Source organism: Pinus tabuliformis, chromosome 7 (genome assembly GCF_031772625.1).
Source record: "Pinus tabuliformis cultivar Carrire ecotype Pingquan chromosome 7, CPIR1, whole genome shotgun sequence".
In the NCBI taxonomy this organism is placed as follows: domain Eukaryota; kingdom Viridiplantae; phylum Streptophyta; class Pinopsida; order Pinales; family Pinaceae; genus Pinus; species Pinus tabuliformis.
The window spans coordinates 424,503,896-424,575,984 of NC_142293.1; positions in this window are offsets into that span (position 1 = coordinate 424,503,896).

Consider the following 72,089-nt stretch of genomic DNA (forward strand, 5'->3'; position numbering starts at 1 on the left):
TCCATTCATCCTTTCCTTACTGATGTGGAACCACAGTTTGTTGCTCACTTGAAATTGATGGTCGGCTTAGTGTTTGTCATGTCGAGCCTTGTACCGGGCTTGACTTTTCTCCAACTTCTCCTGTACTGCTTGGTGAATCAACTAGATCCACTGGATGAACCACTGTGCTTTGTCCATGTCATCACGTCGACTGGAGTCATCTTCCCTTCCAATGGCCATATCAAAAGGGTCTTTTGGTAGGTAGCAAAAACATGTCTCAAATGGTGAACGATGTGTAGATTAGTGCACTGCTCGGTTGTAGGAATGTTGCACATATGGAAGATGCTCATCCCACAACTTAGGATGTTTCCCACAATAGCCTCACAATAAGCGTACCACGTTGCGGTTGACGACCTCTATCTATTTGTCAGTCTGTGGATGGAATGTCGTGCTTCTTTTCAACTTGGTGTCCATCATCTTCTACAAGGTGGTCCAAAACTCTCCGAGAATGCGAGAGTCCCGATCTGACGCAATCGATGTGGGAAACCCAAAATGGACCCAAACTTTCTGAAAGAAAAGATAAGCAGTCTGTTGTGTAGTGATCTGCTTTTTACAAGGCATTAAAATACACATCTTACTAAAACGGTCAACGACGACATACAAATAGTCGTGACTTTTTCTAGACAAAGGAAAACATCCTACAAAATCCATCGACACACTTTCCCATGGACAACTCATAATAGGAAGTGGTGCATAGAGCCTGAGTTTTCTATTAGAGGGCTTTGAAACAGAACAGATCACACATCCCTTTACATAGCGAGTCACAATGTTCTTCATATGAGGCCAAAAACAAAATATTTGTACATGACACAAAGTTTTTTCAACACCAAAATGAATAGACACAAGGGAGGTGTGGGCCTCCCAGATTACATGTACCCTTTCTCTTGTGGATATCCAAAATTTGCCATGGTGATACAACAGTTTCCTCTACAAGTGATAGCTTTACACCTGTGAACCATGGGTTAGTTTTGCATAAATCTCCTTAAAGTCATCATCATTATCATATTTTTCAACATAACTTTCGAAAGATAACGAAGCATTATGCAAAATAATAGAAGCAGAATTAGGAGGGTGAGATAGCATATCAACCACTTTGTTGCTAGTTCCCTTCTTATACTTTATTACCAGAAAAAACTGTTGAAGAAAACCCATCCACTTGAAATGACGAGATTGCTGGAACTTGGTTTGTGACTGAAGATATTGCAAGGGTTGATGATCCATATGGATGATGGTATCCTTGCCGGTCAGGTAGTGTTTCCACTTTTTCACACTTTGGACCAAGGCATATAACTCCTTGTCATAAGTTGGATAGTTTATCACTGGCTGAGAGAACTTCTCTGAATTGTAACATATTGGCTTATTTTGATGCATCAGTACATCTCCCACGGCATATCCGCTAGCGCCTGTCTCGATCTCAAATGGCTATTGGAGATCTGGTAAGGCCAACACTGATGCAGTGTTGATCTTTATTTTCAATGTTTCGAAGGACATTGAAATATGGCAACAAGAATATTCCAATTTAATTTGTCCTTGAATTAAATTGTGAATTAAAATCAAATTTAGTCTTAATAGCTAATTGAAAATAATTAATTTATTTATTTTAAATTAATTAGATGGAGAAATTCAAGTTAGAAGTTTTTCTGAAGTCATGCAAGAGTTATCCCTTAAATTAAGGAGATAAGATTGAGTTATTTGATTTGTAGTTAGTTAACTCAGTTTACTGAGTTAAGTCCAGTTAAATTAGATCCAAACTATTTGAGGAACTAATAGTGAGTTAATAGTCAGTTGATGCATTAATGCACTCAACTAGTGCTACTCTAGTTAATTGAAGATTCCCTCATCAAAAACTCATGCATGTCTACTCTGAGAAATACCCAGTTGAGATTAATGTTCAACGACAGTGTACTATCAATTGCATGTGTTTTCTCATGGAGAAAACTCATGCATGTAGTCAAGGATTCATCCTTGAGGATTACATAGTTTTGAAGGTTGGTTTTTCCACTTGGTAATAGGCTAATCATCCACAAGGAACAGCACAGGGAAATAGGAGCTTGGAGGGCAGAGAAGAAGGCTAGAGAGAAGCCAAGATTTCCTATGAGCATCTGTGAGGATTGTATTGATAGTTGGCTAGCTGTGAGAGCTAAGGCTTTTTATAATTCCTATGTATTTCCAACATGTACGATAATACAATAGTGTGGGGTTTTATCTTAGACTTTCCCAAAAGTATTTTCATGTGTATTGTGCCATTGATTCTTCTTCTTCTAGTTATATTGTTCAGCTCGATCTTTAAGCTTCTGTAAATTCATAGTAGAAGTAGGTTATAGTATTATGCTTTGATTTATATTGCATTATTGGGTTAACCTATCACAGATTTTCTACATGGTATCAGAGTTGTGAACAATATACTAAGAAGAGAATTTGAAGTTTGAAGTTCAGGGTTCCAGGTGCAAATCGAATTCATATCATACTGCAAGGTTGGCCAATGGCGTTCTATGGCTTGAGACTCGAGTATGCCTTGGAAGGTAGCTCAAACTAAATAGCATGGAAAGATAGAATGGAGGTTGTATTAGAGGACAATGGCTTGAAGGAATTCACTGACCAAGAAATCCCAAAGACAGCTTCAACTAATGCACAAGAGTTGGCTGAGTGGAAGAAGTGTGTGGCAAAGGCGAGACGGATCATCCTTGAGGGAGTTCAAGACCATATTGTCTCGAGTCTCCATGGGAAGGATACTCCATTTTCAATGTGGAAGACATTGAAGGACCTCTACAAAAATAGTAGCGACCAGAGGAAATTGGCGCTCAAGGATAAGCTTCGAAGAATCAAGATGGAGAAGGGTGATACTATTTCCACATATCTGAACAAGCTCACCACCTACACAGATGAGCTTGGCAGTGTGGGAATAAATATTTCCAATGATGATATGGTGAGCCTCACTCTCCTTGGCCTTCCAATGCGTTGGAATAGATACCAGGACTCTGTGAATGGAAGGGAGAAACTGTCGGATTAGGAATGCCTGTGGTCGGATCTTATGTAGGAGGAGCTCAGGAGGAGCACATGAGATGGTTCTTCATCCAAGAATGATGATGAAGAAAATCTAGCCTTAGCGAGTAAGGCAAGGAAACGGAAGGGGAAGGCTTCTCATTTCAAATCAAATTCTTCTCATGGAGGGAGGAAGGGTGACAGGTCGAAGGTAAGATGCTTTAATTGTCACAAGATGGGACATTATGCGACTAATTTCCCATCGAAGAAGTCTAAGATGGGATCCTCGGAAGGATTGGAAGGTGAGACATTAGCCTCTCAATTCCAAATGGACTTTACCCCCATTGCATGCATGGTTTCATCGATGATGGGTTGTGTCTGGTATCTTGACAGTGGAGCCTCATTCCACATGATTGGTGATAAAAAATTATTCAGTGCCTTGGAGGAGAAATACCTCAAGATGCGCATAGAGATGGGTGATAACGAAAGGTTTAGTGTTTCAGGAGTGGGCACAGTTTCTTTTGAGAGGGAGCATGGAGCTCCTCTCACCTTGATAGATGTGATGTATGTGCCTAGACTAAAGAAGAACTTGGTATCAGTCACAATGTTGGAGGACAAAGGCTACGATGTTGTCTTCAGTAAAGGAAAGGTGTTCCTAAGACACATAGCCACGGGTCAGACCAGGAGGATAGGGATTTAGGTGAAGAATCTCTATAAAATAGAGGTAGATGATCATGTAGCATTGAGTACGAAAGAAGAATTGGTGCAAAGCCAAGACATTGGCGAGTTGTGGCATAGGCGGTTGACCCATTTGCATCATGGGGCTTTGAAGCTAATGCAGTAGATATCTACAGGACTTCCCAAAGGAAAACTTGAGCAAGTTGACAGATGCAAAGGTTGTACCTTGGGAAAGTACACCAAGTCTTCCTTTCATGATCGAGATAGTCAAGCAGAGGCTATCTTAGAGTGAGTTCATACTGAATTGTGTGGACCAATCACTATGACATCCACAATGAACCAAAGGTATTATGTGATTTTCATTGATGGCTATTCTCGTAAATGTTGGATTTATTTCATGCAGAAGAATGACCAAATTTTCACAAAGTTTTGTGAGTTCAAAGCTTTGGTCGAGAAAGAGTCAGGGAAGAAGATCAAGGCCTTGAGAAGCGACAAAGGTGGAGAATATGTCTCTCAAGAGTTTAAGGAGTTCTGTGTAGTGGAAGGAATTAAATGAGAGTTGACGACACCTCATAACCCACCACAGAATGGGGTGGCCAAGAGGAAGAACAGAACTATTGTAGGGGCAGCACGGGTAATGTTGCACGACAAAGGCCTACCACTTCACTTATGGGCTGAGGCATGCAACACAATGGTCTATTTGCATAATAGAAGCCCGCATCACATACTTGGGATGAAGACACCAGAGGAAGCTTTCTCTAGTAAGAGAACAGATGTGGGTCACTTCAGGATCTTTGGCTCATCGTTATATTGCCACGTGACAAAGGATACACTGAAGAAGCTTGAGGCAACAACAGAGTTGGGGATATTTGTAGGGTACACTGATACACCTCACAACTATCGGGTGTACTTACCTACCAGTAGGAGGACAGTGATTCGCATAGATCTCAAGTTTGATGAGAAGAAGGCCATGTGAGCTTCCCTTGAGAGAGAGCTCCAACTATAGGCTATGGAGGACTGTTGGTTCCTAAGGAGGAGGAGCCTCAAACTGATGCAGAGTAGTCACGTGTAGAGGTTCCAGGAGTGGAGACATCCACTCAAGTAGAGTCTTCTAGAGATGGACGGAAGTGCACAAGAGAAGATGACAGATTGTTGGAGGATGCAAGAGAGAATGTGGGAGCACCATCTTCTTAGCGCAGATAGAGGAGGTCACCTAAGAGGTACAATGGATACATGGCCCTTGCTAGGGAATGTGTTGAGACCGAGCCATCTTCCCTTGAGGATGCAGTGCAGCAGTTGATTTGGGTTGATGCTATGGTGGAGGAGTATGACTCCATAGTTCGTACCAGTGTTTTGGACGTGGTTCCAAGACTGCAGAACAAGTCAGTTGTGAGTTCCCATTGGCTTTATAAGGTAAAGCAAGCTGTTGATGGTAGTGTGGATAAGCATAAGGCAAGATTTGTTGCCTGTGGCTTTTCAAAGCTCAAGAGTATCATGTTGCTATAGTATATTTTGACAAAGGAGCAAGATGCTGACATTTTGACAAAGGCATTGTCAAAGTGTAGATTCGAGTTCCATAGAGACAGGATTGGGGTGGCAGATAATCCCTTTCTTGTTGAGAGGGAGTATTGAAATATGGGAACAAATTAAGGAGTTGTCACTTAAATTAAGGAGATAAGATTGAGTTATATTTGAGTTGTAATTAGTTAACTCAGTTTACTCAGTTAAGTCCTATTAAATTAGTTCCAAACTATTTGAGGAACTAATAGTGAGTAAGAGTCAGTTGATGCATTAATGCACTCAACTAGTGCTAATCCAGTTAACTGAAGATTCCCTCATCGAAAACTCATGCATGTCTATTATGAGAAATACCCAGTTGAGATTAATGTTCCAGGACAATGTACTATCAGTTGCATGTGTTTTCTCATGGAGAAAACTCATGCATGTAGTCAAGGATTCATCCTTGAGGATTGCATAGTTTCAAAGGCTGGTTTTTCCACTTGGTAATAGGCTAATCATCCACAAGTAACAATGCAAGGAAATAGGAGCTTGGAGGGCAGAGAGGAAGGCTGGAGAGAAGCCAAGATTGCTTGTGAGCATTTGTGAGGATTGTACTAAGAGCTGGCTAGTTGTGAGAGCTAAGGCTTTGTATAATTCCTACGTATTTCCACCATGTATGATAATACAATAGTGTGTGGTTTTATCTAAGACTTTCCCCAAAGTATTTTCATGTGTATTGTGCCATTGATTCTTCTTCTTTTGGTTATATTGTTCAAATCGATCCTTAAGCTTTTGCAAATTGACAGTAGAAGTAGGTTATAGTATTATGCTTTGATTTATATTGCATTATCAGGTTAACCTATCATAGATTTTCTACAAAGGACTTCTGTTTCTTTCCTCCCCATTGAAAGACTTGCTTTACACTTTTCAATGCGTGTAAAGGTGTTGCAATAATCGAGAAATTGGCAATAAATCTCCTCCAATACTATACTACACCCAAAAAGCTGCGAACCTCGATTACACTAGTAGGCTGAGGCCAATTTACAATTGCTTCAACATTAGAAGGATCAATTCTTAGCTGATCATGACCAACAATATGACCTAGGTAAACCAAAGAGGTTTTCCCAAACTCACACTTTGACAATTTTACATAGAGTTTTTCTTTTTTCAATACTTCAAGCACTTTCTTCACATGGCATACATGTTCATTCCAACTTTTACTAAAGATAAGAATATCATCTAGATATACAAGAAAAAAATCATCAATGAAAGGCCTAAAGAGATCATTCATTACCCTCATGAAAGTGGTTAGAGCATTGCAAAGTCTGAATGGCATCACCATCCATTCGAAGAACCCCTGTTTGGTCTTGAAGGCAGCTTTCCACACATCCTACTATGTAATTTGGACCTAGTGATAACCACCACACAAATCCAATTTGGTGAGATAGCATTCTTTAATTGATCAAATAAGTCATCAATGCAGGGAAGAGGGTAATGATTTCTCACCATGATTTTGTTTAGTGCTTGATAATCCACACACATCCTCCATGTGCCATCTTTCTTCGGCACCAAGACAATCGGTGAGCCACATGGAGAAGTGCTCAGTCTGATGACCCTTCGGTCCAATACTTCCTGCACCTGATTTTTTATCTCCTCCATCTTAATGGTCAACATCCTATACATGCCAATATTCAGTAAAGGAGCGTCATGCTACAAATGTATCTCACGTTGGATTTACCTCTTCGGAGGTAATCCCCTTGGTTCCTGAAACATCTCATCATACTTCGAAATTAATTCACATAATTCCTTTTTATGCACATGATCACAACCCTGGAAAGCATTAGATAATTTTGCATCTTTCCCCCTTACAACCATAAGCATGCAACCCTTACTGGTATTCACCAACCTCTTCATTTGTTCTGCAAATATAAGCCTGACATTGATTTTAGTTTGATGAGCGCTTACACTATATTCTACCCTATCTTTTGTGATTTGGTATTTGTTTTCATGATAGATGAAGATTGCCTTTCTATCATATAGATATGGACTCCCTAACATGATGCCACATATATCCAATGGTATCACATCGAGTTTTAACTCATCCGCTAACTTAGAAGTGATCACATATTTAACCTTGCACTGCTTAGTTACATTCAGTTTTTCTTTGTCATGTATCCATCCAAGTGGATAAGTTTTTGGATGTGGTTTGGTTTCTAAGCCTAACTTCTTCATCAAGGACTTTGAAATTAAGTTTGCTTGGGATCCGGTATCAAATAGAGTTCCCACTTTTGTATGATTTATGATAACTCTTATATGAAATAGCTCAATTCTCTTTCATTCATTAGGAAGAGACTCATCTATTGAACTAGTACCTTCATGTGATTCAGAATTAACATGAGGTGTAAGAGTGCCTTTTGTTCCTACTGCAATGGTCAATGCTTCATCTCCCGAATCGTATCCAAGGTCTTACTGCACAATTGCCACTGTCTTCTATTTGACTTTTCCTCCATACTTCTTTGGTCTCTTTTCCAGGTACAATTTCCAACAATGATCATCATTACGACCTTCCTTTTTGCAGTGAGTGCAATAAGGTCTTTATCCTTCATCTTTCTTGGTTCATGTCATCCTCTTCTCCTTTCCTTTTGCTTTCACTTTGGGTTTTCCATTTGGAGGTTTGAAAGGTGGTTTGTAACTTTGTTGAAATGATCATCCCTTTCATTTTTTCCCCTGTTCTCAAGATGAATGGCCTTTACCCTAGCCGAGCCAATAGTAGTTGGTTCAAAAAATAATAATGAATGTCTAAGGTAACTATGTAATGATCCAATATACTTAGTTACTACTTCAGGTGAGTAAAGTGCAATGCCCAAATTAAGTGCCTGTTTTCTAAATTCCTCTGTAAAGCTTTGAACATCCTAACCTCTGCCTTGCCTTAAGTACTGCCAATCCATTAATGATTTTTGTTTATAACCCAATGGATAAAATTGTTCCTTTAATGCAGAAATGAAACTAGGCCATGAGGAAAGAAGATTACCCACACTCTTAGTGCTTCGCAATTTGCTCTCCCACCAAACGAGAGTGGTGCTACTCAGTTGAAGAGAGGCCAACTGAATCTTTTCCTTGTCCTCTTCAATCTACTGAATCCTGCAGTAGATTTCAATCTGCCTAATCTAGTTATTAAGATTTTCTACATTACTTTCACCGTTAAACATGGGAATATCAAATTTGACATCTAATTTAAAGAAAGGTTTCTTAGATGCATCCCTTGAATTTCTATGATGATGGTGATGAGAGGAAGAAGAACTTTCACTCATGGAAGGAGAAGGAGGGGGTTCTTCTTCACCATTTCCATGCACTGAACCTTGTTCTTCTACCTTTTCCCTTATGCTTACTCCAATCTTGAAAGAAACTGACCTACAGTTTCTGCCATTGCATAGAAGCTTTTGTGGAAATTAAGCTCCTCTTCATGACGAGCCTCTTCATCTGCCATGTTTCTTCTTCGATGTGCATGCCTCGCTTCAGGATGAGAAGACATTAGTTTCCCTTCGCATCTTCGGAGCCTATTTCTTGTTAGCATAAAAACATGCAATTGACATCTAAAAATACCTGCTCTGATACCGCTTGATCCAAAATCTTTTTCTTATAGATGTGTTAAATAATTACATGCATAAATTATAGCTTAACATAGAAATTTAATGTGCACATGAGAGAAGAGGAGAAAAGCATAAAGCATGAATGAAGACAACAAGACTTGATAACTGAGTTTGTCCGACTTAGACTATGCCTCCAGGCCCCTACTCGATAAACTCGATAAATGGGGAGGCCTTCATTCATTAAGTGGCATGAGAAAGAAGAGTACAAGCATCAATTACAAAAAAGGAGTTTTATATCTCGATACTGAAAAATGGTTGAAATATGAATAACTCTGACAGAGAAAAGGACAATGCCATTGCGTTCGTGGAGTCGAGAAATACTGAAACCATATAAAATTTGTCAAAATATGACAAAGTGAAAATTCAACCCTCCTGCAAAAATATTCCTCGAATTGCATGCGCTCCCTCCTCTGCCTGGGCGCAGTGATGAACTGTGTTCAAATAAAAAATGTGGTGGCATATTTCTCAAGAAATCAGTTGTGTTGTGTTGGTTTAAAGATCCGGTCATTATGGAGGAGGTCGGGTTGTCAAACCCCACCTCCTCCTTTTTTTACACACATAATGTTATTTTAAAAGAATGGATCGGTCTGGGCCCACCCACTCCACTTACCTACAGGTCGTATTCTCATTAAGGCATGTTGTTTGAATTGTAGTTGGGGTTAGGTGTTGGGTCCGTGCCCCAAGGGCTGGCCCACGTTTAATGTAATGTTGTTTGTGTTTAAATGGGTTAGGTCTGTGCCCCAAGGGTCGGCCCACCCAACTCCGCGTTGGTTAATGGTGGTTTCGAGGGAGGGGTTGAGGGTAGTGGCCTACGCCTCCACTAATATATATGTGCAGATAGGATTAGGGTGGCGGGGTTGGTGGCTTGTCACCCTTTTTTCAATATCTTTTCTGTTTAAATAAAACAAACTGCACATTTTTTAAAATTCGGATTTTAACCGAAGGAGTCATTTTAACCAGGGGACAATTTCGCCCAGAATCTGGCCAAAGTTGGCTGGATTCCATCTTCCGGAAAAATTCCAAATTGTGCCTTCATTAATCTTTCCTAGTCATCAAAAATTCAACCCAACTTTGACTCCCTCTATCTCCTTCATCTGGACTCGGATTGGAGTGTCATTCACACCATTGGAATCAGTGCAATGAGCACTTCGATCTGATGTCAAGTTAATTTCCTTTCCGCCACTTTGAATTTTGAGCTCTTTCCATGCCACTGGTGTCTAGAGATCCACCTAGATCAAATATCTTCATACTTTTCATTACAGTAATATAAATACACAAATTATTAAATATGAATTTATGCAAACAAGACTTGACTTTTTACTTTTCTAGGAATAACTATTTCATACAAACTCAACAACTCTTGACTTGACTGGAACATTAAATCATTATGCATCACTAGCCTTGGATGTTTATACATAACATGTAATTACTAATTCTAACAGTGTGTGCTCGTACAGTTTTGCTGGGATAGACTGGATGAAACAAAAGCTTTGGTGTATAATAGGTTATGACACAATATCATTACCGTGAATGTGACTATTTTAAATATAACATCATGCTTTTTGAGGGGAGAAATAATGAGCAGGAGTCAGACTGTAGGCGATTAAACATGTCAAGAACTACGTTCATGGATGGCCTGATACTGGGAGCTAATCAATTGCAAAATGTGGCAATGTCAATTATCTTCAATATTTCATCCTTCATGTTGTTATTATAATCACTACTCCTTCTCAAATCATTATTAATTATTTCATCCATTCTCCCTTCCTTGGCCTTCTTCGTAGCCCATGAAGTTAGATGTACAAATTCCTGATCATCCTCTTCTATCACTGGAGGTTTTCTGCTTACCATTTATAATAACACCATGTTGAATCTATACACATCCTACTTCGTCGATGCCTTCACTCCATACCCACATTCTGCACATACAGAACATTAGGATGACATTATGATGATCTCCGCAACTACATTTCATAGAATATGATGATCTCTGCAACTACATTTCATATATAACAACAATAAATGTGTCACAATCAAAGAGAAATCGCATGGACATGATTTAGTACTAGGAGCAATGTAGCCATGAGTCCCTCCAAAGAGAGAACTTGATTCAGAATCTATTGATGAATTCTTCACTAGCCTGGCAAGTCCAAAGTCTGCAATGTGTGCTACATATTCATCATCCTCTAAGATTAAACACTTCCTTTAACCTCTCTTCTTCTAAGATTAAACAATTCATCTAACCTCTCTTCTTTTGAATTTACCTAATGAACAAAATTTCTTCTTTACTGGTTTTCCTTCTCCTCCATGGATGGCCTGCAAACTATCCCATGCCTCCTTTATAGATTCATAGTTCATAATTTTCTCTAATTATTCTGAATCAAGTATGCTACAAAAGATTTCATTTAAATCCTCACCATTCTTCTTCAATTCTTGACCTGATGGTGGAGTTTTAATATAAGCATTATAGACTAAAATCTAAACATTAAATCTGAGAGATATTATCTGACGATTCATATTTTCTTTCGAGTCCCAATAATTATCATCATTAAGTATGAGCATACCTTTATTATCCATAGTTTCTGACTTGCCTTATTCTACTACTGGTTTTCCTTTATCGATAGTTGTAGATACTTCTATAACATGTGATACATTGCTATCTCTGTCACACTTTTCTTGAACTAACTTCTTCCTTTGAGTTGCCTTCTTCTTGTGCTTCCTCCCTTGGGTCCCCAATCTACTTTCAAGCGATTAAGCTTTACTAGAGAGACTTGCTATGATATCAATTGTTAGAAATACTAAGAGGGGGCTGAATTAGTATTTCATTTCAGTTAATCCTCAATTGCACATTGAAATTTTTATATGTGAATTCTATTTAAGAAACTTGCGTGTTTACATGCTTTTAATGAGTAGAAATAGTGTATATAAGAATTTCCTATTATCATCAATTTAATCAATCATTATTTCACTACTTATACATTATGTAATAACCATGAGCAATATTCAACATAAGAATATATAAACCATAACACATAATCAACACATCAACAAATAGGGACATTAGGATTTTTAGGTGGAAACCCAATTTGGGAGAAAACTGTGAGTGTTTCCATATTTGTCCTTTCTCTTATTATAAAAAAATATTTTACATCTTGTACTGGTGTAGACTCTTACAAGTACATAGGTATTAGGATCCTACCTACATGAGGCTACAACCTCCACAAATTCTCCATCTCTGACTGGAAGGAAGCTACTACTCCCTGGTTAATATTATCGGCTCCTACTAGAAGGAAGCTCCCTCACTGAAGGCTCCAACCTTCAACACCTCTGTGGACCACATTTCAAAATATTTCACATTGGATCCACCTGTGATCCAAATAGAAAATTGCATCAACCCATGGTATTCATCCACCCATGGAATTTACCCATGGTATTGTAAGTGGCATCCATCCATGGTATTTTAAGTGGCATCCAGCTATGGTATTCATTCACCCATGGTATTGTGACATCCACCCATGGTATTCATTCACCCATGGAATTTACCTGTTGTATTGTAACTGAAAAATGTTATAAGTAACAAGTCGCATTTTGTAAAAGGACACATTGTCCACCACAATGTAGCTTTTACAATTATTCTTCATTTTAATAAAAATTTCCTTTGTGGTTTTATTTACTGTGTGTTCTATCATTTTCATTTTGGCATTAAAATTTTTTAGATCTTGGGGGCCTCCTCCCAAGATCTAGATCCGTGGTATCAGAGTAGGTTATGATTCCATGGGAATGAGGGTTTAATGAATATCTCAATTTCAAATTTTTGTAACAATATTCAACAAACTTCAGGAACGTACTGCGACCTCCACAAAGCACTTTCTTGGGCCAAGCAGGAAGAATTTTTCCTTTTTCATTTTTTTGCAGAACGTTTTTGGGTAGGGCGTTTGCAGATCATATCTAAAACATTTGGTGCAAAATTTGCCAAAAAATTAAATAAAATATCTAGATTCCTTGTGAAAAAATATCAAAATTAAAAAAAAAAAAAAATCAGTTGATTCGGAGTTTGGATGAAGGAGATATCAGTGATTTAAAATCAGTTATTTTTTCAGAACTTTTACGACGACGGAACAGTTGCAGCGTGAATCTGGGACTCCAAAGTGTCCATATAAGGATTTCCAACACATGGGAAGATGCAAAATGGTCATTATGTTTCCAAAAATAGGTTATAATAAATATTTTGAGTTATATTGACCGAGTTATGTCCGTTTGAAATTTGGAGTAGCATTCGGAGCGGGTTCCCCTCGGAGACGTGCCCCCCCACCCCAGGCTATGTAGGCACCTGCTACTTCATCAAAAATCAACATCATGGTTATGGTTCAACCAAACAAAATCCTTCTCATTGAGGTCCATTTGCTGGGCCACACACTATTAGTATCATAATTGGTCACAACCATTACAGGGTATCTCTATCCTCAGATCTTCATTCATCTAGTTATGGGTCATCCACAAATCCGCACTTCATCGATGTCCATTTGCTAGGCCGCACATTGTCAGTATCACAATTGGTCACAAGCATTACACGGTATCTCTATCCTCGGATCTTCGTTCATCATGGTTATGTGTTAACCACATAAAACCCTTCTCTTTAGTGGTTCTTCATATTCAACAAAGGCTTCGCAGGATGGAACTTCACGTAATGGGGACCATTGCTTCTTAAGGAGGGAGGAATGATCCGAACATAAAATGGCATCAACCCATGGTATTCATCCACCCATGTTATTCATTCACCCATGGAATTTACTCATGGTATTTATCCACCCATGGTATTGTAAGTGGCATATTGTTAGGCCCCTATACTACTAGTGTAACCCCTTATTGTTATTAGTATAACCCTCTTATTATATTGATGTACCCATGTAGTGCCCATATTGTTACTATTGTGCCCCATAGAAGCCCACTATTGTTATTATTGTGCCCTTACATTATTATTGTTATGTCGGCTCTGATTATGTTATAACCCCTTAGACTCCTATTTATAGAAAGGAGGCCTTTTCATTTGTATCATCCAAGAATTATTCATTTATGTAATGTAAAGGAGGTTGCCCCCTCGAAGAGGCTGAATTCTAAGGCGTTGATCTATCTTTTCTATCTTTTCTTGAGCTGGTTTCATAACATTTGGTATCAGAGCTTTGGATTCTAGGGTTTCGCTGCTCCAAACAGGTCATCGTGGCATTTTCGCTATAACTTTTTTTCTGTGACGTTTCAGAAGTCGCAAAAAACAACCCATTTGAAAAGAAGTCACGCTGAACCTTGGGTCCGAATTTCAGAGTTTTTCACATGATATTTTCGGAGATATGATCTGAGGAAGTTAGTCTTTTTGCAGACTCCTGAATTACACTCACAACAGGTGACCTGGGGAAAATCGTCATAACTTTCTTTCTAAGCATCGGATTGAAATTTTGTAAGAAGGTACAGAAATAGGATGGACTGTAGTTTCTTGTATGCATTTTTCAGATCCAAAGGTTGAAATAGTGACACGTGTCACTTCATACAATTTCGCTCTTCTGGAAAGGTCTATAATCAAGTCATCTTGGGAGATTGTGCATAACTCTTTCTTAGAGAATCCAATTTGGATCAGACTGGTGGCATTGGAAAGAGGACACAGAGGGCTACTATAGTTCACAATTTTAAAACTTAAAGATTTGAAAGTACAGAGTTACAGTCATTTCAAGGTCGAGCTCCTAAAATCAAGAAAAAGAAAGATGAGGAAGTTTGATGGCAAGGATCCAGTAAATTGGATACTTCAGATGGAGCAATATTTTGATATAAATGGTGTACAACTGTTACAAAAGGTATGTATTGCATCTTCATATTTAGAACCAGATCAATTTTTATGGTATGAACAATTTTTATGGTATGAAGGGCTTTGTTCTCGTAAAAAACTTGTTACGTGGTCAATTTTCACGGAGGAAATGATAGCACATTATGAGGATACAATGAGCAACACCTTCTTTAGAGAAACACCACAACAATTGGAAAGAGTAAAAGGGCTTTGTGACATAATGGAAAGCAAAATTATGGAAACCAGGAAGCATACCCCTCACAACTATAAAGATGGAAGTGTTGTTTCTCCCAGCCTTCCACAACCTACAAGGGTTACACCACAACAATTGGAAGAAAAAAGAGAAAAAGGGCTTTGTTACAATTGTGATAGCACCAAAGGTCATAGGTGTACTGAGAAGAAATTATTTTACATAGAATATGAAGAGGAAGAAAAGGATCAAGAAACATCAAAAGAAGAGGATATACGCCAGGACACCACCCCAGAGAAAGAAGAAATGAATCAGACCATATCTTGTAAAGCATTGGCAAGAATTACCACTCCTCAAACTCTCAAGATAGAAGGACATATCAAGAAGAAAAAGGTGCAAGAAGTGAAAGATCACATCGAGAAAGAAGAAATGAATCCAACCATATCTTGTAATTCAATGGACGAAATTACCACTCCTCAAACTATCAAGATAGAAGGACACATCAAGAAGAAAAATGTTCAAGAAGTGAAAGATCACATCGAGCATCAAGAAATGAATTTGACCATATCTTGTAAAGGACTGGAAGAAATTACCACTCCTCAAAAGATAGAAGGACATATCAAGAAGAAAAAGGTTAAAGCAGAGAAAGATCACATTGAGCATCAATAGCAAGTTCTCCAACTTTTAAAGGATAACGCCACTTCGGTGCAAAATCAAACGAAACAACAGGTAGATCAACATCGTAGTGAAAAATGTTTTGATGTAGGTGATTGGGTATTTTTACTGCTACACCTCAAGCAAGCTATTTATGAGAAGGAAATGTTGGCAATACTACATGCACTTAAAAAATGGCGACCTTACCGAATGGGAAGACTCTTCAAGGATGAGGATGTGGAAGCATTGTTTTGTGCTATTTATATTATCCAACCAGATTGGATAAACGAAGCAAGGGATAAATGGAAGAAGGATGAAGAAGTATGGCCACTTATTCAAAAGTTTCAAAAGATCCCAATTCAAGCAATCTTGCCAGAAATTGAAGAGGAAGGAAAAATCATATTGGAACCTGGAGCAGTCACAGAAACAAGAACCCGACAGCTACGAAATCGATCAATTTCAGAGTATCTCATCAAGTGGAAGAACTTACCCGCTGAATATTCCACATGGGAGGACAAGAATTTTATACAGAAGCATCAAGAACTACTCAAGCGTTGAGGACAACGCTTTTTGAAGGAGAGGGGCATGTTAGGCCCCTATACTACTAGTGTAACCCCTTATTGTTATTAGTATAACCCGCTTATTATATTGATGTACCCATGTAGTGCCCATATTGTTACTATTGTGCCCCATAGAATCCCACTATTGTTATTATTATGCCCTTACATTATTATTGTTATGTCGGCTCTGATTATGTTATAACCCCTTAGACTCTTATTTATAGAAAGGAGGTCTTTTCATTTGTATCATCCAAGAATTATTCATTTATGTAATGTAAAGGAGGTTGCCCCCTCGAAGAGGCTGAATTCTAAGGCGTTGATCTATCTTTTCTATCTTTTCTTGAGCTGGTTTCATAACACATGCACCCATGGTATTCATTCACCCATGGTATTGTGACATCCACCCATAGTATTCATTCACCCATGGAATTTACGCGTGGTATTGTAACTGAAAAAAGCTATAAGTAACAAGTCACATTTTGTAAAAGGATGGATTGTCCACCACAATGTAGCTTTTACAGTTATTCTCCATTTTAATAAAAAAATAATTGTGCTTTTATTTACTGTGTGTTCTCTCATTTTCTTTCTTCCATTGCAATTTTTCAGATCTTGGGGGCCTCCTCCCAAGATCCGGATCAACCTGACTCAAACACACATCAAAACCTACAAGCCATGTTTCAACCAATTTTTCAAATTGGACCCGTAACCAACAATGTGCTCAAACAATGAATATCAATAACCTTTCTGAAACCAAACATTGTCAAATAGATATGCTCACTGAATTCCAAGTTACCAGTCATCCCTATGCAACCAAATCACTGATATACTAAGCCAAATCTCATAAACACTAACCAACTCAGACTCTTTTCTCATCAACCAAGACAGACACTATCCAATATCAAGTCAAATTCTTTTCCAAAACAATCTATCATCATCAAGCCAGTCAACTCTAAAGATCTCGCCCACGGGGCTTTGGATTGACAGTGAATGGGTGCGTTGTTAAGGCACTCCTTGCGATAGGTCACTGGTTCAAATCCCCCTTGGGTACTTAGGTTAGTCTTAACTAGAAAAAAAAAAAACTCTAAAGATCTCATTAATTAACTCAATGCAACCATCATGATACTATGAGTTCATTGATCCATAACATCATAAGACCTTTCCATGCAATGCTTATGAACAAATACCCTCTTACTCATTCAATGCTACGCCAAATTCTAGCTAATCAATAGTCCCAAAATCCGACCTCAGACTCATTTAAAAATTCAACATTTTGACTATTTCACTTTACAACAATGTCTTTTTAAAACTTTCAAAAATAATTTCTACTTTAATTCACAAATTTAATAATATTTCCATACACATAAACCCCAATTAACATAAACACATAATTACAAATTAAAAATAATTAATACTATCAATTAAAAATAAAAATATTCTCACTAAACCATATATGATCATTTTAAATATAATTATGCTAATTAAAAAATAAACCATAAAATTTATTATAACTAACACATCAGGCCAGCTGCCACAAAATTACAAACTAATGCAGACTCAAACTAGTCAATTATTTTATTTATTCAATCACATACATCCTTTGAAGCGCTGGCAATATCTTCATACTTGGTACAACGTCACCGATAGAAGAAGGGATGGCACCGATCAAATTGTTTTGGTACAGCGTCACCTCTACGAGCATTTTCAGATTCCCAATTTCCCACGAAATCTTTCCTTGCAATCCTGCAGTGTTCATGTACAATATTCGCAGCTGACTACAATTGCCGGTTTCGGGCGGTAGAGAGCCACTGAAATAGTTGGAGTATACGGTGATTGTATCAACATTGGCAAGCTTTCCAATAGACCAAGGAATGATACCGGTGAGATTATTTGTATCCACCGACAGTGTAGTCAGGCTTATTAGATTACCCAGTGTAGGTGGAATAATACTTGATATATTGTTGGTACTAATATTCAGAACTGTAAGAAGGCTACAATTTGTGATATCCGGAAGGATGAAGCCCGTGAAGAAATTGTTGGCGAATTTGAGTTCGTGAAGCTCTATGCAGTTGGCTAACTAGCTAGGAACCATGCTAGATAACCTATTGCCCGAAAGGTCGAGCTTCTCTAAGGCGGCAATCTTGCCTACTACACTGGAAAAACGGCCAGACAGACCTTTTTAAAGCAAGGAAATTGATGTGACCCACCTTCCATAACTGTTGCAGCCTACACCTTCCCAGCTACACAAGTTGACATCAGAAGAGTTGTCGTTTCTCCAACTTGACAGAACATTAGGAGGAACTGCAAAATATGACTTGATTTGTAAAAGGGCCACTCCATCTGCCAATAGAGTGTTAGCACTGCAAATAAGTGCAGGTAATGGGCCAAAATATTTGACTTGAGTATGAATGACAATAAACATTAATATCAGTAGACACAGAAGATTGTATCCTTTCATTCTCATCTTGCCTGCTCTGCTGCTTGGATCAAGCAACATCATGAATAATTGGCTATGTGAGTGTCAGTGGCTCCTCCTACCATGAACTGTTTATAACTAATTATTTATTTATATGAGAATCGTGATTATTGTTGCAAGTTAATTATTGAAACAAAGAATATTGTTGCAAGTTAATTATTGAAACAAAGACTAGACTCCACCAAGTCTTACCTTGATTGTGTTTTTGGCATGGTTGAATGTCACATGTAAGTAAGTTTCAAAAGAGACAGGTTTGATTCGTGCACCAACGGGCAGTAGCAGGTCATGTCAAAGTTGATATGTTACAACTTTTCTCACACCATGCTTGAAAAGTCACTCAAACAAACAAAGGTAGGCTACACAAATCGCCCTCCTCATACCCTTTTGGGCGGGTCACCCAGAACAGACAATGATATCTTTTTGGACCCGTCATGAAAGTTTGCGTGTAGAATGAAAAGTCACACATAGACTAGAGAAATTGCCCATCTCAGATCCTTTTCTTCCACCCCTTAAGCAAGTTTGCATGCACATGAAAAGTTACTCAGAACAGAGAAACGTCACTTTTTCAACCTGTCAAGAAACAAATACTAGTCAAAACATCGCCTTTTCAACCCGTTAAGAAAGTTTGCGATGCAACATGAAAAGTCACTCAGGACGGACAAAGATACACAAGAAAAATCGCCTAGCTCAGCTCAGACCCTTTTCGTTGACACCTCAAGCAAATCACTAAGAACAAACGTGTCCTTTTCAAGGAAATTTTGCTTTGCACATCAAAAGTCGCTTACAACAGACAAAGGCGGTCTTTTCCACGCGTCAGGGAAGTTTGTGTGAAGCTTTTGAGCAACAAAAATTCAACCTCAAGACAAACCTGGCCTTTTCGATGCGTCAATAAAGTCATTCAGGATAGACAAAGGTACATTAGACAAATCACCCTACTCAGACCCTTTTTGTCAGCACCTGAACCAAGTCAGTGAGAAAAGAAAAACGGTGCTCAAGAATAGTTTGCTTGCACATAAAAAGTCACTTAGAACTGACAAAGATGGTATTTTATGTAGGTTTTATCTCCATATAGAAATTACCTGCATGTGAATTCTAAAACACAGAAAAATAAACAATGCGAGAGCATAACACATAAAACACATATACACAGAGATTTTCCCACTGGATCCCAAAACCAGGACTACCAACTTGATTTTTCATTATGTTCCTTTCAATGTTACAATACATATTTATACATGCCGAAGCATCTAATAGCATGGACCGAAAACCATCGCGTCCAATACCATGGACCGAAAACCATCACATCCAAAAAACATGTGAAAAAATCATGCACAAAACCATAGGTGGGTTCGCCCAACCTAACATAGGGTCCAAAACCAAAATTTTCTAGGGCACTGCCCTGGACCCCATAAAGTGGGGTTACAGGTGCCCTTCAAACCCCCTATTAACTACGTGGAAAGAATATAACACAACCCAACATTCTCCGACTTCTTGTTTTCTTTCCACAGGGGGCCACAAGAGAGCTTAGTCATTTTCCCAGCCTTGAAATTCCCATTGTCTCTCTACACCAAGAGAACTTCTCAGAGCTCACAAATTTTGTCAATGCATCTGCAGTATTCTTCAAAGTGTCCACCTTTACCAGCAACACCTTTTTGTCTTCTATCATATCCCTCACAAAGTGATATTGAACTTCAATGTGTTTTGTCTTTGAATGATATGTAGGGTTCTTTGCCAAGAAAATTGCACTTTGGTTGTCAGAGTCTATCCTTATAGCTTCCTGTACTAAACCCATACTTGAACACAATCTCTGCAACCAAACTGCTTCCTTGCTTGCATGAGTGGCTGCCATGTATTCTGCCTCTGTAGTTGATAGTGCCACTACAGATTGTTTCTTATTCATCCAACTGACTGCACCTCCAAATAGGTTAAACACATACCCACTTGTAGATCTTCTCTGATCCAGATCTCCAGCCCAGTCTGCATCAACAAAGCCATGAATATCCAACACTCTATCCAATCCTGGTCTTCCTTGGTAGCACAGACCATAATCACTAGTGCCACACAAATACCTGAAAACCTACTTCACTGCTGTCCAATGCTCCTTTCCTGGTTTTGACATAAACCTGCTCAATACTCCCACTGCATGTGCAATGTCTGGTCTAGTACAGACCATTGCATACATCAGGCTACCGACTGCACTTGCATATGGAACATGGGACATGTCCTCTTCCTCTTCTTGTGTCTTGGGACATTGTTCAGCAGATAACCTCACACCTATAGGAATAGGAACCTTCACTGGTTTACTATCCTGCATATTAAACCTCTGCAATATTGTCTCGACATACTTCCTCTGGTTTAACCAAAGCTTCCTCTTTGCCCGATCTCTTTTAATTTCCATGCCCAAAATATAGTTTGCAGCACCAAGATCTTTCATGTCGAATTTGGAGGATAATTGGGTCTTCAAATCCTAGATAATTTCTTTGTCATTTCCAACCAGCAACATATCATCCACATACAAGACTAGATAAATAACACGGTCACCAACTAATTTAAAATACACACAGTGATCTGCTTTGCTTCTGGTGAAGCCAAGTCCCCATATAAATGTATCAAATTTCTGATACCACATCCTTGGTGATTGTTTTAACCCATACAGAGACTTCTTTAACTTGCATACAAGTTCTTTCTTACCCTTCACTGCAAAGCCTTCAGGTTGCTTCATGTAGATTTCCTCTTCCAGATCCCCATGCAGAAATGTTGTCTTCACATCCATCTGTTCTACCTCAAAATCAAAAGCAACGGCAACAGATAAAAGTAATTTAATAGAAGTTACCTTCACAACAGGAGAAAAAATATCACCAAAATCAATTCCTGACACTTGGGAATACCTTTTTCTACCAACCAAGCTTTTTATTTCTCCACTTTTCCTTCTGCATTTGTCTTCTTTTTGAACACCCATTTGCAGCCAATGGGTTTCCTTCCAGCCGGCAACTACACCAGATCCCAAGCCTCATTTTTGTGCAAAGATGCCATTTCATCAACCATGGCCTCTTTCTAAAGTTTTCTATCCTTTGAATCTACTGCTTCCTTCACAGTTCTGGGATCATCGTCAGTAATAGATAAAGCAAAATTTGAATAGAAAGTAGATCGACTATACCTTTCAGGCTGCCTTCTTTCTCGAACTGATCTTCTCATAGCTGGAGTTTGTGGCTCTTCATCTTCTGATTCCTCCTATGTTGTAGAGTCTGATTCTTCCTCCTTTAGCTCAAACTCTATCTTCTCAGGTTCCTTTCGTTGGACTTCATGTTTAATAACATCTTTTACCTCTCTGAACACCACATCTCAGCTGTACAAAACCTTCCATGTGACTGGGTTCCAAAGCTTATAACCCTTTAAACCATCCTTATACCCAATAAAGATGCACTTTTTAGATTTACTATCCAACTTGGTTCATTTCTCCTTTGGAACATGTACATATGCATCACATCCAAATACCCTCAGATGTGAAAGAGAGGGTTTCTTACCAGTCCATACCTCTTGTGGAGTCTTATCCTCCAACGCTGATGAAGGTGACCTGTTGACCAGGTAACATGCAATATCCACTGCCTCTGCCCAGAATTCCTGTCCTAACCCGGCACCACTGAGCATGCTTCTTTCCCATTCCATCGACGTATTATTCATTCTTTCTGCAACTCCATTTTGTTGAGGTGTATATGAAATATTCTTCTGCTGTGCTATACCACACTTCTTACAGAATTCTTCAAATTCCTTATTGCAAAACTCTCCACTATTATCTGTCCTCAGCACCTCTATCTTCTTCTCTGTCTGGTTTTCCACCAAAGCCTTAAATTCTTTAAACCTGTCAAAGACTTCAGATTTCTTCTTAAGCAAATATATCCATGTATTCCTTAAAAGGTCATCTATAAATGATACATAGTACAAAGACTTACCTAGTGATGGAACCTTCACAGGTCCAAACACATCACTCTGCACAAGTTCTAATATCTGTTTCGCCCTCTTACTTCCAGAGGGGAAACTCACCTAATTCTGCTTCCCATATACACAATTTTCACAGAAATCAAAATCCAGAGAGCTATTACTCATACCTTCTACCATACCTTTACCATGAAGTATCTGAAGGCCCTTTTCTCCAATATGTCCAAGCCTTTGATGCCACAGCATGGTCTTCTCTCCAGAGACCACTAAATTTTCTGCTCCACTTTCAGGAACCACAAAACTATTGCACCCATCAATAACAGTGCTACCTTGCAGCTTGTACAAAGTTCCAATCCGAACTCCCCGCATCAATACTAGTGCTCCCCGAACCATCTTGCAAGTATCCTTCTCGAACACTGTTTTTACACCTGCATCATCCAGCTTGCTAACAGAAATTAGATTTCTAGCTAATGCAGGAATATGTAGAACACCTAGAAGCGTTCTAACCCTTCCAACTTGCAACTTCAACTTTACTTTTCCGTGACCAACAATTCTAGCCTTCCTGTCATCCCCCAAGAAGACATCACCACCATCATATTTCTCATACTCGCAAAACAACTCTCTATGGGGAGTGAAGTGAAAGGATGCACCTGAGTCAATCAACCATGCCTCATGATCTACATGTGTACTTGAAGAAGCCAAGTACACATCCCCACCTTCATCTGAGGTGGTTTTCGCCTTTATAGAAGGAGCCTCATCAGATCCCTTTCCTTTGTCAGGATCTTTAGATTTACAGTCCCTTTTGTAGTGCCCTTCCTTTCCCCATTTCTAGCACACCACCTTTACAGGTTTTCCTGGAGATTTAGATCTCCCTTTAGATTTAGATCTCCCACTCGATGACTTATTTTTGTTTTTGTTCTGGTCCGCCCTCGTACAGACAAGGCATCACCATTTTGGCTCTCCATATTTTTCTGTCTCATCTCCTCTGTCAGCAAGGATGAGACTATTTCATCAAAATGCAAGGTAGTTGCATTGCTACGTATTGCAATAACCAGACTATCCCACGAATCTGGTAGAGAACACAACAAACTAATGCACTTATCTTCATCTAAAATTTTAATCTCAACAGATGCTAACTGACTTACAACAGTATTAAATGCATTTAGATGCTCTGTCACCGAGTCTCCATCTTTCATCCTCAGGTTATATAGCTTTTTCCGCAGGAATAGTTTATTCACCAGAGACTTAGATTGGTACAAAGTCCCTAACTTGTCCCACAAAGCCTTCATCATAGCCTCCCCTGATACATTCAGAAATACTGAATCTGAGACACACAATCGTGCTTTTTTCCTTCTGATCCAACTTCTTCCATTCTTCATCGGACACTCCTGTTGCTTTAGTAACCAGATCTACCATGATCCACTGATCTTTATCCACCAACAGATCCTCCATCTTGAGTTTCCACAACTCAAAACTCTGACCATTAAATTTCTCGATCTCTATCTTTCCACTGCTCGTCATCTTCTTTCACCACCAAAATCGATCTCATAGATCTCCCACTAAACAGGGTCTACCACAGGCCCGAGCGAAACCCCTTAGCAACAAAGGCATCCCCTTGAAGCCAAAACAGCTCTGATACCAAATGTAGGTTTTAACCCCGTACAGAAATTACCTGCATACGAATTCTAAAACACAGAAAAAATAAACAATGCGAGAGCATAACACATAAAACACATATACACAGAGATTTTCCCACTGGATCCCAAAACCAGGACTACCAGCTTGATTTTTCATTATGTTCCTTTCAATGTTACAATACATATGTATACATGCCGAAGCATCCAATACCATAGACCTAAAACCATCGCATCCAATACCATGGACCGAAAACCATCACGTCCAAAAAACATGTGCAAAAATCATGCACAAAACCATAGGTGGGTCCTCCCAACCTAACATAATGTCCAAAACCATAATGCGGGGTTACGAGTGCCCTTCAAACCCCCTATTAACTACGTGGAAAGGATATAACACAACCCAACATTTTCCATGCGTCAAGAGACCCCATAAAGTGGGGTTACAGGTTCCCTTCAAACCCCCTATTAACTATGTGGAAAGAATATAACACAACCCAACATTTTCCATGCGTCAAGAAAATTGAACAACAATGAAAGACAGTGCTTTTGAGTAATGAAAATTTAATAGATAGACCATGCTACTAAAAAATCTCCCAAATATTGAATTCAATGAATCTGTCATTGTTTTTCCTCTCATCGGGAATTTTCTTCTTCTAATAGCATTTACCCAATATGTGGTCAGTTAATTAGATAGAATATTTTATATTATTTTTAGTATACTAAATTAATATTTTTTATCAATATGGTTGATATATATTCAATTAATATATAGTTGATATAAATTTAATTAATTAATCAATATAGTCAATATTGTTGATATGACCAATATTTATTTCTCTCAAATCAAAATATTATTCAATACCTTTTAAATCAATACATATTAAATCAATGCATATTAAATCAATATTACTTCAATCATTATTTTAATTAATCAATAAGTTACCAACACCAACACTTAGCAACTCACATTTAAATATAATTTAATAGATAAGTCACTACCACCAACACTCTTCATATTAACTTTAAATTTATTTTCACTTTCATTTAAATTCAAACGATTCACGCTCCCTTACATGATAGTTGTTGAAGAAGCACTAAGACAAAGCATATCCTGAGTATATTCTCTTAAGATTCAATCTTTACGTCCATTTAAAAAAAACAAATGTCAACAAACTTACATCGATGGTCTCATAATTAGAAGTCGCTCCAGGAAGAACAAATAATATTGGCATATAAAATTTGTTGTTGCCATCCCATCTTACATTGGGTGTGCTGGTATTTCATGTTTTCCAATAATCTCTCACACCAATTGAAGAATTTTGGCTCTACAAATCATATAGTCAGATCCATATGAGACTTGGTGGCTAGGTGTGGTGTTGATGACCCAACTATTCGAAGGATAGTGTAGAGTATAGTCTATAGGGTGAGCTATGAGATATCTTTGATGGGTACCTTATTGCTCAGTTTTCTCACACGTTGATGAGCCCCAGAAATGGGTAACTATATGGGCTCATTTTGCCTATTATTTCCATTTAATCCACCATTCTCCATAGTTTTGTGCATGCTTTTTTAATATATTTATGTCAATTGAGTGAATGGGGATAGTCACTTTACCACGAAGTCTAATGAGTGTTTATTACAAATTTGTGGACATTTTTAGACTAAGACCAGGCATTTATGAGCAGACTGGCAGCCAAATTCGAAGAAACAGGGCTGAGGACTTATAGGAGGGGTGTCTCCTACATTAAATAACCCCTTCCTCAAGTTCTCCATCAACAGCTCGGAGTACAACAGCCAAAAATGATGATTTCAAGGGGCGGTCGAGTAGGTCTAGTGAAGTCACTATTATTTGCAGTTTTGGTAGCCAAGTTCCTAAAGTTTAGGAGGACTGTTGGGAGTCCTCACTTGTATACATAAGAAGGCCTCAGGCCTCAGTAGGTTAGACATTTGATAGACTATTTTCACACTTTAGTGTAGCATTTGTATTTAGCTCATTTTCGAGCTCCTTTTGCAAACAGTTTTGTGATGTAATTATTATTTTTTTTATCAATGAAGATGAATCCAGCCTTGAACCAGCTCTGATCTTTCTTAGGGGGCTGTAGCTCTTGGGGTTGGGCCCAACCCAAGTGCCCAACACCTCCTCTATGTCTTTATATGTTCTTTTCTTGCATTCATGAAATAATTTATGTTGTTTAGGTTAAATCTTGCATTGTTACTTAGGTTGTTTTTTATGATTAGAATAGTTGTTCTTACTTCAGGTTGATTAGATAGTTTGCTGAAATAATAGAAAAAGATCCACAAAAAGGCTACCAAGTAGGCTTTGATCTCCTTTCTCCCTCCTTGGGACCATGAATTGAGACCAAGGCACTCTTGCTGCCACCAAAACACTGTTTTTGCTTTCCAATGCAATTGCTAGTGTGAGATTTCGAGTTGGAGAAGTTGATATCAGTTGTATTTACATGCTTAGATTTTTCCTTGATCAGTTTTCATATATTTCTTGCATAACTTCCTATCCATAAATTTCTGTTCAGCACTTTTCTGGTTTTTAGGTCAGAATTAGGTTAAAATAGGTAAAACTCTGTTTTTTAGTTCTTACTTGGGTCAGTTTTCAGAAGTAGGTGTGCAACTCACTTGAAAAACATTCCAGCTTATCATCCTTTCATCACCCAACCTGCTCCAGTCCATCTCTCAAGATTTTCTCCACTCATTCGCCATACTTTCCCAAACTGCCCTAATTTCTACATTCTTGTGCAAAATTGCTTTCTTATCCTTTGAATTAATCCAACCATCTCCTTCATGTTTGATTTTCATTGATAGAGTCCTAGACCCTCTAACACCTTCATCCAACCTTCATTTCCTTTTTCCCACCATTTTTCCACCTCCAAACCTTCAAAAATCACTTTCGGCCTCCTCCTGTAGAACTTCCTATAGAACTTCCTGTAGATCCCTTGCAGCGTTCTTGTAGACGTTCATGCATGTGATTTTTTGAAGTTTGATCACAATGGAAATCTCTAGAAGGGTATTAGGGACTTCTTAGCACCCCTCCACGCCTTCCTCATTGTTATCGGGAAATCTAGTGTTCACTCGGAGCTGCTAGTCCCACTAAGACTGGTAGCTATCTTAGAAACAAACAAATTAAAACTACTTTCGTTTTCCTTTATGAGAACTAGATAAGAGAAGAACAAAGGAGACCAACCTCAGTCTTGCGCTTGGTTCCTTGCTTGATTCCTCTCCCTTCTAACAGATCTTTGCTGCTTGCTTCCTTGTCTGCCCAGCTTCAAAGAGCACCTATGGAATCAAAGTAGCATAACACTATCCAAGAACATAGATCTACAATCATAAACAATATAGGACCAGATATATATTAACCACACAAATGTATATATCATCAATCATACAAGAATGCAGAAGAAAACTTGAATAGCTTTATTAATATCAAGAATAGCAAAGAGGATTACAACCAATTGTTCTGACCCAGCATCATCCTCTCAGCAAGAAAGCCCTTCTTCACCTCATGAAAAGCTTAGATCACCCAACACTATGATGTTGCACCAAGAAACCAACAGCACTTCCTTACAAGAGACAAAATTCCAGCCTCCGGATCTCTGGGATGAGGGATCCATATATAGATGATTGCAGGGGGGTGAGTCAGCTTCTGGGATTCTGATTAGTGTCCTCTCTCTAATAGTTCTTGATTCCACTTGGAGATTGATGATCTCTTATTCATCCCTGGGCGAATTCAGAGAGGCAAGTGTCACAGGAGAAGTTTCTGGAAGATTCCATGATCCTCCACCTCGCAAATTGACTCTTCCATTTGTACACTCTTGCCCATCGCACCCCATAGAAGGGATTTTCAGTATGCATCGCACCTCCCATGTGAATTTAGGTGGGATGCATCAGACTTTGACCATGGAGTAGGTGAGATGGTCCAGTTTTGACCAGTTATGAGTAGTTTTTCATGGAGAACTTCTGGGAGATGATGTAATCAGCTGACCTTGTTCTTTTAGGGGATGGAACAACACTTTTAGGGACTTAGGAGCCCTCGGTTTATGGACATATATGATTGGGGTTGCAGTGCCCAAAAATGTCTATAACAGCTGCCCCCTAAAGCATGAGGTCATTAATCTTTTGATGTCGGGTGAAATGCTTTATCATGAGGATCCGAAGTTTTTTCGAGCTGGAAGGCAACCTGTAATAAGATACAATACAATACATTATCTTCATAATATTTTCATGATCTAGTTGAGGTGGGAATTCCCATGCTCAGCTTTATAAATTAATTTCCATGTACATAGGACAGACAATCGTCTGTGTGTAGACTGATGATTTTGGTAGAGCAATCATCCCTTAGTTTGGATGATTATCTGTGTAGCAATGATGTACATTTGATGTCTTTATTTTCCTAAATATATATCGCAGCCCGGATGGATGAAACTAGATCAGGGGTCTTCAATCTCATTCGATCTTCACTCAAAGTACAAGTCGATCCACGTGAAAAATGTTCTAGAGTCGAACATGGAAAGACATCGCCTGATTACCAGCCAGTGATGTAAGTTGTTAACAGGCGCGAGAGGAATCACCGATAATGATGATGACCCTCAAGGTACGACAATACAATTCATGTGGTGTGAAAAAGGGACTTGGCGTCAAACACCATGCAAAATCTTTCGATCGAAGGGCATTGATGTAAACCTATCGCCGGAAGTGAGAAACTTGCCATTGAGGCATGCAAGCTTCAAAGTACTGAAAGGGTTGTTCCTAGATCGACTTCCTGGATAATGAGCTGATGTCGACAAGAAGTGATCTGTCGTAGGAGGGCCTTAATGAATCCCACATCTACGACACAAAACGGAGCAAATGATTTTAATGGAGGTGAAAACGATCTGATGATATAAGGTTCAGGGTGGCGGTCATGAAAGAATGGAGTGTGAATGTATTGTAGTGGATGAGACACAGGTGAATTCTTTGAGCGACTTCTCTTGAACATACCAGCGACACTGACATGATGGATTGGTAGCGTTAACCCCAAATGTGGATGGTGTGATGGACCAATGGTGATATGACCAGTGAATGGAACAACCCAACCCGACTTGGATGCAGAGTGAAAGTGTCATGTTCAAGAGCGAATTGCTACCAATAAAGTTTCTTCAAGTTTTCTTCCCAATTTTTCCCCAGTCATTGCTGACCAGTACCTCTTTATTTTTGTCAAGCTTGAGGAGGATAACATATGCTTGTTCTATAATTTTCCCTTCGGTCAAACCCATCGCTATGTTTTAACGAGCCTAGCGATAGTGAAACTCGTTCTTGTCTGTATGGACAAGTTTGTCGCTATTCGGTTTTAACGAGTTTAACGACAAATATAACTCGGTCCTTTTCAATTTTAGAGAGTCTGAAATGGACGTAAAGGAAACTCCAACAATCCTTTTTCATCATATAATACCTTAGGTCCGAAAAAGTATAAAATAATACGAAAGGGATGAATTTTCGGTAATTTTAACGAGCCAAACAAAACACGCGCTCGATCTTTTTGTGTAATAATCCCTCAAGTCCAAAAAGATTAAAATCTAGAGGAGGAATAGCACTTTCGGTCACTTTAATGAGCTGGAGAGGCCAATTGCTCGGCAATCTTTTCATATTTTATGAGTCAGATGAAAATAGCTTAAAGGAGACTCGTTTTCCGAGGAACGAGTGATAAATTCGGGTAGCAGCTGATTCCAGGTAAGGTTTGGAATTTTCCAATCATGGCAATGTCACAAGGATGGCTAACAGGATCACTCTTTGCAGTTGTTCCTCAAAAAGGGTAAACAATCAAATGGAGGTAAATGATCGGCCAAAACAGAGTGGAGGTGATGATGAGAACACAACCAAGGCCGATGATAATGCATTCACGATGGTTATTTACCGGAAATTGGTTCATTTTTTAATGAATGAGCTTAAACTCTGGGGGAAACATTTGCTCACTGCTTATGTTTAATTTTTAATGAGTTTGAACTCCACATAAAAACTTCTTGATCCAATCGTATAATAAGGATGTCTCATCTAAGATGCCATTTTTATGGAGCTTTCACCTTACAAAGCTTTGCTCCAGATCCTTTCTTTATGGAAGTTAGGAAACGACCAATCCTACGAGTTTAAAGGGTTAGCAGACCTACAAATTTAAAAAATAAATGGTCGCTCTTCGCTTGCGTGCCAAAAGGTTTTCATGCACCCAGGTATAGCGAAAAATTTCCAGGTTACCAAAGATTGTTCTATCCGCACTGCAGACAAAACACTTCCTCGGCGATGTCTACCGAAGTAGACAAAGGTGAGTGGCGCAACTTGCCTCCACTCACATAACTTTGACGGAGGAATCTTATTCTAGTATAATCTTATAAGACAGTCATATATCCTTCGTGGAAACCTACCCTATACCCAAGGTTTTCCTGCCGAAACAGACCAGGGTGCATGCCCCCTGGGTTTCAGTCATGTCCTCCCAAATCACTCGCACTCATCAGGCGGATGGACTCGAGATTGATGAGACATTCCTTGTGTGAAAGGACCATTCAGGGATGGTATTTGACTATTTGCTATGTGCGAGCCGGGGAATGAAAGCTGGTCTACGAGCTTGACCACTCTTCCTTCATGCGGAAAACACATTACTCTAAAGAGTGAGGAGACAATGGCTCCCATACAATAAATATAGTCGCGTCCAAGGAGTATATTATAATCTAGAGGTCCTTGGACTACCATTACGTTCATGTGAACAGTTTTCCTTCTCAATGTTATCGGCACATTGGGAAGGATGCCTAATGGTCACTGGTTCCTTTATCAAAGCCTGTTAGATTTCTCATCTCAGGCAAAAGCGATGGCGAACCAAGTGCTTTCCAAGCAGTCGAGGAAAGGATACTCACAGAAGCCCCTTCATCTATGATGGTACCGTCCATGACCATTTTGTATATTTGTGCAATTATTTAAAATGGTACACTAGCCGGTAAACGAGGTCTGCCTAGTAGATTCCAATCGAAGGAAACAACTAGGTTGCTTGGAGGTGGGACCGAATAGACGGTCGTATATGACTCTGACGAACTTCCTTCCTGCGGTAAAGGAATGGGTAGACTACCCCCATGTTCATCGGAGTCTGTGTTTACGAAGAGAATTTGAATGGTGTCATTCTTGTTCTCTCCGGTGACTGTATCATCTAAAGATGGACCTTCTAAAGGCAAGACCAGATCAACTGCCGCCTCGACCTTTTGGCTTTCGTCTGGTGTGGATTCAGATGGTTTATCTTCAACGATAGATGCTTCGACTGACCACAATGGCGTGTCAGTCAGATTTTCAACTAGTGATGGACTTGGCAAGAGTTTTTTATATCCAGGAGGGAGTTGTAGCGGTGAAACCAGACGGTCGTCCAAAACTCTTTTAGCTTTGTCTAGGAAGGGACAACGGTGGACGACATGATCGCCTTCACACAGCTTACAAGGAAATTTACTTTTCCTTTTTTGTCCAGATACTTCGCTTTCACTAGTTGATGGTGTACTTTCAACATGATCATCAGAGGTTGTTGACACCGGATTGTGCACGCGAGGAGACCAGTCCCTTAAGATCCGAGGGATGCAAGGACAATCTCGATGATAGTGATCTCCTTTGCAAATGACACATGGAGATTTAGGCTTTGACAGTGCAGTGTGTGGCACTAGATGATGCCTGGTTGCCCCTTTTCGCCTTTGGCTCCTTCTTCTTCTTCTCTTTCTTCTCCTTCCCCTTCTTCTCCTTCTTAGTTACTTGACTTTTGGCTTTACCAGCTTCATCAAGCGAAGAGGAAGGAGCAGAGGGAGAATCAGACGAAGTAGAAGGTTGGGGGGTAGCTTTGGTATCATCTAATTGCTGACTTGATTACTCAGGAATCATGGTGTTCTGAACGATAGAGGTCGAGAAGAGCCATACGGGCAGGCCGATTGTCAATCATGGAAGCGACAATGTAGCCATATGGGGTGCACCAACATCTCCCCATGAGGAGAAAGGACTAGGATTTCCTCCAAGCAGAAATCCTTGGTTGGCGGACTCCATTTTTCTCAACCTAAGACCAATGTAGGAAAGGTGATATTTATTCCGATTAAAATAAATTTTAGACGCTTTGACACAACTTGTTTTTTCAATTTTTAAGAGTCGAGAAAAAACAAAAGATGACTCTAGTCGCCTTCGATTTTTAATGAGCCTGAAGTGACAAGTGCTCAGATGGACTTTTTCCTTTAAGGAGTCTGAAAAGGAACGAAAGAGACTACTCTGGAAATCTAGACTGAGGGATTACCAAACCAATTGCAAAACTGTAGAATACTTTTTACGGTATGGCAGTCAATCTTCCCGAATGTTGTGTTCAATGCATTTCGATCGATAGGGCGGTAGACAAGGCTTCCTATGGATAAAGGATATAGCCTATTGTGGTTTCCCAATATATACTCGACGGTACGTGGGAGCACAAGTCCGTACTGGCACTTGTCGTCTCAAAGTGGAGGAATCACCCAACCAACAATGAAAACAATAGTTACCAGGCTTTACGACGCCAAAATACGTCTCTAGCCTAGACATCTAAATGTTGTGCGTTAGGTTCCAAAGCATTTTTAGATTCATTAAATTTATTTTACATTTGATCTTGCTTAAGAAATTTGCCTTTCAGGTTAACCGCGTGATGTAGATATACAATTCCTAAAATGCAATCTAAGATGATAAACAATCGTTTAATCTTCTTTTTGCAATGAAAATCCTAGCTAATAAAGAAAGAGAGATGATATTCTTTCAACATAGAGCAGAGAGCACACACTATATGCACTATCCTAGATCAAGCCAACAAGCAGTCTAAATGCAAATGCACATGCATGTATTTGTTTTCAGCCTTCTTAATGTGTGAATGATAAAAAGAAAGCTAAGCGCAAATCTGAATTATTTCTCAAAGCGACATTACTAACAAGTTTCTTTTCAAGACAAAATGAAGACAATGACGACACTTTGCGATTTGAAATTGAAAGCTTGCTTTTGACACTTGAAAAACTATTAATTCAAAACAAATACAAGAGTAACAGTGTAATCGACTATCATGAACAATCGGATTCTCTTCTATGACTGAAAATGACACTTGCGACACTTCCAAATCAAGAAATGACAGTTCAATTACGCTACTTCTTTGTAAAAGAGAACTGAAAATGGCTCACAATACATAAAAAAAATTACAGTTATTTGCACAATGGAGGTAGAATAATGGAAAGGAAGGGGGTTTACATAGAGGTATACTGACTATAGACAGCAAAATTCTTGAATAGAGCCGAAAAGAGTGAAGAAAAACCAAATTCTGGAGGCAAAATTAGCCTTCTCTAACCATCGTACCTGTTACACAGGGATTCCAGTATGCATCCCACCTACTGCACAAGGGAAGTGCGATGCATACTGATATCCTTGAAGAGAGGGTGCGATGGTACAGTGCGAGACTTTTAATCCATTTTTTTATCACAGTTCGCAGCACAGTTCAGGGATTTAGGTCGAGCAAATGATAATCAGTAAATAAATCACAGGGGTAGATCTAAGGAGGTTACTAGAGCCACCACAAGGGAAATTAGGATGTTTACAAATCAATTGTTTAGTTTATAAACAAAACCCAGAAATAGACTGAAGCAGCATTGATCTACTTTACACTTGCATAGAAAATGCAGTTTGAAGGCTAGCTGGCTTGACTTCAGGCTCTGTCTGTAAGTTTATAAAATAAACAAGAATAGAAAAGCAAACAACCTATTCGCTTCCTAGTGGAGTCGCCATTTTTTTATCGGGAAATCTAGTGTCCACTCGGAGCTACTAGTCCCACTAAGACTGGTAGCTATCTTAGAAACAAACAAATTAAAACTACTTTCGTTTTCCTTTATGAGAAGTAGATAAGAAAAGAACAAAGGAGACCAACCTCAGTCTTGCACTTGGTTCCTTTCTTGATTCCTCTCCCTTCTGACAGATATTTGTTGCTTGCTTCCTTGTCTACCCAGCTTCAAAGAGCACCTGTGGAATCAAAGCAGCATAACACTATCCAAGAACAGAGATCTACAATCATAAACAATATAGGACCAGATATATATTGACCACACAAATGTATATATCATCAATCATACAAGAATGTGGAGGAAAACTTGAATAGCTTTATTAATATCAAGAATAGCAAAGAGGATTACAACCAATTGTTCTGACCCAGCATCATCCTCTCAGCAAGAAAGCCCTTCTTCACCTCATGAAAAGCTTAGATCACCCAACACTATGATGTTGCACCAAGAAACCAACAACACTTCCTTACAAGATACAAAATTCCAGCCTCCGGATCTCTGGGATGAGGGATCCATATATAGATGATTGCAGGGGGGTGAGTCAACTTCTGGGATTCTGATTAGTGTCCTCTCTCTGATAGTTCTTGATTCCACTTGGAGATTGATGATCTCTTACTCATCCCTGGGCGAATTCAGAGAGGCAAGTGTCACAGGAGAAGTTTCTGGAAGATTCCATGATCCTCCACCTCGCAAATTGACTCTGCCATTTGTCCACTCTCGCCCATCGCACCCCATAGAAGGGCTTTTCAGTATGCATCACACCTCCCGTGTGCATTTAGGTGGGATGCATCGCACTTTGACCATGGAGCAGGTGAGATGGTCCAGTTTTGACCAGTTCTGAGTAGTTTTTCATGGAGAACTTCTGGGAGATGATGTAATCAGTTGACCTTGTTCTTTTAGGGGATGGAACAACACTTTTAGGGACTTAGGAGCCCTCAGTTTATGTACATATATGATTGGGGTTGCAATGCCCAAAAATGTCTATAACACTGATCATCTGCAAAAGCCAACTCCATCTCCCTTCGCCACCAACCCTCTACATAGTCATAAATAATTAAAACATAAGCATAATAATTCTGCATAAAATTGCTCAAAAATACAAAAAGAGGATTCTACCACATTTTCCTTCAGAAGTAGCTTGAGTACATGCATTTTACCTTATCAGTAGTCCATGGCATCCATTTCAGTAGTTTCATCTCATTTTCTTGCAAAAGTAGGGATAGTGGGTAAAACTAAGGTTTGTTAGGGTTTGCGTTTCCTTTCAGATTTCATCCTCTTTCTTCAAGTAGAATAGCCTCTTTTGAGTTAGCTTTCTTCCATCACAATTAAAAGCTTCTTCTGAGAACTCATAGAAGTTGGCTTGAGCTCGTAGCGAACTTGTGCCAGCTGATTGAGTGATAGCCTACAGTAAGAGCTAGTACTTGTGCATACAACACCATCGCTTCCAAGTTTGTTACGAACTACTGGGTCGATAAAAGTAAAGTAGGGAGCCCCAGGAGTTGCAGCATCATTGCTACAATACTGGAGCTCACCAGCTTTTTGGCACCATTGCCGGGGAAGCGTCAGAGTATTTGTGATTACTACTTTTCTTCTATTCTCTACTGCAACATTCTGCTAAGTAGTTTACTTCAGCAAGAGTAGAGTAGTTGTTTCATTTCCATTCTGCAATTTCATTTCTGCAAAAGTAGATTAGACATTTCCTGCTTTCATTTCAATTCTACAATTTCATTTCAGCAAGCATAGATTAGACATTTCCTACTTTCATTTCAATTCTGCAATTTCATTTCAGCAAGCGTAGATTAGACATTTCCTGCTTTCATTTCAATTCTGTAATTTCATTTTAGCAAGCGTAAATTAGTCATTTCCTGCTTTCATTTCAATTCTGCAATTTCCTTTCAGCAAAAGTAGAGTAGATATCTCCTACTTTCATTTCAATTTTGCAATTTTCATTTCAGCAAGGTTTATTTTAGTTAGTTGCAATTTGCTGTTCAATCCATTTCAGTTTTTGCAGGTAGAAGCAGAAAAAGAAACACAAAAATTCAAAAAAGAGATTTCATGTCATGCCTCATAGGAACAAAGACAATTCAGGAAAATTCCTACCCAACACCCCCAACACATCACTAAGTCACCCTTCTCTCTTCTTTGGTGGCAGTGATCCAGAAGTACCTATAGGTAAACCTCCAGAGATATACGAAGATCTTATAACAGAAGAAGAGCAAGAAAACATTCCTCACAAGACCATGGCTGAAAACAAAAACGGTAAAGGAAATGGGGAGAGAATAGAAGGTACCTTTCCCATTTGAGAGACCAATGGGGACACAAAGATGAAAAACATATGTCCCTTAGCCTTACCTCACTTCCATGGATTGACTACTGAAGACCCTGATACCTTCTTGTTTGAGTTTGTTGTCCTTTGTTGAACCTATGACTATGCAGATGATGAGCAAAAGTTGAAACTCTTTCCCTCTACCCTCAAGGATGCAGCACTACGCTGGTTCATGGGGTTACCTGGAAACAGTATCTCAACTTGGGCTCAGATGCAGCAAGCCTTTAACAACAAATACCGAGACTACTGTAGGTCAAAGTATACAAAGGAAGAAATCTTTTAGATGACCATGGGAAGTGATGAATCTTTAGAAGACTATGAAGAGAGGTTTCAACTCAGTTATAAAAGGGCCAGGTGCACACTTGACCTGAATCTCTGAAATTGGTTCTGCTCAGAGGAGTCCCTGAAGACCTTCTAGATACCCTCCATTTGCTGGCTAGGGGAGACATCTACAAGTTACCTTATGATGACATAAAGACTGTGTTTAGAAACCATTCTAGGGCAGCCAAAAAAAGAGGTAGGGGAAGTCAACTTTTAGCCAGTACCCCCTTATCTAGTTCATTCCTTAAAAATGAATTTGAAAATCAGATGGAAGATTTCAAAAGCGAGATGAGACAGACTATTGCCATGCAAATGGATACCTTGTGAATCCAAAAGAAGCAAGAGGAAGCTGAGAGGGCTTTGGCCATCTTTTGTCCCAGATGCACTAGAAAGCATCCTAGGAACGAACATCCATTACACTACGTAGAAGTGTGTTTTTTCTGTGAGGACGACCATCCTACCAATCAGTTTCCGTATTTACCTAGATTTGAAGCTATGTACCAAGGGGCTGAAGGAGCCACTGAACCACTCTACTTCATGAACCAAAGGAGGCCATATGGACCCAGACCTTACCAGCAAGGAATGCAAGGGACATCCCAGACTTATTACAACCCTAATCAAGCCACACCCATGCCTTCTTAGGGTCCCCGTACTCATCCTTCCTAGTCCACACCCTCTCCTTCATCGTATCCATCTCAATACCATACTCAACCAGCTACTCATTCATTTCATTCTCACGTTCAGCCACAACCTCAGTGGAATGCACCTCATCAGGGGTGGAGGCCCCAATACAACTCTCCTCCCGCTCTTTTGCCTCCACCACCTACTCAACCACAACCATTACCTCCTGCTCCTCCAAGACAACCCCAAATGCCTGCTCAACCAAACCCGAACCCCAATAACAGACAAGCCCAGCAGGTATATACTGGAGAGACAACATGTCCAACCTATGTTGTGGAGATTCAGGAGATTAAGCTACGATCTAGGAAGGTTCTCCCAGATAGCCAACCTCCTCCTAAATGGGATGAGGAAGAGAAACAGGGAAGTGAACCGAAAGCCATTCCACCCTTTCCTGAGAGACTAACTGGAACCACCCAACCGACCCCAGAAGAAACTGAAATTTTGGGATAACTGACACAGTTATGTGTAAAAATACCCCTTCTCCAAGCCATAAAGGATGTGCCTATATACAGAAGGTTGATCAAGGAGAAGTGCTTCAAACACCCAGGCAGGTGAAAGAGAGATGCCCCAACTATCAATGTCATAGGACAACTGTCCAATCTAATGTTGGGGCAGGTAATTTGTACGGAATATCTAGACCTTGGGAGTCCTGTAGTCGATGTCCACATCAATGGCACCATAATCCCCCATACCTTGATTGATCTAGGGGCTGCCATTAATGTGATGACCAGGGACACTATGCTCAAGCTCAACCTTCAAGGTTCCCTAAGAAAGACCTCAACAGTACTGCAGTTAGCAGACTGCTCCACCGTGACCCCTGAGGGGATTGTGGAAGATGTCATGGTCTCTATTGATTCCTGGGAGTACCCTGCTGATTTATTGGTTCTCCAACCAAAGGAAAAGCTCACTGGGTATCCTCTTATCATGGGAAGACCTTGGTTGGCTATTGTAGATGCCTACATCAGCTGCCGAGCTGGGAACATGACAATCAAGAATGGGCATATGTCCAAGTAGCTAATCCTCTATCCTCCTGCCCAACCTCTACTGGAACATGATTTACCCCTCTAGTTGGAGGAGGAAGATGAGGATGAAGTCTACTCTGCACCATTGTGTACAGTAGAAACTACCATGGGGGGTCCACAAACTGAGGATGATCTTATTGAGAACTTAATCCAGAATCCACCCCCCAGTGTGTTGCCCTCAGAAGAGCTGGTGGAAGAAACCCAATCTAATACTCTAATTGATATTTGTGTGGCTGATCTGACCTCCCACCGAGTCAAGAACGTGGAATTTGGCCCAAAAAAAACTTTGAAGATCAACTCATCCCTGTCTACCTCTCAGGAGAAGGAACTGTGTAGCTTATTGAAGAATCACTTGGATGCTTTTGCTTGGAGTTATAAGGAGATGAAGGGAGTCCACCCTTCTATCTGTACTCATCACATTTACATTAAGGAAGATTGTAAAGTAGTTAGATAGCCTCAAAGGAGGATGAATCCATCCCTTAAGGACATTGTCAAAGAAGAACTACAAAAGTTGTTGGATGCAGGATTCATCTACCCCATCTCTGACAGTGAACGGGTTTCTCCTTTGGTGCTAGTGCCAAAGAAAAACGCGAAGTGGAGAATCTGTGTAGATTATCCGGAACTGAACAAGGCCACCAAGAAGGACCATTTCCCTTTGCCTTTCATAGATCAAGTGTTAGATGGCCTGGCAGGGAAGAAGTTCTTCTCTTTCTTAGATGGGTTTACCGAGTACAACCAGATCCAAATTAGCTTGGAAGACCAGGATAAGACCACTTTCACTTGTCCATGGACTACTTTTGCATATCGAGTCCTTCCTTTTGGATTGTGCAATGCTCCTGCCACTTTTCAGAGAGCAGTACTGAGCATATTTGCTGAACTAGTTCATGATTCAGTGGAGATCTATATGGATGATTTTACCCCTTATGGTTCTAACTTCCAGGGAGCTTTGACTAACCTGGGAAAAGTTTTAGCCGAGTATATTGAAATGAACCTCTCCCTCAATCCTGAGAAATGTGAATTCCTGATCACTGAAGGGACCGTACTAGGTCATACAATTTCTCAGCAAGGATTACAGGTGGATCCCGACAAGATTGCTATCATCCAAAGGGTCCCACCTCCTCAAAAGGTAAGAGATGTTCGGAGTTTTCTAGGCTTAGCAGGGTATTATAGAAGATTAATTAAGGATTTTAGCAAGCTAGCCTCTCCATTGTTTGGTCTTTTGGGGAAAGATGTTGAGTTTATATGGACTGACAACTGTCAGGAGGCTCTGGATGCCTTGAAAGGTAAGCTGGTAACTGCCCCAATCTTGAGAGGTCCAAATTGGGCCCTACCTTTCCACATTCACACAGATGCCTCGAACAAAGCAATAGGAGCAGCCTTAGGGAAAGTTGAAGAGAAGCTGCCTTATGCCATATATTTTGTCAGTAAAAACCTGTCTAAGGCAGAATTAAACTACACTGTAACTGAAAAAGAGCTCCTAGCTGTAGTCCATTCCCTAAACAAGTTCAGACACTACATCACCAGTTATCAAACATTCGTACACACTGATCATGTTGCAATTAGGTGTTTGATGAATAAACCAGATGTAAACGCTTGTATCCTTAGATGGTTACTTTTAATGCAGCAATTTGATTTGACTATTGTTGATAAGCCAGGTGAGGAAAATGTTGTTGTTGATTTTCTGTCTAGACTAGATTTACCTGCAGGTGAAGAAGGAATGGTGGATGATCAAATGCCAGATGAACACTTATTTGCTATTTCAATACTCTCTCCATGGTTTGCTGATATAGCAAATTACTTGGTTTCAGCACAGTTTCCACCACATCTGTACTCAAAAGAGAAGAGTAAGATCTTGAGGAAAAGTGCCCCATTCACTTGGATTGGGGGCAACATGTTCAAACTTGGCCCAGATCAGATTTTTAGGCGATGTGTCAGGGAAGAGGAAGTCTTTGACATCCTCTTAACTTGTCATGATGGACCTTGTGGGGGCCACTTCACAGCAAAGAGGACTACTTTCAAGATTTTGCAGGCAGGTTACTATTGGCCCACTCTTCATCAAGATGTCAGGAGATACATCAGCCAATGTGATCAATGTCAAAGGATGGGGAAACTGACTCCAAGGGATGATATGCCCCTGCAACCTCAAGTGACTTTAGAGACATTTGAGAAGTGGGGCATGGACTTTGTTGGTCCTATCAACCCTCCTTCAAAACAGAAGTCTTACATCATTGTGTTCACAGAGTACTTGACAAAGTGGGCAGAAACAAAGGCAATCAAAGCAGCAACCGAAGAAAAAGTAGCTGAGTTTTTAAGGGAAAATATCTTCTACAAGTTTAGCTACCCAAGAGAGTTAGTTACAGATCAAGGGAGTCAATTTACCTCCATTTTAGTTGAAGACCTATTCACACACCACAAGATTAAGCACAGAACTTCCACCCCTTGTCATCCACAAGCAAATGGACAGGTGGAAGTCACTAATAGAGCTTTGGAATGGATTTTGACTAAGGTCATGAGCAGTAGTAGAAAAGATTGGGCAAACCGATTGGTTGAGGCCACCCGGGCCTATAACACTACTTGGAAAACCACCACAGGTTTCACACCCTATGAGCTGGTCTATGGGAAGAAGGCTTTGTTGTCCATAGAATTTGAATATAACACATTAAGGATGGCAGCTCAGCTAGACCTAGATCTCAGCCATACACAGAGGAAGAGATTGCTTCAGCTAAATGGATTAGATGAACAGAGAATGCAGGGCCTTCTCCGCTCAGAGCTAGTCTAGCTTCAAAGAAAAATATGGCATGACCAACACCTCAAAGAGAAACAATTTCAGTCGGGAGATTGGGCACTGTTGTATGATTCGAGATACAAATATTTCAAGGGAAAGCTGAGGACAAGATGGCTGGGACCATATACAGTAGAAAAACACAATGACAATGGTTCAGTCCTTATCCAGACCATTGATGAAGAAGCCATCCCCATGGTCGTCAATGGGCATCGATTGAAGATCTACAAGAGGCCCCTTTCCAAGCAGGAGTTCATTGATACTCTAGGTAAATTAGTGTTGGTAGTGGAGCAGGTCCCCATCTCCACTCCACCCACACCCTGAATCAAAAAAAAAAAAGGAAAAAAAGGAAAAAAAGGAAAAAACAGAGAAAAAAGAAAATGGAATAAATGATCCCTAGGTGAAAACCTCTTACAGGGGCCCAGGGTAGACAGTGAGGATGAAAATCTCCTGGGGGCGCCCTAGCTGTCTCAAAAAAAAAGAAGAAGGAAAAATTGAAGAAAAAACTAACTTCTTTTGAATAAATTGCAGGTTGCAGGAAGGTCATTGCAGGTTGCAAGAGGGTCACACCGGAGGAAAAGACATGGCCAAGCTGCATGCACCCTTCATAGTCCATCACCCCATCACTGTTATCCTTTCCCAAGTTTTGGTCTCATTTGTTTTGAAATTTCGTATCCTACAGGAAACTCTGTGTTTTCTACAGGAGGATCCTGTAGAAATTACAGAAAGGCCAAAATCCATTTTGAAACAGAACCTGAGGGTTGGAAATTCGTCTAGCGGCCTTGTGAACCTCTTCACCACCATCCATATTCCTATTTCGCCATTCCATCCTTGTACACCTATATTTCCACTCGTTTTATTCTATGTCCCTGCATAGCCACATACAGCAATTCTGTTTCTTTCATTCTGCAAACAAAAAAAAAAAAAAACATGATGACAAATAAAGGTAGCAGCAATTTAACTCATTCCTACCTGATACCTTCCAGCTATGATTTCCTTCTAGTCGAGACCTTCTCCAGCAGTTTTAGCCCTACTCTAATATTAGCCTGAATTTCAGAAGGAGAAGCAGCTATAGGAAATCCTACAGGATTCCTATAGCAGCTGATCCCTTTGAAACATATGCTCTAGAGACAAGGTCCGCGCAGCAGGAAGTATGAAACATGCAAGGAGTGATGTTTGAATGAGAGATCATCAAAACAAGCCAAGGCTGAGCATGCAGAGTGCAAGCAGCAACAGGAACGAGGAAATGAAGTGCCAAAATCTGAAATATGCATAACACAACAGGGACTGAGCAGGTAAGTGCCTAAACCTACTCCTCGATTGCATGAATAATATTTCAAAAATGCATGAGCTGTGGGAATGGTCAGTTACATGGAGTTAGTGGCTAGCTACCTGGCCACCCTCGTTCAATTCACACACCTTCGTGGAATTCAGTTGAGCCACGACCAAATTCAAACTGTTGATTAGATACGCAGTCAGCATGTGCGACATGTCAACTCGAGAAGGAGGCATTCGAAAGTGGTAGTGGTGGTGATGGATAACAGGAGTAAGGGAGGTGATGGCAGTTAGGTGGCATGAGGAACCATAATGACACTGGCGTCAGACCAACAGTCCGGATGGGGATAACATACCCATTTGGACACCTCAACTCCTCACCTCGGATTATGCCAACAGTTAAGTATAGTGCGTTCTAAGCCTCCACCACCCTTTTGGTTCATTTGCATGTTACGAAGCTCTCAACTGTAGTGCTCATCTACCACCATCAGAGTAGCAAACCAGTCTTCCTCTGCTAGTTTTCTACCAGTTTTTCAAAACCCTCCCACCTATCGGGCTCTACAGGAGCACTGCGGCATTCTACAGGAGCCAGGAGATTTCTACAAGAAAATTTCTACAGGAAAAGCAGAGAACAACGAGCAAAAGGAAAACCCAAGATTTTTCTCAAAATTTGAGCTTAAAACGAGGTAGGCTCGGGAAACCTCCCTGCATATGACTTATTTGTATAAGGTGGTGGATTGAAAACACAACATTGGATTGAAGGAAAGGAGAGTGAAGTTAAAAGTCTGCCTGCATATTTTCCCTGAGTTCTACACAATTCTCTGTTTTCTTCTTGGCATTCGATGTCTGTCTTCTTCTTTCTCATATTCTACTGTAAAGAAAACACTTGCAATCATGGAAACTAGCCTGTGTGAAAAAATTGAATTTTCATATCTGTCTATTCTCTAAGAAAAACCCTGTGTTATTTATCCTCTGTTATGTCAAAAAAATATTTTCTTTCCAAAAGAAAAAAATCAAATCCAGGATAAGAGCAGTTTGAAACAAGGGAAATATTGCAATTTGATGTTGTGAAGAAGGAGCACACAGAAATTCCTCCTACAATTCAGAGAGAAAAAAACAAAACTCAGTTGTCCCTCTATCTCTGATTTTTGAAATTGTTGTTTTTCTCCTCACCTAAGCATTTCAAAAACCATTCAACACCATGCTAGGAGGTTTTATGAGGAAGGATCCTTTGAACTCCAACCAATTGCATGAGCACCCTGAGGTGGTGGCCCTCTTCACCGGGAAAAATTGGACGATTATCTTTGAAAGAATACATGGATATGACGATGAGGTGACTAAAGAATTTTTGATGTCCCTAAGACCCCATTCAAAAACACATGCTACAGTCAGTTTTAGGGGTCTGACCCTAGAACTTACACTTGATTTTATCAGTCGAATCACAGGTCTTCCACTTGGGCTCCCTTGGAGCAAGGAGGAAAAAGCATTGGGACAAGTTGCCAAGAAGACATTTTTTCAACCTGGGGAGGATCCTGTAGAGGATAAAAATGGGGTCAGAAGGACAAGCTTACCTCCTCCATGGAGTGAAGTCAGCTACCACATAATGAAATATATCACTTGTGAAGGAAGGTTCAACATAATTTATGGTTATCACTTCAGGTTATTACATGAATTGAGGTATGGGATGGACCTACCTCCAGTTAGAAAACTGAGTCTCCCATATTTCCTCCTCTAGTCTTTAATAGAATGTAGTACCAAGCTAAATGCAGGAGTCCCAGACCAGCTGGCCCACCATGGGCTCATCAAACTGTTGGTAGAAGATGCCTTACACACCTATACCATTCCCATAGCTTGGGAAATTTTCAGGAATATGTCCAGTGAAGATGACATCAAAACTTTGACTGAGGATATCAGCCCATCTGGCAGTGAGGAGGAGGGAGAGAAAGAGGAAATTGAGGAAGAAATGCATGAGGAGACACAACACATTCAAACAGAGGAAGAACAGGAAACAAAGGAGAAGCAGAAAGGAAAGGAGACTAAAAAATTAGAAGAGGACGGAGCAGAACAGTCACAAGAGGAAGACAAGACCGAAGAGATACCTGAACCAAGCCCTTAGCCTAATTTGGGCTCATATTACAACTTGCTAGACGGTGGGAAGATCATCCCACAGAAATTCATTGTACCCCTTTTCTTTGAATTAGAACAAGAAAGAGTTAGAACACACACATGGATGAAAATTGCTAAATCCAAGGGAGTTGCAGATATAGGCCACATGGAAGAACAACTGAAAGAATTAAGAAGGGAGTTGGAAATGGTGAGACAAACTGAGAGCATTAAAAGAGCCTAGCTACAGGAGGAAAATGCATTGCTGAAAAAGCAGTTACAGCAACATGAAACTCAAAGGGGAAACATATCACAGATTTTTGAATAACAACAACTACAGGAAGGTCCCCTAGTAGATCAAGAAGCAGTAGAGGAACAACAGCAAAAGGAAGAGCCATAGCCTGATGTTGAAAGGATGATAAAGTAGCGGCAAGAAAGGGAGTCTCAGGCAGCAACTAAAGTGTTGATGCTGAAGCAATAGTTGTAGGAAAGAGAAGCCCAAATGGCCTACATGGCCAGCTGGGCAATAGAAGCCTTGCAATGTAGACAACCTGCTAGATCTTATGCATTGTACCTTAAAGACCAATGGCTCCAATTCCAAATCAAAACATTGGCCCAAAGGGGCACAATCCCTTTCCAAAATTATGGTCAGTTTATGCATCTGTGTGCTACTAGTTCAGCTGAGGATAAGGCCAAATTAGTAGAATTCTACTTACACAATATGGCACTCCCTGATATGAACTTTTGGGATCCCAATGCTGCATTGGGAGACCTACAGCTCATGGCTATGGCTTCTTGGATGAGCCATAAGGAAAAAAGAGCAGTGGAAGTTCAACAGATCATGGCAAAAGAACTGAATGAACTCTTGCTAATCAAGGTAGAACTAGAAGACCCCTCAGCTCTCATATATGCTCATCAACACCTTGCAAGCAACCCTCAAGTTCTCCTGGATTATGTTGAAAGGCAAGCACAAGCTATTGCCCATTTTGAAGATATGGAAAGACTATTTGGTGATGATTGTCTTCATGCTTGCATGAGGAGATGGAATACCTTATCATATAGCTTGAATATTAGGGAGTATCACTCCCCAAGAAGAATGAGGGAGGCTTTGGTGAGAGTGCCCCTATACAAACAATCAATGCAAAACTTGAAAGCCAACTGGATTGGCCTTAAGTTCAGTCCTCCACTACTCTTAGGACTCTTAGAAGGGGTTAAAGAAGAAGAAGAACAAAAGCAGTGGGAGGAAGTGGACAGAAAGGTAGGTTTTCATGACAGGGAAGAGGACATCACCTTAGAATCTTGGGATGTCAGGGAAGCTATGAAGGCTATCAAGGATGAAGAACTGGATTAGTTGCTCAGAGGATGAGCAACCCATTCAGCAGGGGGTGATGATGAGCCCCAGAAATGGGTAACTATATGGGCTCATTTTGCCTATTGTTTCCATTTAATCCACCATTCTCCATAGTTTTGTGCATGTTTTTTAATATATTTATGTCAATTGAGTGAATGGGGATAGTCACTTTACCATGAAGTCTAATGAGTGTTTATTGCAGATTTTTGGACATTTTTGGACCAAGACCAGGCATTTATGAGCAGATTGGCAGCCAAATTTGAAGAAACAGGGTTGAGGACTTATAGGAGGGGTGTCTCCTACATTAAATAACCCCTTCCTCGAGTTCTCCATCAACAGCTCAGAGTACAACAACCAAAAATGATGATTTCAAGGGGCAGCCGAGCAGGTCTAGTGAAGTTGTTGTTATCTGCAGTTTTGGCAGCCGAGTTCCTAAAGTTTAGGAGGACTGTTGGGAGTCCTCACTTGTATAAATAAGAAGGCCTCAGGCCTTAGTAGGTTAGCCATTTAATAGACTATTTTTTTACTTTAGTGCAGCGTTTGTATTCAGCTCATTTTCGAGCTCCTTTTGCAGACAATTTTGTGATGTAATTATTATTTTTTTGATCAATGAAGATGAATCCAACCTTGAACCAGCTATGATATTTCTTAGGGGGCTGTAGCTCTTGGGTTTGGGCCCAACCCAAGTTCCCAACACCTCCTTTGTGTATTTATATGTTCTTTTCTTGCATTCATGAAATAATTTTTGTTGTTTAGGTTAAATCTTGCTTTGTTACTTAGGTTGTTTTTGATGATTAGAATAGTTGTTCTTGCTTCAAGTTGATTAGATAGTTTGCTGCAATAATAGAAAAAGATCCAAAAAAAGGCTACCAAGCAGGTTTTGATCTCCTTTCTCCCTCCTTGGGACCATGAATTGAGACCAAGGCACTCTTGCTGCCACCAAAACACTGTTTTTGCTTTCCAATGCATTTGCTAGTGTGAGATTTCGAGTTGGAGAAGTTGATATCAGTTGTGTTTACATGCTTATAATTTTCCTTTATCATTTTTCATAGCTTTCTTGCATAACTTCCTATCCATAAATTTATGATCAGCACTTTTCTGGTTTTTAGGTCAGAATTAGGTTAAGATAGGTAAAACTCTGTTTTTTAGTTCTTATTTGGGTCAGTTTTCAAAAGTAGCTGTGCAACTCACATGAAAAAATTCTAGCTTATCATCCTTTCATCACCCAACCTACTGTGGTCCATCTCTCAAGGTTTTCTCCACTCATTCGCCATACTTTCCCAAACTGCCCTAATTTCTACATTCTTGTGCAAAATTGCTTTCTTATCCTTTGAACCAATCCAACCATCTCCTTCATGTTTGATCTTCATTGACAGAGTCCTAGACCCTCTAAAATCTTCATCCAACCTTCATTTCCTATTTTCCTACCATTTTTCCACCTCCAAACCTTCAAAAATCACTTTCGGCCTCCTCTTGTAAAACTTCCTGTAGATCCCCTGCAGCCTTCTTATAGAAGTTCATGCGAGTGATTTTTCGAAGTTTAATCACAATGGAAATCTCCATAAGGGTATTAGGGACTTTTTAGGACCCCTCCACACCTTCCTCATCATTTGCAAAAGCCAACTCCATCTCCCTTCGCCACCAACCCTCTGCACAGTCACAAATAGTTAAAACATAAGCATAATAATTCTGCATAAAATTGCTCAAAAATACAAAAAGAGGATTCTACCACATTTTCCTTCAGAAGTAGCTTGAGTACATGCATTTTACCTTATCAATAGTCCATGGCATCCATTTCAGTAGTTTCATCTCATTTTCTTGCAAAAGTAGGGTTAGTGGGTAAAACTAGGTTTGCTAGGGTTTGTGTTTCCTTTCAGCTTTCATCCTCTTTCTACATGTAGATAGCCTCTTTTGAGTTAGCCTTCTTCCATCATAATTAAAAGCTTCTTTCGAGAACTCATAGAAGTTGGCTTGAGCTCCTAGCGAACTTGTGCCAGCTGATCAAGTGACAGCCTGCAGTAAGAGCCAGTACTTGTGCATACAGCACTATCGCTTCCAAGTTTGTTACGAACTACTGGGTTGATAAAAGTAAAGAAGGGAGCCCCAAGAGTTGCAGCATCATTGCTGTGATACTGGAGCTCACCACACATGGCCCACAATATTGAGCCACATACTCATCTACATTGTCCTTTACAGTTCTCCTCACACCATCTAGAACCATTAGTGCACCTTCCCTGTGTGAACCTATCAAAAATCTTATGTCTTCTACCTCTAGTTGCAAAATTCCCCTCTTCACTATGAAATGTTGGTTTTGGAAATCCCACATCTCCACCAAACATTGTAGTAACCCTGTCTAGCTCTTCATGCTCTAAGTTTTGAAGAATTTAAGGAAACCAAAGTCTCTCTAAGCCTAAAGGATTAGGGGATAAGTGAGGGCTTGGATATCATTTTCCTAGTTCTCACGTTCCTGTCACTCAATCATGATGAAATTCCTAAATAATAAGAGAAAATTGGTCAGGCCACTCGATGGAGAAAACCCATCACACATCAATTCATTTAATTTTTACAAACCTGGGTTGCATTGCTCACACCTACAATATTTGATGAGGCTCATCAATAGGTATATTATATGGGTTAAAATGCCATCCTCCAGCTTATTGAATTATCTTTTTCTCACATTTATCTACAAATTTCGTTATATTATGCTTAGTGTAAGAGTTAAAGATGTGTTATTATATCTTGTGGCCTAATGTGTGTTAAATCCATAAATTGGAGTAATTTTGATTTGATTTGAGTGTGGGAATTCATAGTAGACAAGAAAGAGAGATTTTAGGAGGTGGTCCATCTCCTTAACTCCTCTAATCAGTGGAATATCCTCCACTCTATCTCATCAACTTGGTGTCAATGGCAGCTAAGCAGGCCAAGTTCATTAACAGTCGAGCCAGTGCAAGTCAAAGAAGAGTTAGATTCACCTATTCTCGAGTTACGGAGTCAAATATCGCTATTTTCCAGGGATTTGTTGGTAGCTCCACTTTTGTATAAGTAAACAAGCTAAGGGACTCATTAGGATTCAAAGTTTGATTGTAGCCAAGAGGCCATTGAGCTGAAGCACATTCTACTATTATTTTGATGATGTATTTGACACTTTTGAATGATAATGAGAAGTTTTTTTTGATCTAGTACTAAGTTGACTCAGAGGTTGAAGCTCTTGGGTTAGGGCCCAACCCTAGTAGCATAATTTCCTCTCTTGTATCTATATTATTAGTCTAGAATGTTGAGTAATTGCTAAAGTTTATTCATGTTTCTTTTAGCTTAGAATATAGATTAATTTGTTGCTCATGCACATTTCCTTTATCTTAGAGCATAAATTAGTTATTACAGTTCCGTAGGGTAAATTCCATCAAAAGGCCTGTGATAGTGACCCCTATCTCATCTTCCTCATGGGATCATGATTAGAGGACCCCAATATCACAACCCAAAAACACAGTGTGGTTTCCTGTTCATTGCATAGATCAAGTTTTAGCATTGGTTAGATAGTTGTTTATGGTTTCTTGGAAAGATTTACATTTTTTATTTTTATTCGTATGATTGTTGTAGCTTAGAAGGTAGTTCATTTCATAGATCAAGTTCTTAGCATTAGTTAGATAAGATTTTCCGAATTTAATTAATATTTTCCACATTGACTTGTAATAATTTCCAAATGAAAAGAGAAATAGGTGCACGTGTTATTGCAATGTTGTTGGATCTACAGGCAAGGAGCCCTTTCACCATCCCCATTGAGCTCTTCTCCACCTTCTTTTTATGCTTTCCAGCCCATGTTCTAGATATCTGTTTTTCCGGTCACCGTGAGAAACCACCTTACCCCAAACCCAACCTTCTTGAAGTACTAGGTTTGGCTAAGGGTGTTGATCACCTTCCCCACATTTCCCACAACCTTCATACAAATTTACAACACTTCATCTCACCATCCTTACCCTCCAAAACCTCTCAGCTAACTTCCTGTATCATTTCAGGACATCATGTAGCAGTACAGGGATCTTGTGACAACATCCTATAGCATACCTATAGTAGTCTGTTTTGACCCCATTTTGACCTGTAATGATAGCCTGGCTTAGTGTAGGAGTATTTTGACCCCTTAGCTTGGATTCCATGACCAAAAGTGCACCTAGACCAATCCCTTCACTCCTTTTCCTTTCCTACAAGATCATATAGCATTAGTTGTTTCATTTTTGAATTTAGCAAGTAAAACTTATTTACTCTACAAGTGTGAGTTATATAGTCAATGCATGCATTCTTGAATTATGAAATGGTAGAATAATCTTTTGTTTTCAAGCAACCCTGATAGCTAGATGATTGAGTGTAAGTTAACATAGTTTCCTTTCCGCAAATTAGCATGAGATTTGTGTCCTTTCCTAAGCATTTATAGGTTGAAAACTTTCATTTTATGAGTTGAAAAGCATTTACTTTCTCTGCACTAGGACTAGCCCTTACATTTTTCTTTTAGTAGTTAGACTCCTTTCATTTTAGTAAAGGAATGTTCTAGAACCTTAATGATCAAGTGACCGAGTTGAGGATGGCCTGAGTAGGATGATGCATCTACTATGTATAAAGAATTGTCACCAATAAGCTTGTATGAAACCCTGGGTTGATAAAGTAAAGTTGGTAGCCTTGGGAGTTATAGAATTCTTGTTGCAATACTGAGTCTCATCACTTTTTGGCAGTGTTGCCAAGGAGGTGACTAGGTAGATGTAATTTCTGCTTTTCTTTCCATTTTTCATTTAGTAGATACATGCCATTCTTGCTTTCCTTCTGTTTTGCATTTGGTTTTGAAAAGAAACACCCAAAAAGAAAACATATCTTTGATGCATCGTAGGAGTAGAGAAACTTTAGGGAAATTCTTGCCAAATACCCCCACATCATCTAACAGTCAACCTTGACTCTTCTTTGGTGATTGTCAACTTCCCTCTCTGACTGGAGGGGCGTTAGAGGACCCCTTAGGTGAACAACCTAAGATATTTTAAGAGCCTATTGGGGAAGAAGAAGAAACCCTTCCACATACCTACACCATGTTTGAAAACAGAAATGAGGGTGATTTTCCCATCAGAGAGACTAATGGAGATGTTAGGATGAAAAATATAAGCCCTTCTTCCCTTCCTCACTTCCATGGCTTAACCTTAGAGGACCCTGATACTTTTTTGTTTGAGTTTGTTGTTGCATGTAGAACTTATGATTATACCTTTGATGACCAGAAATTGAAGTTGTTCCCATCCACCCTTAAGGATGCAACCTTGCGCTAGTTCATGGGTCTACATGGAGATAACATCACTACCTGGGCTCAAATGCAACAATCCTTTAACAAAAAGTACATGGACTATTGTAGGTCCAAATCCACCAACGAGGAAATCTTTAAAATGACTCTTGGACCAAATGAATCCCTGGATGACTATGAGGAAAGATTCCAACTCAGTTGTAAAAGGGCTAGATACACCCTTGATCCTGAATCACTCAAGTTAGTCCTTCTTAGAGGAATCAAGGTGGACATACTGGAAATACTAAACATGTTGTCTGGAGGATACATTTATCAACTACCCTATGACAACATCAAGACATTATTCAAAAACCATTTTAGTGTTGTTAGGAAGAAGGGCAGGTCTAGTCAAGATTTGGCCAGTTCCTCTTCCTCCACCACATCTATCAAGAATGAAATTGGAAAAAGGTTGGATGACTTTAAAAGTGAAATGATGGGTATCTTTGCTCTGCAAATGGACACCATGCAGATCAAAAGGATACAAGAGGAAGCAAAGAGAGCCTTAGCTATATTTTTCCCTAGATGCACTAGAAGGAACTCAAGGAATGAATGTCCATTAAATGTTATAGAGGTCTGCTCAGTCTATGAGGAAAACCATTCCAGGGATAAGTGTCCTTCTTTGCCTAGTGGGGCTGAACAACTATGTTACATTAATCAAAGGAGGCCTCAGGGACCTTAGCCATACCAGTAGGGCATGCAAGGTGCATCCTATTCCTATTACCATCCCAATGATAATGCACCCATGCCCACTTGGTATTATCCTACTCATCCTTAATGGTCCACACCTTCTCATTGGCCTTATGCACCTCAGTATCCTCCCCAAAATTCCAATGAAACATTTCAACCATATGCTTCTACACATCCTAAGTGGAATAACCCATCACAAGGTTGGAGGTGTTAATTCAACCAACCACCTACTTTATTTCCTCCACCTCCATCTCAAACAAAACTCATTCATCCTTCTCCACCTAGGCAACCTCAGATGCCTACTCAACTAAATTTGAACCTGGACAACAAGCAGGAACAACAAGTCTACAGTGGAGAGACATCTTGCCCTGCCTATGCTAGGGAGATTCAAGCTAAAATCAAACATAGGTCGAGAAGAGTGCTCCTAGATCACTGACCCCCATCTCCACTTGAGGAGATTGAAGAGAAAATGGAAGAGAGTGCCCCTCAAGAAAACCCACCTCCTTTTCTTGAAATATTGATCCATCTTAACTAGCACATCCCAGAAGAGATTGAACTTCTGGGAGAATTGAAAAAATTGTGTTAAAATCCCATTCCTCCAATATATCAAGGATGTTCCCATCTACAAAATACATATAAAACAGAAATTATTCAAATATCATGGAAGGAGAAAGAAATACACCCCTATCATCAATGCCATTAGTCAATTGTCTGATCTAATGCTAGGGAGAGTGATTTCCCCAAGGTATCTAGACCTTGGAAGTCTTATGGTAGATGTACAGATTGATGGAATCATTGTCCCTCGGACCTTGATTGATCTTGGGGCTGCCATCAATGTGATGACTAAGGAAACCATGCTCAAACTAATCCTCCAAGGATCTTTGATAAAGACCAGCACAGTGTTGCAACTTGCAGATAGGTCCACAATAGCTCCTGAGGGAGTTATTGAGGATGTAATGGTCTCTATTGATTCCCAAGAGTATCTTGCTAACTTCCTAGTTCTCCAGCCCAAGACCAAATTCAATGGCTATCCTCTCATCCTTGGAAGACCATGGCCAACCAATGATGATGCTTACATAAGTTGCAGAGCTAGGAACATGACCATTAAGAATGGGAATTTGTCCAAACAATTGGTATTGTACCCTCCTTCTCAACAATCCTTGGAGCATGACTTACCCCTATGGTCGGAACAGGAGGAGGAACATGAAGTGTATCATACCACATCCCATCCAATCTGTATCCTTGATGTTATTATAAGAGGGAGGAAACCTGATGAAGATGACGTCATTGACTAAATCCTCCAAAACCATCCCCCTAACACCATGCCTCTTGATCAGGGAAAATTTTACAGATGTGTTGTAGCGGCTACAACCACGACCTTCTCCAAGGAAAAAAAATGATCATTTTAAATATAATTATCCTAATTAAAAAATAAACCATAAAATTTAGTATAATTAACACATCAAGTAAGCTGCCACAAAATTATAATGCAGATAAGTAATCAAAACGCAATCCTCGATATTGGTATGTAATTACCTAATAAATACAAAAATTTAATGAAAATATGTCAACTTGTGCACACATTACAAAAAGACACAAAATATAAAAACCTTCTTTAAAAAGAGATAAAATATTTTGAAACACTAAAAACCTATCATATGACTTGAAATATGTTGTATATTAACTTAATTGAACAATAAAAGCTTGTAATACTCTAATATGTCCTCTACAAATCAATAGGTCTGACTAGAATTTAATGTGAAAAGCGAAAGTTATGGTAAATTTCCAAAATCTTGTTACTTTTTGGCACCTTCCCAATAGAAAACTTGGATGACCAACCATTTATTGAATCCGTCAAATCTGATTATCAAATTTTTACCTAAGGTACTTCAATATGTATTGTAAAATTTGTTAAAATTTTGCAGTTTGAGGTTCCCTAGAAAAGTATTATATCCAATATGCCATGATCACCCATTTAAAACTAATTTCAAGACCATTAACAAACCTCAATTACCATATGGTATATTTCACAAGTTATGGAAAACTAGATTCTAAAATTTTTACTAGCCATAGCTTATGATCCCTTCTTAATCACTAGAAATTTCACATTCTAAAGCATCCCAAAAAATTATATACCGAAAAATGTTGAGATGTCTCATTTGAAATAGATTTCAAGATTAATTAATAACCCTAACTTCCATCGCCTATATCTAAGAAAATATAGCAAACCAAAATCTAAAATTTTAACTAAATGTGCTTGAGATCACTCCTCAATATCGTGAAAATTTCACCATATAAAACATCATAGGAAAGAGTGATGAAAAAAATTCAAAGATGACCTATTTATAGCAACAAAACCATATTTTTGTATGTTTTGATGCCAAATGTTATGATTTTGTGCCTTAAAATGGTAAGAAAACAATAATTACATTTCACTTAAAAGGGGAAACCTCATGTTACAATTAATACAATGTATAATGCAAAACTAAGACTAGGTCTCCTTAGTATACACATAGGATAGAAAGGATACAAACCTACCAATATAATAGTAGAAATGTAATAACTCAATATATAGTGTTTAATAAGGGGTTTTAGGGCCAACATAGGGCTTATATAGGGCTTAAACTCCTACATTCTTTTGTGGGATAAAAAAATGTAGTAACTATTCCCAACCTCATTCTCTCTAAAAAAATAAAAAATAAAACTTTCATGTTTGCAAATTACCTAACATTTCCTTCATGGGCCTTGACACAAGTTGCCAAGTAGATTCATGGACATGCATTAGTGGACTATCTTGTTCTGGCATGAAATTAATTGGATTACTTAAAGGACTAGCACAAAACTTTGGGCATGAAAATGCTCACCCTTCTTCCAATCAAAAATATGTACTAGAACTAGAATTGAGATTGGATTTTGCATTTGAATTCTAAAATCTAAGATTTTTACTTTCTCACCTAACAATAATGCACTATTTATACTTTCAAGGATATATGACATAAATTTAATTATATTACCTAAGAGATTAAGATATCCATACAAAAATTCTTGCATAATAATGCCATAGTAAGTTTTCTTCCATCCAAAAATATGTATTAAAAATAAGAATTGAATTTAAAAATCCATCACGAATAAGTATGTTTTTTACGCATTAAAAAACAAAACAATTTCTATTTTTATTCAAAAAATTTATTAATCCTTCCATACACATGGACCTCAATTACCATAGACACATACTTAAAAAAAAAAAAGTAATTCATAATATAAATTAATACCATCAACTAAAAATAAAAATAATACCAATGAAACATAACCTATTTATGATCCTTTTTAATATAATTATGCTAATTAAACATTAAAGCATAAAACTTACTATAACAAACACATCAAGCAAACAAGCAGCCACAAAAGGAAGAAAAATTACTATAACAAACACATGACGCAAACAAGCAGCCACAAAATTCTGAATTAAATAAATAACCAAAACACAATCCTCAATAATTTGTATACAATTAGTCAATACACAAACATTTATGGAAATATGGAAACTTTCTGTAAGACTGGCAGAGCATTCATAGATTAGATTGCACTATCTAAGAATTGATGAAGAAAAGTGAAAAATGAAAGGCATACTTCACTACACTAACCTAATTTAAGTAGAAATGGAAACCAACTATAATAAATAAATAAAAATACTATATAATCTTACCAACTATAATGGTAACCAAAACAATAATAATAAGAAAGCATCACTTTATATTGTATAACTATCAAACTTTTCAAGATATACTCTTGTATCTTATCCAATGAAGCAACATGAATGTCATTATAAAATATTCACGTAGATATGAGCCCCCAAAAAAAAATTAGAAATGTGTTGGAACAAAAGCATTGACTCTTGTAGATTCTCTAGTGAGATGCATGCTTGTACAATTCTACTCAAACAAAATTTTTGGTTTATAATATGTTACGTCATACTGTCATTCCTCAATATTTGTCTACAATTACCCAATCGACACAACATTTGTACACAATTAACCAATCTACACCTAGACTTAATGGAAATATGAAAACATTGTCTATGAGTGCAAAATAGAGAGATGAAATTACAAGATCTAAAAATAGATGAAGAAATCAAAAGACTAAGGAAATACTTCATTACATTAAGGTAACCTAATTTATAAAAACAACAATGGAAATTTATAGCCTACTTAAACCTAATTTATACAAACAAAGAAAATTTATAGTTATAGCTAAAAGATAAAACTATATATTTGATATTTTACAAAAGGAGAAATTATACTAAATATGTCCAAATTTGAATTTGGAAAAATACCTTTGGTTTATTTAGGTCATGTTGTTGGAGGAGGACAATTGAAAATTAATCCTTAAAAGTTTGACGTGATTATTAAATGGCCTAATCCTACCAATGTAACATACGTAAGAAATTTTTTGGGTGCAACACAATATTGAAGGAGGTTCATAGTCAAATTATCCATCATAGAATCTCCCTTGCTTGCCTTAACCAGTGTGAAACATACTTTTTAGTGGAGACGAAAGAAGCAGAAGGCTTTTGACACCCTAAAGGAAAATATTACTACTACACTAGTACTAGCCTTTCTTGATCTTCAACAACCATTTGATATTGTGACAAGTTCCAGTGGTTAAGTCATGGGTGCAATGTTTATGTAGTGGTAGATACCCGTTTTTTACCATTCAAAGACCTTTTCTCAAGCTGTTGTGAACTATCCCACTTATGACAAGGAGTTGTATGTCAAGAAATGGAAACGTTACTTGATTGGGCAGGAGACTGTAATTCGTATAGACCAGCAAACTTTACAGTACGTCCAATCACAAACCAAGTTGCAGCGGGCTTTTCATTTCAGGTGAATGGAATTCCTCCAATAGTTTCACTTGGCAATAAAGTACAAAAAGGGTAGAATCAAAAAATTACTAGATATGCTCTCTAGACCTCTTGTTTTTGCATCAATTATTTTGAAAAATGCTTCTTTATCTCATGAAAGTTATGTTGAGCAATATGTTGTTGATGAGGATTTAAAAAAAGTTTATGAGAATCAAACCCATTGAACACAGGTAAATAACTAACATTTGCAAGGAAAACTACTTTACCACCTTTGGAAAGCAATGTATTCCTACCAATGAAAAAGTCCATGTAATATGAGAATCTCACACTTCTCTTGTGTCTAGACATTTTGGTGTAGTAAAGACTATGTCTCACTTGTAGAGGTTTTTCTATTGGCCTCGTATGAACGATATTATAAATAAATATGTAAAGGGGTGTTTTATATGCTCTTTTTGTAAGCACACTAATAGAAAATTGGAGTTGTGCACACCACTCCCTGTTCCTTCTCATCCTTGGGGAACTGTCTCCGTGGACTTTGTAGGAAGGTTTCCTTTTTCAAGAAAGTGTCGTGACTAATTGTATGTTGTGATGGATAGGTTTATTAAGATGTGCATTTGTGTATCTTAATTCCATGTAAGAAGCATATTACTATTGGGTAGACTTCTCAAATCTTCTTTCAACATATATGGGTCCATTTGAAGTTTCCCACATCCATTGTCTCTGATCGAGACTCTTGATTCGTTGGAGATTATTGGACAAGCTTGTGGAAGATGATGGACACCATGCTAAAGATGAGCATGGAATTTCATTGACAAACTGACAAACGAACGGAGGCTATCAATAAAATGGTGGTTCACTTGTTTCGAGGTTATTATATCAAATATCCCAAGTTGTGGGATGAGCAGATTAATTATGTGAAGTGTGCATACAACAGGGCCATGCACTCATCAACTCAAAGCTCATTGTTTGAGACATGATTTGGATACCTATCAAAACATCCCTTAGATTTGGTATTTGGGAAGGATGAGGATTCCAGTGAATGAATTGATGAATAAAACACACACAAGTTCATTCAACGGATCCAAATCATCCATCAAGAAATGCAGGAACACTTGGAGAAGAGTTAGGCTTGACATAAAGCTCAGCATGCCAAAGGCTGAGTTGATCATTAGTTCCAGGTTGGAGATAGAGTATGGATCCATATTAGCAAGGACAAGATAAAGGGAGAAGGAAAGAAATTGAGACCAATCAGATATGGTCCTTTCACCATCATTGAGAAGATTGGAAATAATCCTTATTACCTTGATATTCTATCATATATGTAGACGTATTTTGTGGTTAATGTTGAAAACTTAAAACTCTATGAACCACCCATGATCATGGATCTTAAATAGAGTGGTCAAGTTCCATCCATGGGTGATTTTGCAACAGCGTACTTGGATAAGTTGCTTGAAGACATCATCCTAGAGAAAAGGACCAAGACTTCATGACAGGGAGATGTGGAGTACCTTCGAGTGGGTTTCAAAGGCATGCATCCTAATAAGGCAGGGTCAATGAAAAGGAGAAAGTGAGGGAGAAATTTCATCACCTGCTTGTTGATTAATGAGGCTTTTGGTCTGAAAATATTGTCAATGGGGAGAAATGATCCAAGAGGATCCTAAGAGGCCAAAATTTCAAAGTCCTCATATCATAGTGAAACCAACATCAAAATGTAGAGCTCGGTAGGAGATTTTCAATGACGTGAACAACACCTCAATCTAACACCATATGTAAAATTTATGCCCCTTTGAAGTTTAAGTCAAAAAGCTAAAAAAATTGTAGGCCATTGACAACGTGCCTCATGGCACTCCCATACGATGCCATGTGTTAGCCACGAGGGATTCACTTAGTGAACCTCTGACATATCACGTCCGTTCATGGCATATTAAACAATACCCTTAATTTGACTACATATTGGGAAATCCCTCTAAAAATCACATTATTTAACCCCCTACCAATATGAACCCGATACAACTTCCTAGTTTAAAAAACCCCTACTTTCAATAAATATTGTAGGTATCCATTTTTTCATTAACGTTTTTTACACCCCTTTATATTTTTTTCATTAACTTTAAGCTCGCTTTTTTATATTTGCCAATATAAAAACCCTTTACCCCCTATATATCCCCCAATATATTATGTCATTTTTTCTTCAATATATGTCCCCCAATATGAACCCACATGGTATGATATTGCTCCCCCAGTGAAGCCCCCGTGGTGTTAGCCTTGTTAGCAGGTACAAATTCTCCTAGGCTAATTAAGGAGTGCCACATGCCAATTATTTGGAGATGACTAGGCATATCTGTCAGCAGGACATGGGAGACTAGGTGCATATGTGGGACAATGGGTGGGCACCATGTGGCACCCATTTGCATCCCACAAGGGTCAGGCCAACCCATAGATAGATGGCAGGTTAATTATCAAATGGGATGGTCAATGCATTGAATGGTTATGAAACAGTGTAACATATATATACCATATAACATATGGTTATAAACCATATGGTATGAGACAATAGAATTGTTATAAAAAATACTACATAAAACCAATGGAGTGGGCTGAGCATGGGGTTTAACCCCAAGTTTCCAGCAACAAGCCATAACCACTTGTGAATATGCCAAGCCATATGCCTTAGTAACTCTGCGGCCAACATAATATTTAAACCATTCTTAATGTATTCGGTGGAGGGAGAGACCAATGGGACCATGTGATCGAAGGAACTTAGATGGGCGCAACCCCAAATAAGAGGCACAACCCTGTTGTGGGCCTTCCTTTCGAGACAAAATATTCCAGATGAATATTTTATGGTATATTTCAAAAATATTCCAATAGGGGAATATGTTGTGGAATCTAAAAGGTTATCTAAGGGGCCAAATTTGCAAGTGACAGAATATAGTCAAGTTTAAATTTAAATTACTCATAATTTTGAGAGGATTTCACTCGTGCAATATGTTTCTAGATCTGAGTGGTCCATTTTCAGCTCACTCCTAGGATTGGAAGTATAATGATGCATTTTTCCATGTACTCCTCCTTATTTTTGTCAATATGAATGAAGAGGCATCCCCACTATTGAGGTAGGGCCTGAAGATGTAGTCCACATTGGACGAAATCCATTATCAAACTTTTGTGTGCATTGCCTTTAGGGTATCCTTTATGTTTCATTTTCTTTAAGGATTTTCACATATGGTTTTTACATGTTCTTTTCATGCAATTCTGAAAACATCAATGAAGTAAATATCTCATATCAAAATCTATTGCACTCCTTTTTAACCACAAAGAATAATACATGACCATTTAAGTTAAGAACTGTGTACATACACAATTGTCATTTATAAGAAGCGTGTGTAAAATGTGAAATGTTGACTTTTAATTGGAAGAAATCAACTATAGCTCCCCCTAAACATGTCATATCCTTTTCTAAAAAAAATTAATCTACCAAAGACAAAATTAGTAGCAATGTGAACTACTTAAATAGCGCATCCACATAGCTCTCCCTGAGATCATGCACCACTAATCCTGTGGACCTGGTTTTCATTTTATCTACATGTAATTCTACAGTTCCTTTTAGAGATATGCATCAGGTGTAATAGATTGACGTGATTACTATATTACCCTATTTTGAATCTAAAGAGGAGGAGCTTGACTTACTATTTTTGCCTGGATTTTCTTTAGAGCATATAAATTTTCTACATTTCTAAATCCTTTTATTATAACTTTTCTAGTGTCTACTTCTATAATTTTGCACCCATTTTATGTAAATACAATTATATTTCCTTTATAAACTATTTTTCCTACACTTAGAGTCTTCTACTTTAGCCCTTCAACCAAAAATACATTAGTTGTTTCTTTATTCTTAAGATCAAGATCGACACTACCCTTTCCTAAAACTTTTTCTAATGTATTATTTCCAAGAATAATTTTACCACTCTTGTTCTTCTTTAGAGAGATAAAATTTCTCTTATTTCTGGACATGTGATGAGACCATTTGTCATTTATAAACCATTGGTCTTCTTCTTCAAATGTGCATAGAGTAAGGCCACACTTCACTTTCTCTTCTTCCTTTTGCTTAATATGAGGAGTGTGAGTGGATCCGTATTTTTCATCTTTTTTTATAATAGTATTATTTTATGGTTGCTTTCTTTGGATGGAATCTACTTTGTCTAAATGTTTGTATGAGTTCATTGAGTTGATCTTGCATTCTTTTTCTACATGTATAACACCTTATGTGACCAGAGAAGGGGGCATGAGAATCATAATATTTTTGCTTCATATTTCTACAATCGTGAAAATTCAAATGTTTATCCTTTTCTACTAATTTACCTTTTAATATGCTTATCTCAGTCTCCTCTCTTTTTGTCTCTTCCAACTTTCTTCTTAACTCAAGGATTTCTTCTTTAAGCCCATTTTCTTATTCTTCAAATACATGAAGTAACTCCTCATTCATTTGTTTTATTTTTTAATATCAGGTTTTAGTGATATGGTCTCAGTTTCAAGTCCTTCACAATATTGTTTCTTCTCATTGAGCTATTTAGTTAATGTTGCAGTGGTGACAAATGTATCATGGTTCTAGTTTTCATATTCCTGTAGCTTAATCTCAAGGTTGTCATTCGTTTACAAAGAAGACAAAAGTTTTCTTCTAAGATTAAACACTTCCTCTAACCTCTCTTCTTCTGAATCAATAACTCCACCAGATATAGCAAGGATTGTTTCATGGTCACGTTCATCTTCTGATAGAATACAATCTTCTTTAGATTCATTTATTTTTTTAGAAAAAATATTACCTGGCAGTTTACCTAATAAACAAAATATCTTCTTTACAAGTTTTCCTTCTCCTTCGTGGATGGCCTGCAAATTATCCCATGCCTCCTTTATAGATTCATAGTGCATAATTTTCTCTAATTCTGAAGCAAGTATATTACAAAAGATTTCATTTAAATCCTAACCATTCTTCTTCAATTCTTGACCTGATGGTGGAGTTTTAATATAACCATTATAGACTACAATCTAAACATTAAATCTGAGAGATATTATCCTAGGATTCATATCTTCCTTCCAGTCATAATAATTTTCATCATTAACCATGAGCATACCTTTATTATCCATAGTTTTTTTGACTTGCCTCATTCTGCTACTGATTTTCCTTTATCGATAGTTGTAGATACTGCTATAATATGTGATACCTTGCTATCACTGTCACAATTTTCTTGAACTAACTTCTTGCTTTGAGTTTCCTTCTTCTTGTGCTTCCTTCCTAGGGTCCTCAATCTACATTCAAATGAATAATATTTACTAGAGAGACTTGCTATGATATCAATTGTTAGAGATACTAAGAGGGGGGTGATGAGTATTTCATTTCAATTAATTCTCAATTGCACATTGAAATTTTTGTACGTGAATTCTCTTTAAGAAACTCGCATGTGTACACGCTTTTAATTAGCAGAAATAGCGTATATGAAAATTTATTATTTTCATCAGTTTAATCAATCATTATTTCACTACTTATACATTATGCAGTAACCATGAGCAGTATTCAACATAAGAATAGATAAACCATAACACATAATCAACACATCAATGCATAGGGACACCAGTATTTTTAGGTGGAAACCCAATATGGGAGAAAACCGCCATTGTTGCCATATTTGTCCTCTTTCTTATTATAAAAAAATATTTTACATCTTGCACTAGTATAGACTCTTACCAGTACATAGGATCCTACCTATAGGAGGCTACAACCTCAACAAATTATCCATCACTCACTAGAAAGAAGCTACTACTCCCTGGTCATGTTTACCAGCTCCTACCAGAAGGAAGCTCCCTCACTGAAAGCTCCAACCTTCAAAACCTCTATGGACCACATTCTAAAATATTTCACATTGGATCCACCTGACTCAAACACACATCAAAACCTACAAGCCTCGTTTCATCCAATTTTCAATCTGGACCCATAACGAACAATGTGCTCAAACTCTGAATATCAGTAACCTTTCTGAAACGAAACATTTATCAAATAGATATGATCACTAAATTCCAAGATACCAGTCACCCCTATGCAACCAAATCACTGATATACTAAGACAAATATCATAAACACTTACCAACTCAAATGCTTTGCTCATCAACCAAGTGAGACACTGTCCAATATCAAGTCAAACTCCTTGCCAAAAAAATCTATCATCATCAATCCAGTCAACTCTAAAGATCTTGTTAATTAACTCAATGCAACCATCATGTTACTATGAGTTCATAGATCCATAAGATCATAAGACCTTGCCATGCAATGTTTATGAACAAATACCCTCTTACTCATTCAATGCTATGCCAAATTCTAGCTAATCAATAGTCCCAAAATCTGAGCTCAGACGCATTTATGTAAGTGTTTGAGTTCTATGATTGTCTTGTGATCAATATGATGGATGGAAAAAAGCATTTGATAGAAAGATACAGAAGTAAATTACAAAATACACATTAAATTTTGTTTAATTATTTTATTAATTAAACATTTGATTCAATCATATTCATCCACTAAATTGTTGTGATTTATTTTCTTGCTTTTCATTACAATAACCTAATTAAAATATATAAACACCAAATTTACTAAATATAAAATAATGAAAACTCAGACTATTCAATTATTCTATTGATTCAATCACATACATCCTTTGAAGTGCTCGCAATATTGATCCAAAATCTTTTGCTTATAGATGTGTTAAAGAATTACATGCATAAATTTTATCTTAACATAGAAATTTAATGTGCAAATGAAGAAGAGAAGAAACACATAAAGCATGAAAGAAGACAACAAGACTTGATAACGGAGTTCGTCTGACTTGGACTACATCTCCGGGGCCTGCTCGATCAATGGGGAGGCCTTCATTCATTAAGTGGCATGAGAAAGAAGAGTACAAACATCAGTTACAAAAAAGGAGTTTTATACCTCCATACTGAAAAATGGCAGAAAAATGCAGAACTATGATGGAGAAATGGATAGTTCCATTGCATTCGTGGTTTCGAGAAATGTTGAAACCATATAAAATTTGTCAAAATATGACAAAGTGAAAATTCGGCCCTCCTGCAAAAATCTGCCTCGAATTGTGTGCACTCCCTCCTCTGCCTGGGCACATTTATGAGTTGCGTTTAAATAAAAAAATTGGTGGTGGATTTCTCAAGAAATCAGTTGTGCTGAGCTACTTTAAAGATCCAGTTATTATGGAGGAGGTCGAGCGGTCAAACCCCGACTCCTCATTTTTTTTACACACATGACGATATTTTAAAAGAATGGAGCGGGCTCGGCCTGCCTTGGGTGACCTGCCCACTGCACTTACCGTCGAGTCGTATTCTCATTAAGGCATGTTGTTTGAATTGTAGTCGGGGTTAGGTGTTGTGTTCGCACCCCAAGGGTCGGCCCACGTTTAATGTAATGTTGTTTGTGTTTAAATGGGTTGGGTTTGTGCACCAACGGCTAGCCCACCCAAACTTCGTGCTGGTTAATGGTGGTTCTGTGAGAGGGGTTGGGGGTAGTGGCCCACCCGTCCACTAATATATGTGTGCAGATAGGATTGGGGTGGTGGGGTTTGTGGCCTGCCACCCATTTTTTTATACTTTTTTGTTTAAATAAAATAAACTACACTTTTTTGAAAATTTAGATTTTGACCAAAGGAGTCATTTTAACTAGGCAACAATTTCGCTCAGAATCTGGCCGAAGTTGGCCAGATTCCATTTTTCAGAAAAACTCCAAATTGTGCCTTCACTAATCCTGCCCAGTCATCAAAAAGTGAACCCAACTTTGACTGCCTCTATCTCCTTCATCTCGACTCGGATTGGAGTGCCATTCGTACAATTGGAATCAGGACAATGAGCACTTCAATCTGATGTCAAGTTAATCACCTTTCTGCCTCTTTGAATTTTGAGCTCTTTCCATGCCACTAGTTTCTAGAGATCCACCTAGATAAATCCTCTCCATTGAAGAGCTTTTGGACCACCAAAAGCCTTATCAATCAATTAGCAAGTGAGGGAATTGTTCCCTCACTCCTTCTTTTTCCATCCATTTTTCCTTGCTAGGGTGCATCCCCTTGAAACCAACTCAAAGGCATTCCACATCTCCCTGTCATGAAGTCTTGGTCCTTCTGTCAAGGATGATGTCCTCAGGTAACTCATTGAGATACTCTGGTGCAAAGTCATCAACTGTAGGAACTGTGCCCACCTCTTCGGTGTCCATAATCAATGGTGGCTCATATAGCTTTAAGTTTTCCACATTCACTACGAAGTACATTTGCATATATACCAGAAAATCGATATGGAACAAATTGTTTCCAATCTTTTCCAAGATGGTGAATGGACCATACCGGATTGGTTGCAACTTTTTCCCTTCTCCCTTCATCCTTTCCTTATAGATGTGGAACCACACTTTGTCGCCCACTTGAAATTGATGGTCGACTCAATGTTTGTCATGTTGAGCCTTGTACCAGGCTTGACTTTTCTCCAACTTCTCCTGTACTTCTTGGTGAATCAACTGGATCTGCTGAATGAACCACTGCGTTTTGTCCCTGTCATCACGTCCACTGGAGTCATCTTCCCTTCCAAAGGCCATATCAAAAGGGTCTTTTGGTAGGTAGCAAAAACATGTCTCAAATGGTGAACAATGCGTAGATTAGTGCACTGCTCGGTTGTAGGAATGTTGCATGTATGGAAGATGCTCATCCCACAACTTAGGATGTTTCCCACAATAGCCTCGCAACAAGTGTACCATGGTGCAGTTGAAAACCTATGTCTGTCCGTCAGTCTGTGGATGGAATGCCATGCTTCTTTTCAACTTGGTGTCCATCATATTCCACAAGCTGGACCAAAAATTTTCGAGAATGTGAGAGTCCCGATCTGACGCAATTGATGTGAGAAACCCAAAATGGACCCAAACATTCTAAAAGAAAAGATAAGCAGTCTGCTCTGTAGTGATCTGCTTTTTACAAGGCATTAAAATACACATCTTACTAAAACGGTCAATGACGACATACAAATAGTCGTGACCTTTTCTACACAAAGGAAAACCTCCTACAAAATACATCGACACATTTTCCCATGGATGACTCGGAATAGGGAGTGGTGTGTAGAGTCTGAGTTTTCTATTAGAGGGCTTTGAAACAGAACACATCACACATCAATTTACATAGCGAGTCACAATGTTCTTCATATGAGGCAAAAAACAAAATCTTTGTACATGACACAAAGTTCTCTCAACACCAAAATGACCAGACACAAGGAAGGTGTGGGCCTTCTAGATTACATGTACCCTTTCTCCTATGGGTATGCACAATTTTCCAAGGTGATACAACAGTTTCCCCTACAAGTGATAGTTTTCCACCTGTGAACCATGAGTTAGTTTTGCATAAATCTCGTTAAAGTTATCATCATTAGCGTATTGTTCAACATAAGTTTCAAAAGAGAATGAAGCATTATGCAAAATAACAAAAGCAGAATTAGGAGGGCGAGATAGCATATCGACCACTTTGTTGCTAGTTCGCTTCTTATACTTTATTACCAGATGAAATTGTTGAAGAAAACCCATCCACGTGAAATGACGAGATTGCTGCAACTTGGTTTGTGACTGAAGATACTGCAAGGGTTGATGATCCATATGGATGATGGTCTCCTTGCCAATCAAGTAGTGTTTCCACTTTCTCACACTCTAGACCAAGGGATATAAATCCTTGTCATAAGTGGGATAATTTATCACAGCCTGAGAGAACTTCTCTTAATGGTAACATATCGGCTTCTTTTGTTGCATCAGTTCATCTCCCATGGCATATCCGCTGGCGTCTGTCTCGATCTTGAATGGTTATTGGAGATCTGGTAAGGCCAAGACCGGCACGGTGCTGATCTTTTCTTTCAATGTTTTGAAGGATGTTGAAATATGGCAACACGAATATTCCAATTTTATTTTTCCTTGAATTAAATTGTGAATTAAAATCGAATTTAGTCTTAATAGATACTTGGAAATAATTAATTTATTTATTTTAAATTAATTAGTTGGAGAAATTCAAGTTAGAAGTCTTTCTGAAGTTATGCAAGAGTTATCCCTTAAATTAAGGAGATAAGATTGAGTTATTTGAGTTGTAATTAGTTAACTCAATTTACTGAGTTAAGTTTAGTTAAATTAGTTCCAAACTGTTTGAGGAACTAATAGTGAGTTAAAAGTCAGTTGATGCATTAATGCACTCAACTAGTGCTACTCTAGTTAACTGAAGATTCCCTCATCAGAAACTCATGCATGTCTATTCTAAGAAAGATCTGGTTGAGATTAATGTTCAAGGATAGTGTACTATCAGTTGCATGTGTTTTCTCATGGAGAAAAATCATGCATGCAGTCAAGGATTCATCCTTGAGGATTGCGCAGTTTTGAAGGCTGGTTTTTCCTCTTGGTAATAGGCTAATCATCCACAAGGAATAGCGCAAGGAAATAGGAGCTTGGAGGGCAGATAGGAAGGCTGGAGAGAAGCCAAGATTGCTTGTGAGCATCTATGAGGATTGTATTGAGAGCTAGCTAGCTATGAGAGCTAAGGATTTTTATAATTCATATGTATTTCCACCATGTACGATAATACAATAGTGTGGGGTTTTATCTGAGACTTCCCCAAAGTATTTTCATGTGTATTGTGCCATTGATTCTTCTTCTTCTAGTTATATTGTTCAGCTCGATCTTTAAGCTTCCGCAAATTGATAGTAGAAGTAGGTTATAGTATTATACTTTGATTTATATTGCATTATTGGGAAAACCTATCACAGATTTTCTACATGGTATCAGAGCTGTGAACAATATACTGAGAAGAGAATTTGAAGTTTGAAGTTCGAGGTTGTAGGTGCAAATCGAATTCATATCATACTTCACAGTTGGCCAATGGTGTTCTATGGCTTGAGACTCGAGTATGCCTTGGAAGGTAGCTCAAATTACATAGCATTGAAAGATAGAATGGAGGCTATATTAGAAGACAATGGCTTGAAGGAATTCATTGATCAAGAAATCCCAAAGCCAGCTTCAACTAATGCACAAGAGTTGGCTAAGTGGAAGAAGTGTGTGGCAAAGGCGAGACGGATCATCCTTGAGGGATTTCGAGACCATATTGTCTCGAGTCTCCATGGGAAGGATACCCCATTTTCAATGTGGAAGACATTGAAGGACCTCTACCAGAATAGTAGCAACCAGAGGAAATTGGCGCTCAAGGATAAGCTTCGAAGAATCAAGATGGAGAAGGGTGATACTATTTCCGCATATATGAACAAGCTCACCACTTGCAGAGATGATCTTGGCAGTGTGGGAATAAATATTGCCGATGATGATATGGTGAGCCTCACTCTCCTTGGCCTTCCAAAGAGTTGGAGTAGATACTAGGACTCTGTGAATGGAAGGGAGAAACTGCCAGACTAGGAAGGATTGTGGTCAGATCTTATGCAAGAGGACATTAGGAGGAGCACACGAGATGGTTCTTCATCCAAGAATGATGATGAAGAAAATCTGGCCTTAGAATGTAAGGCAAGGAAAGGGAAGGGGAAGGCTTCCCATTTCAAATCAAATTCTTCTCATGGAGGGAAGAAGGGTGACATGTCTAAAGTAAGATGCTTTAATTGTCACAAGATGGGACATTATGCGACTAATTGCCCATCGAAGAAGTCCATGAAGGGATCCTCGGAAGGATTCGAAGTTGAGGCATTAGCCTCTCAATTCCAAATGGACTTTACCCTCATCTCATGCATGGTGTCATCGATGATGGGTTGTGTCTGGTATCTTGACAGTGGAGCCTCATTTAACATGACCGGTGATAAAAAATTATTCAGTGCCTTGGAGGAGAAAGACCTCAAGATGCACATAGAGATGGGTAACGACGGAAGTTATAGTGTTTCAGGAGTAGGCACAGTTTCTTTTGAGAGGGAGCATGGAGCTCCTCTCACCTTGACAGATGTTATGTATGTGCCTGGACTAAAGAAGAACTTGGTATTGATCGCGATGTTGGAGGAAAAAGGCTACAATGTTGTCTTCAGTAAAGGAAAGGCGTTCCTAAGACACATAGCCATGGGTTAGACCAAGAGGATAGGGATTCAGGTGAAGAATCTCTATAAAGTAGAGGTAGATGATTATGTAGCATTGAATATGAAAGAAGAATTGGTGAAAAGCCAAGACACTGGTGAGTTGTGGCACAGGCAGTTGGACCATTTGCATCATGGGGCTTTGAAGATAATGCATCAGGTATCTACAGGACTTACCAAAGGTAAACTTGAGCAAGTTGACACATGTAAAGGTTGTACCTTGGTAAAGTACACCAAGTCTTCCTTTCATGATCGAGATAGTTGCTTGCAGAGGCTATCTTAGAGCGGTTTCATATTAATTTGTGTGGACCAATCTCGATGACATCCACAACAAAGCAAATGTATTATGTGATTTTCATTGATGACTATTCTCGTAAATGTTGGACTTATTTCATGTAGAAGAACGACCAAACTTTCACAAAGTTTTGTGAGTTCAAAGCTTTGGTCGAGAAAGAGTCAGGCAAGAAGATCAAGGCCTTGAGAAGCGACAACGGTGGAGAATATGTCTCTGAAGAGTTTAAGGACTTCTGTGCAGTAGAAGGAATTAAACGAGAGTTGGTGGCACCTCATAACCCACAGTAGAATGGGGTGGTCGAGAGGAAGAACAAAACTATTGTAGGGGCAGCACGGGCAATGCTGCATGACCAAGACCTACCACTTCACTTGTGGGCTGAGGCATGCAACACAGTGGTCCTATTTGCAGAATAGAAGCCCGCATCACATACTTGGGATGAAGACACCGAAGGAAGCTTTCTCCGTTAAGAGACCAGATGTGGGTCACTTCAGGATCTTTGTCTCATCGGTATATTGCCATGTGACAAAGGATACACAGAAGAAGCTTGAGCCGACAACAGAGTTGGGGATATTTGTGGGATACAATGATACACCTCACAACTATCGAGTGTACTTGGCTACCAGTCAGAGGACAGTGGTTCACATAGATCTCAAGTTTGATGAGTAGAAGGCCATGTGAGTTTCCCTTGAGAGGGAGCTCCAACTATAGGCTGTGGAAGAACTGTTGGTTCCTAAGGAGGAGAAGCCTCAAACTGATGCAGAGTAGCCGCACACAGAGGTTCCAGGAGTGGAGAAATCCACTAAAGAAGAGTATTCTAGAGATGGATGGAAGCGCACAAGAGAAGATGACAGATTGTTGGAGGATGCGAGAGAGAATGTGGGAGCACCATCTTCTCAGCGCAGACAGAGGAGGTCATCTGAGAGGTACACTGGATACATGGCCCTTGCTAGGGAATGCGTTGAGACCGAGCTATATTCCTTTGAGGAAGCAGTGCAGCAGCCAATTTTGGTTGATGTTATGTTGGTGGAGTATGACTCCATAGTTCGTAACAGTGTTTGGGACATGGTTCCGAGACCGGAGAACAATTCAGTTGTGAGTTCCCATTTGCTTTACAAGGTAAAGCAAGTTGTTGATGGTAGTGTGGAGAAGCATAAGCCAAGATTTGTTGACGTTGGCTTTTCACAGGTCAAGAATATCATGTTGCTGCAGTATATTTCGACAAAGGAGCAAGATGCTAAAATTTTGACAAAGGCATTGTCAAAGTGTAAATTCGAGTTCCATAGAGATAGGATCGGGGTGGCAGATAATCCCTTTCTTGTTGAGAGGGAGTATTGAAATATGGCAACAAGAATATTCCAATTTAATTTTTCCTTGGCTTAAATTTTTAATTAAAATCGAATTTAGTCTTAACAGCTACTTGGAAATAATTAATTAGTTTATTTTCAATTAATTAGTTGGAGAAATTCAAGTTAGAAGTCTTTCTGAAGTCATGCAAGAGTTATCCCTTAAATTAAGGAGATAATATTGAGTTATATTTGAGTTGTAATGAGTTAACTCAGTTTACTTAGTTAAGTCCTGTTAAATTAGTTCCAAACTATCTGAGGAACTAATAGTGAGTTAACAATCAATTGATGCACAAATGCACTCAACTATTTCTACTCCAGTTAACTGAAGATTCCCTCATCATAAACTCATGCATGTCTATTCTGAGAAAGACACAGTTGATATTAATGTTCAAGGATAGTGTACTATTAGTTGCATGTATTTTCTCATGGAGAAAACTCATGCATGAAGTTAAGGATTCATCCTTGAGGATTACGCAGTTTTGAAGGTTGGTTTTTCCACTTGGTAATAGGTTATTCATACACAAGGAACAATGCAAGGAAATAGGAGCTTCGAGGGCAGATAAGAAGGCTTGAGAGAAGCCAAGATTGCCTGTGAGCATCTGCGAGGATTGTACTGAGAGCTGGATAGCTGTGAGAGCTAAGGCTTTGTATAATTCCTATGTATTTCCACCATGTATGATAATACAATACTATGGGGTTTTATCTGAGACTTTCGCCAAAGTATTTTCATGTGTATTGTGCCATTAATTCTTCTTCGTCTGGTTATATTGTTCAGCTCGATCTTTAAGCTTCTGTAAATGGATATTAGAACTAGGTTATAGTATTATGCTTTGATTTATATTGCATTATCAGGTTAACCTATCACATATTTTCTGCAAAGGACTTCTTCTGCTTTCCTCCCCATTGAAAGACTTGCTTTACACTTGTCATTGCGTGTAAAGGTGTTGCAATAATAGAGAAATTGGCAATAAATCTCCTCCAATACTGTACTGCACCCAGAAAGCTGCGAACCTCGGTTACACTAGTAGGCATAGGCCAATTTACAATTGCTTCAACTTTAGAAGGATCAATTTTTAGCTAACCATGACCAACAGTATGACCTAGGTAAACCAAAGAGGTTTTATCAAACTCACACTTTGACAATTTTACATAGAGTTTTTCTTTTCTCAATACTTCAAGCACTTTCTTCACATGGCATACATGTTCATTCCAAATTTTACTAAAGATAAGAATATCATCTAGATATACAAGAGAAAATTCATCAATGAAAGGCCTAAAGAGATCGTTCATGACCCTCATGAAAGTGGCTAGAGCGTTGCAAAGTTCGAATGGCATCACCATCCATTCGAACAACCCTGTTTGGTCTTGAAGGTGGTTTTCCACACATCCTGCTATGCAATTCGGACCTGGTGATAACCACTATGCAAATCCAATTTTGTGAAATAGATAACATTCTTTAATTGATCTAATAAGTCATCAATGCGGGGAAGAGGGTAACGATTTTTCACCATGACTTTGTTTAGTGCTCGATAATCCACGCACATCCTCCATGTGCCATCTTTCTTCAGCACTAAGACAATCGGTGAGCCGCATGGAGTAGTGCTCGTTCTGATGACCCCTTGGTTCAATAGTTCCTGCACCTGCTTTTTGAT